The sequence below is a fragment of the Eucalyptus grandis genome, chromosome 9 (genome assembly GCF_016545825.1).
Source record: "Eucalyptus grandis isolate ANBG69807.140 chromosome 9, ASM1654582v1, whole genome shotgun sequence".
Classification (NCBI taxonomy): domain Eukaryota; kingdom Viridiplantae; phylum Streptophyta; class Magnoliopsida; order Myrtales; family Myrtaceae; genus Eucalyptus; species Eucalyptus grandis.
The window spans coordinates 20,059,010-20,126,282 of record NC_052620.1 but is presented as its reverse complement, the minus strand read 5'-3'; the positions used below and the strand labels follow the sequence as shown (position 1 = coordinate 20,126,282).

Genomic DNA, 67,273 nt, shown 5'->3' with positions numbered 1-67,273 from the left:
TAGACGCAGCAGTGTAATTGATTCCTTTATCCACAACATCCCATTGCAAGGGATCTCTAGATCTTAGGAATGCCTTCATTTTGTTTTTCCAAACGTTGTATTCATTTCCATCAAAATATGGTGACCTAGTGTTGCTCTGTCCTTCAATCAGTCCTAGTGCCAAGATACTAGCCATAGAAGATATTTAGCTCAGAAGTAAAAACACTTCAATAAAACGGGCACCCCGCTCTGATACCAATTGAAAGTGCTAGTATGAACACCTAGAGAGGGGTGAATAGGTGTGAAGAAAATTTTTCGTGAACAGCAGTAGGAATATGTTACTTTTGAAATTGAGTCTGAAGAACAACAGACTTTGAACAAGTTCAAACTTTAACAGTTAAATAGAATTACGAACAAAATAAAGGAGTTCAGGGAAGAGAATAAGAACACAAAATTTATAGTAGTTTGACTTAGATCAAGCTTACATCCACTCTCCCACGCTAACAGCCTTCTGGCTAGATTTCACTATGCAATCAACAAGAGATTATAACTTTGAGTGCAAACACTTAGTGGTAAATTACATTATCTCACTAAGTCACTCTTTTAGTATTTCTCTCATGATCACAAACGTTTAAGCTCACCAAAGACAAGTGTATGATTGAAGGTCGCTTAGACTTTGGAATTATAAATTCTACGCTCCGTCTCTTATTTGCTCATCGGTCCTTGATCTCCTTAAATACTCATTCACTTCCAAACTAGTCGTTGGACAGTATCTTAGAGGATCGTTTTCCAATCTACTCATTGGACAGATCTGTATCTGGAAGATTTGGTAGTCATTGAGTAACAAAAGTAGAATCCCAAGTTGGTTCTGATCGCCCATACAAACAGAATCTTGATTTCCATAAGTAAAGCTTCTTCATTTAAAAAGTTCTTGTCTTCAAGATCCAATTGTCAATCAATTAGATTAAGTCAATCAAATTAATATTGATGTAAAATCTAAACCAGTTCATTAGCCATTATATGTTTGGGCTTGTGTTACGTTCTGTCAAGTTGTTTCGTTCTGAATAGCTTCATTCTAAATCTGCTACGTTATTAACTTATGTCTCGTTCTGGACCTTGTCACGTTCTGGACTTGTGTCTCGTTCTGTATGTAAAGTTTGAAAAAGTTCTGTGGAAAGTAAAGTCTGAGTGTCTTCAAACTGAAGTAGAGTTTGAGTGTCTTCAGACTGAAGTAGACTTTACTATATGGACATAAGTCTGAACATATTCTGCTTTTGAATAGATTTAGCCTTAAGGTCTGGACACAGTCTGAATAAGTTCAGCTTTAGCATAGAGTCTATCTTCTGGTTCTTTCAAGTATAGACTTTGACAATATCCTTTATACGTTCTATCATCTGCATAGTCTATTACTCAACCATTAAACACGTTAATAGCATTTGATTTATTTTGTCATCTTCAAAACATTGTAAGGGATTTCCCTAACATTAATGAGTCATCATGAACAACCAACGTCTTCCTCCCATGACACCGAAACATGTCAACGTGGTGCTTAACGGGTGCTGGCCAGCAAGCAATTGAACGACCCCAATCCAAATTTCACCCCTTAAAATAGCACCCGAACATGCCAAAGTGACCCAGGGTTGACCATAACGGAGTCTAGCATCACAAAAACATATTTCATTCGTACAAACATTGAACATTTGATATCCATAAACGTTGACAGCTTCATAGCATGTTAGAAAATGCCCTAAAGCTGCTAAGGATTATGTTATTTTAATTAATCATTTATCTGTTTAATTAATTAATTAACTAATCAAAGTGTACATGTGCACGAAATCGTGCACATGCACGATTTGCACAAAATCGTGTGAGATGGTCAGCAGTTGCTGACCATCATGCACGTAGCATGCACGATCAGCAACTGCGACCATCATGCACGAAATTGTGCACGAACGGTCAGCGGTTGCTGACCGTTTATGCACTGTCGTGCATAATCGTGAGGATCAGCAACGGTTGCTCATCCCACGATCAGCAACCGTTGCTAAACCGTGAAGTGCTCATCTAATAAATGCCTTAAAAGAGTTAAAAATTGGTGCGACGAGTGGTGTGCTTCTTTTTGTTGAAAAAGACAGAGAAAAGGAGGGTGTGCATTTGTGTTTTAGAGAGAAATTGCTTTGCTGAAAACAGAGAGCAAATTGTGTGCGTGTTCTTGTGTTTTTGAGACGCAAGAAAGAAGAACATTATCTCGTTCGGGCCGTGACTATTATACATCAAGGATACGACGGTTTGTTTCCACGTGATTGCTAGCACGATTGAGGTGGTGAATATCCGAAATTCTCTCTTCCGTTCGACGTTCGTTGTTGGTGTGTCTGAACTAGAGGTCCGACACTTGTGGGACTCGAACTGTAGAACATCCGAACCGACTTGTTTAAAGTGCGCTTCGAGAGGTAATTCGTTTAACTCCCTTTTGATATTTAGATTTTTGATTAAAACGCACGAACAACGCCTTAGGAGAATCGTGTATAAAATATATCTTTGTTTCCGCTGCGTTCATTTCATTAATTTATCTTATACATGATTCATGAAACCCCTACAGTGGTATCAGAGCCAACCTAAGACGTTTTCGTGCGTTTAATTGATTTATAGTTCAAATATGTTTTTGCGTTCTAATGGCCAATTTATTTTTATTAAGAGAATTGGTTCTCTTGCTCAAATGTGACCTATAGAAGTTGATTGATTTATGTGATAATTTTAATCAACAAAGCAAAAATTAGAACTAAATCAATTTTGAATCAAAAATCCGTAACTTGTTATACTTGATGTTTATATTTTGCAAATGATATGCAGAATTTTATGCATGCCTTCCAGAGCTTTAAATTTTGAATTTATGGCTCGTAAGGAAGGGTGGTGATCATGGAAAATTCCTAATTGTTGTGATTGTTGTATGGATGAATGTATGATGATTACAGGTATTCTTTTGGGGATGTAATTATTAAATGGAGGCTGCATCCTTCTTTTTATTTTACTTTAATTTTTCTTGATATGTAATTTTTAGTATAGTTTAGTATTTCAATTGTTGATGTAAATACTACAAGAGAGGAGGAGCCATTGGAGGAGCCATTAAACCGGTGAGCTCTTTGGGCCCGGTCTTTGAAGAGTTCAAAGATTGAAGAAAAAGTGAAGAGCAGGTCCATATTATTAAAATATTAAAATGGCTAAATGGGTCTCTTTGGCTCGAGACCCATTGAACCATAATTCCATGATCACCACATAGGATAGATATTATGTGATATCTATTTATTTATTGTGTTTATGGTATCGTGCATGTTAAACCGGTTAATGTGCAAAGTGAGACCGTTAATAACGACCCAAATCTCCTTACAAAGAATATTAAGTCGAAACGGGTTTCAGACTCGTGGCCTTCCATCGTCGTGGTTTGATCCAATATTATAGTGGTTAATTAACCGGTTATGGATACATAGGGGTTAATTACCATTTATAATATTGGACCACTCCATTATGCATATGATGCTGTGGGGTTGGAGCCAAATGATTTCCAATAACTGTTAGGTGAGGGAATCATTTGTGTTTCAATACTTCCATGAGACGATGGGCTAGACTTAACTATGATCATGATGCCAATAACTGTTAGGTGAGGCTTTCATGGTCTAGAGGCCGAAGTTATGATTGGGACTTGCATATGATGCGTTGAACAAGCTAGTTCACTCACTAAGTTCATAGGACACCAATACCTGTTAGGTGAGGTGGACTTTGGGCTAGTGGGACTCCAATCCCCACTAGTAATCTTTACCCAACGAAGATTACTGCTTCCCATCTTAAGGAGTATGGGATTCGAATATAAATTTAGTGGGAGGATCTATTTCATTTAAAGGCCAAAATGAAATAGTTACTTTGAAAGATACAACGGCTAACAATTTATTTTCTGCAATGATATATTATTACTCTGAAAATGGTGACCACAAACCCACTCGCTTCTATACTTGACAAGAATTGTTTGACCGGACCCAATTTCACCGATGGGTGAGGAATTTGAGAATTGTTCTCAATTTAGAAAAATTGGGTATGTGCTTGATGAAAAGATGCCAACCTCTTTTCCCGAGGGTGGGACCCAAAAGGAGCGTGTCACTTATGATAAGTGGCGTGATGATGACTTAAAAGTTAGGTCATATATGCTTGCTTCTATGAATAATGAATTACAGAAGAAGTATGAATCTATGGAAGATGATGGGTCGATCATTTTGCACTTAAAAGAATACTTTGATGAGAATGGTCGAACCTCTAGATATGAGATATCTAAGGCATTGTACCGTATGAGGATGGCTGAAGGATCATCCGTTAATGATCATGCTTTGAAAATGATCGGCACATTGAAGAATTGGCTAGGCTGAATCTCGTTATGGACAATGAGTTAGCTGTGGATTTGATCCTCCAATCTTTACCCGATTCCTTCTCTGGTTTTGTCCAAAACTTCCACATGCATAAGATGGAGAAAACTCTTGCTGAGTTACATAGCATGTTGGTAGTTTATGAGAAGGAAATGCATAATACGAGGCCAAATGTAGTGGCTATGGCTAAGGCTTCTTCTTCAAAGGGTAAGACCATTTTAAAGAAGAATAAATGGAACAGGCGCCAAACCTGTTGTGCAACCAAAACCCATGATTGATAAAGGGAAATGTCATTACTTTGTGGTGTCAAAGGGCACCGGAGGAGGAACTGCAAGAGGTACCTCGCGAGCTTGAAGGTCAAGCCCAAGAACCGACCTTATGAAGGTATGGTGTCTATGCTTATTGAAACCAATCTTATGGTTAGTGTTGAATCTAGCTCATGGGTTCTAGATTCTGCTGCAACTTCACATATTTGTATGTCTTTGCAGAATCTGGAAATAAGCGAGGATGCTAAGGCGAAATGAGATTGTCTCGACGTTTGCCAATGGAGCAAGAGTTGCTGCATTAGCTATAGGGACTTTTCGTTTATCTTTCCCTTCTGGACATGTAATGGTTTTAAAGAACTGTTTGCATTATAAGAATGTTGTTAGGAACATCATCTCTGTACCTCGTTTGGGTAAAGAGAATTATGAATTTTCTTTTGCTGATGATGTATGTTCTATTTATCATAATAGAATATGTGTTGGTTCTAGCTTATTAACCAATAATCTTTACACCATTACAATGTCCGTAATGCGATTACCAATGTCAATAAGCAAAATAGAATTGATATAAATGCCATAACTAATAAACGCCCTAGAGACGGTCCAAATAAAAAGTATGTTTGGCATCTCCGATTAGGTCATATTGGAGAAGACAGAATTAACAAGTTGAGTAATGATGGATACATTGATCCTTCAAATTTTGAGTCATACTCGACTTGTGAGGCATGTCTTCTAGGAAAATGACCAAAGCGCCTTTTGTGGGACAAAGTGCGCGAGCTGCCGACATATTAGAATTAATACATACAGATTTATGTGGACCAATTAATGAAACTACTAGAGGTGGTTATAATTACTTCATTACCTTCACCGATGATCAGTCACGGTATGGTTATTTATACCTCATGAAGTATAAATCTGAATCCTTTGAAAAGTTCAAGGAATTCAAGGCTAAAGTTGAGAAACAAACAGGAAAATGTATTAAGGCTCTTCGATCGATCGAGGAGGTGAATACCTTAGTACCGAATTCTGGACTTTCTTAAAGAGAATGGCATTTTATCACAATGGACACCTCCTGGAACTCCAGAACATAATGGTGTATCCGAACGAAGAAATCGTACTTTATTAGATATGGTACGGTCTATGATGAGTTACACCGATTTGCCAATATCCCTTTGGGGATATGCCCTTGAGACTCGCTGTATATATATTGAATAGAGTGCCGTCCAAATCTGTTCCAACTACGCCCTATGAGATATGGCATAGTAGGAAACCTAGTCTTAATCATATTAAGATTTGGGGTTGTCCAGCTTTCATGAAAAAGCTGAAAATGGAAAAATTGGAGGCAAGATCTGAACAAGGTCGCTTCATTGGATATCCAACGGAAACTCTTGGATATTAATTCTATTTTCATTCAAACCAAAGAATTTTGGTATGCAAGCACGCTTCTTTTTGGAGAATCGGTTCATCCAAGAAAGTGGTGCTGGGCGGAAAATAGTCTTACAAGAAGAAAATAATGAAGTGCCAAACAACCGAGTTCAGATATCAATCTCTGATTCAGTGGGAGCTTCTGATACACAACCTCTTAGGAGAAGTGCGAGAACGTCTCGCCCACCTGCTCGTTATAGACACTCGGTTGATCATATTGAACCATTATTCATTGTGAATGATAGTGATCAACCCGGTGATCCTAAAACCTATGAGGAGGCGATGTTGGACATCGATTCTGGTAAATGGCTAGAGGCCATGAAATCCGAAATGGATTCAATGTATTCCAATGAGGTTTGGACCTTGACCGACCCGCCTAATGGTATTGTACCAATTGGCTGTAAATGGATCTTCAAGAGGAAGATGAATGTTGAAGGTCAAATTGGAATTTACAAAGCACGGCTGGTGGCGAAAGGATACCGTCAAAAGAAGGAATTGATTATGACGAAACTTTCTCACCTGTGGCCATGCTAAAATCCATTCGGATTATGTTGGCTATAGCTACACACCTTGATTATGAGATATTTCAGATGGATGTCAAAACGACTTTTCTAAATGGTTTTCTCGATGAGGATATCTATATGGAACAGCCACAGGGTTTTGAATCCAATAGTGAAAAACAGAATGTGTGTAAGCTTAAGAGATCCATTTATGGACTCAAACAAGCCTCCAGAAGTTGGAACATCCGTTTTGATGAGGTAGTCAAATCGTTTGACTTCATCAAAAATCCGGATGAACCTTGTGTATATAAGAAGATCAGTGGGAGTGCAATTGCATTTCTGGTTTTGTATGTCGATGATATACTTTTGATTGGAAATGATGTACCAATGATATCATCGATAAAACTATTCTTGTCACAGAAATTCTCCATGAAAGATTTAGGAGAGGCAACCTACATTTTAGGTATCAAGATCTATAGAGATAGATCAAGACGATTGATTGGCCTCTCACAATCTACGTACATAGACAAAGTGTTAACACGGTTTAACATGCAATGTTCCAAGAGAGGATTATTGCCTTTTAGGCAAGGGATCCGTCTTTCTAAGGAGATGTGTCCCAACACTCCTGAAGAAAAAGAGCGGATGGCAAAGATACCATATGCATCCGCTATTGGAAGCATAATGTATGCTATGCTATGTACTAGACCGATATTGCGCATGCTGTAAGTATTACCAGCAGATATCGATCGATCCAGAGAAGAGCACTGGATAGCAATCAAGAATATTCTTAAGTACTTGCGAAGGACTAAAGATTTATTCTTGATATATGGAGAAGGAGAATTTAAAGTTGTAGCTTATACTGATTCCGATTTTCAATCGGATCCTAATGATTATAAGTCTACATCTGGGTTTGTCTTTACATTCAATGGTGGTGCAGTTAGTTGGAAAAGTTCCAAACAAATCATAACTGCCGATTCCACCACCGAGGCGAGTATGTAGCTGCTTCGAAGCGCAAAGGAAGCCGCTTGGATGAAGAAGTTTATTTCTGAACTTGGAGTCGTTCCTTCAATTGAGCAACCGATCACATTGTTTTGTGACAACAATGGGGCGATAGCTCAAGCTAAGGAACCAAGGTCTCACCGAAGTCCAAGCATATTGTTGGGAGAGGTGATATCGCCTTGCAGAAAATTGCCTCAGTAGAAAACGTGGCAGATCCCTTCACTAAGGCCTTACCTCAGTCTTCTTTTTAAAGACATATTGACAAAATGGGTTTGAGGTACCAGACAAGTTGGCTTTAGTGTAACTGGGAAATTGTTGGATGTATGCCCTAAAGCTACTATGTAATAGTTACATATTAGGGATTTCAGTTGTACTTTCATTATTATTATTTAATTAATGGCAATGACGTATTCATTCATTTGTCCAATTATTTTATATTGATGAATGATTCCATAAGATCAGTTGCAACTAGACCTATTCTTGAGACGTCAAGAATATATGTGACGGGTTAATAGTTAGACTGAATCTTTAAATTGTTCCGGTCGATGGATTATTAAGTGGATATTAATAATCCTGTTGAGACCGTGTGTGTTCTAACTTCGCCATTAAGTATTGGATACTTAAAGGAATGATGAGTCACATGTCATTGGGTATTATGATGCCTGAGTTAGAACACAGGTGTTTGTATTAGACAAATTCACTGAACGTGACGCATATAGAACGATTAGCAACATGGAAGCTTTTAGCGTGGTCAATGTCTAATTGTTCATGCTTTGGTCTTGTGTAAATAATCCTTAGACCTGAGGTACAGTGTTAACTTGTGTATCGAACAACTATGGTTCACGGGTGCACATAATGCCGGGTCGTCGATCGTCTTTATACTTGATGGTCATAGTTTGTTCATATACGAAGTTACACGTGTGCGCAATATGGAATCTGTCTCCTTGTTATATGCAAGGTATGATAATGATGTCCTATGCTATCTAATTGTGACACTGCATTGAAATCCTCGGCCGGGGTTGTAACCGAGAATAAATTGTTTATGTCTCGAATAAAATGCATGTCAATTAGATTTGTGCATATGATCGAATTAATGACTTGACAAATATTCAATGGTCTTTGTTTGATCGGGACATAGTAAGACAGAGGGATTGAATTACACTGTAGCCAAAGCTGACAGGTTCATTATGTTCTTAAAGCATTCATACTATCTGGGTAGCCATGACATATTGCTAGATGTCAATCGTGGCTTGTAAGACCTAAAAGATTAATCGGGACAATTAATTCTTTTGGAAGTACTAATGTGTTAGTACAAGTCTTACTACCAGCTTAGTGATGAACCTAGGGATGTCACACACCATAAACAACTAGGATGACATGGAACAAGAGAGAAATATTATTGCAAATGTGTTTGCAATTACTACAATCGAATTGAGTCGATTTGAAATTAAATTAAATGAGATTTAATTTAATTTGTATCATAGTCACGAGCCTACTTGCATATGATGCACACGCATGCCCAAAGTAGATATATGTTAACATACCAAACAAGTTGGCTTTAGTGCAAGTGGGAGATTGTTAGAAAATGCCTTAAAGCTGCTAAGGATTATGTTATTTTAATTAATCATTTATCTGTTTAATTAATTAATTAATTAACTAATCAAAGTGTACATGTGCACGAAATCGTGCACATGCACGATTTGCACAAAATCTTGTGAGATGGTCAGCAGTTGCTGACCATCATGCACGTAGCATGCACGATCAGCAACTGCTGACCATCATGCACGAAATTGTGCACGAACGGTCGCGGTTGCTGACCGTTTATGCACATCGTGCATAATCGTGAGGATCAGCAACGGTTGCTCATCCACGATCAGCAACCGTTGCTGAACCGTGAAGTGCTCGTCTAATAAATGCCTTAAAAGAGTTAAAAATTGGTGCGACGAGTGGTGTGCTTCTTTTTGTTGAAAAAGACAAAGAAAATGAGGGTGTGCATTTGTGTTTTAGAGAGAAATTGCTTTGCTGAAAACAGAGAGCAAATTGTATGCGTGTTCTTGTGTTTTTGAGACGCAAGAAAGAAGAACATTATCTCGTTCGGGCCGTGACTATTATACATCAAGGATACGACGGTTTGTTTCCACGTGATTGCTAGCACGATCGAGGTGGTGAATATCCGAAATTCTCTCTTCCGTTCGACGTTCGTTGTTGGTGTGTCTGAACTAGAGGTCCGACACTTGTGGGACTCGAACTGTAGAACATCCGAACCGACTTGTTTAAAGCGCGATTTGAGAGGTAATTCGTTTAACTCCCTTTTGATATTTAGATTTTTGATTAAAACGCACGAACAACGCCTTAGGAGAATCGTGTATAAAATATATCTTTGTTTCCACTGCGTTCATTTCATTAATTTATCTTATACATGATTCATGAAACCCCAACATAGCAATCATTCGGCTTCAATTAATAAGCAAATCAAGTGAACTTTAAGCTGCCGAAATATATACTGTTCGGACAAACCAATGAACATTTCATAAGCATAGTCAATAAGATAGTCTGTCATAGTAGTCAGAGAAAAACATTCAACACACGTACGTAGATGTCAATCATGAAATCAACTGAGAGAGAGAGAGATAGAGAAGCGAAGCTTGTTGGAGGAACCGAGCAGGTGGAAGCTAGTGAGAGAAAAAGTTGTTGGCCGAGGAGGGACATGAGAGAAGAAATCAAAGGAGCACCTCACGAGATAGAACAGCACACAGATTAGACGATTGGAACCACAACTAGACAACACTAGAATCACAATGGAAGTCGGGAACCGAGTCGTTACATTAGAGACAACGATGGACAGAGAAAGGGAAAGAAAAGGAAATAACTATTAGAAATATATATATAAATAAACAGAAAAAAATAAAAGAAGGGTAGTTTGGAAAATACACGTGTCAGGCAATTAAGGCACTGCATGACAAGATTCGTGTTTCTTTGTTCTTTTGTTCTTTTGGTCTCGGAATAAAAAAAAGAACATAAATATGTTTGATAATGCCAGTAAATTTTTCTATTTCCCAGAATAGAAAAGTGGGCAGAGAATAAAATTTAGAATAGAAACAAGAAATACAAAAATTAACTTCTTGTTCCCAAAAATAATTTCTAAAATATTGTTATTTTCTTTCTTCTTCTTTTTCTTTTCTTCTTCTTCTTCACTACCCACCACCGCCGCTCGACGATCGACTAGAGGGGGAGGAAGAAGAAGAGAGAAGAAAAAAAATATCAAAAAAATTATTAACAAATTAAAATAAATTCTACGTCACAAAAAAATTTGTGGTTCGTACCAACAACACATTTTTATTTTTTTCTATTTCGGGATTAGAAATTTTGTACAGTTATCAAAACGCATAAATTGTTCTAGAGAGTAAAAATAAAAAAGAGCTATTTTTGAAAAAAATTATTCTCAAGAACCGAAATATTATCAAACGTGCTCTAAGTCTACTGACCAGTTGGCCAAGATCTTCAGGGCAGTTGCCAACACCGGTTCAACACACGACGAGTCCTTTGCCTTGGTCATTTTGGTCATTTCATATGAGAAATATGAAGGCAATCCTTTGCCTTCCATCATTCCACGGATCTCCCGCCAAAAAAAGAAACCCAAAAAATGACGAAGTTTTGGATTCTTCTGGGCCCCGCGAGCCTCTCACGTCCTCTCTAGCTTCGCCGCTGGCCACCAGCTTCGTCGGTAGCCACCGCCAGTCTTCCGTCTCCAATCACGGAAGACGCAAGGAACTCAAACCTGGATCCTCTGGATTTCCTCTCTCGCCTGAGTTACATTTCCGTGGATTCGAGTGTTCAGATGTCTCCGCCTACTCGCCGTCAGCTTCTCGGGCGGTGTGACCTTACCTTGAGCTGAATCATCTCCGGTTGCTGTGGAAAGCAACATCGAGAGTTGCGCGAGCAGGTCAATGGATTCATCGGTGCAAATGTTTCTTCGAAATCGGAGACAGAAGCTTGAGGCCTTCGACTAAGTGTTCAAAAGTCGTCCGTTTGACGTTGAATTGCGAAGAGGCTCCCATCGCTGAGTTCGACATTCAATTTCGGCTCCATTTCAATCGCTGTGGTATGCACTGCATGTTAAACGGGGGGAGAGAGGAGAATCGAGAAATCTTCGTAGACGGCCATTTCCTTAGGACGTTCCAACGATGATGGAATTTGTCCATCAATTATCACACTCATCAAATCATTTCGTAAAGGTGGTTAGTAAGATAATTCTTCATACGTGGATGTCAATCATGAAATTAATTGAGGGAGAAAAGTGAAGTTTATTGGATAAACTGAGCAGGTGAAAGCTACTAACAAAAAGAAAAGAAAATAACTATAAAGATATATATATATACACGCGAGAAAAAAAATAAAAGTAGAATATAAAAATAGTTTGGAAACTACAGGTGTCGTAGTTAAGGGCTGTTTGGCAACGTGCCAAACAAGACATGATTCCCGATTTTTTGTCTCCAAAATCGCGTTTGGTAAAATTTTTGTTCCTGGGAACAGATTGAGAAGAGAATTGAGAATAAAAGAAAATGTGATTCTCCGTCCGAGAATCAAAAAAAGAATCAAAACAGTGAAAGTCTCATTCTTCCCTTCCGTCATCCCACGATTGCCATCCACCACCGCCCGCCGTCCACCGTCCGGCGAGCTCTCCCGAGCCGAGGGCGAGGTCGGTGAGCTCACCGGAGGCAAGCCCGCCACCGGCGAGGCCGAGCGTTGCCGGTGGCGAGCCGCCTCGCTAGCCAGCGGCGAGGCCGACGGCCATCGGTGGGCCGGGCGAGCCTCCCCGGCAGCCGGGCGAGCCTCCCGGCACTGGGCAAGGCTCGCCCGGCCCGGTGAGGCCGGCCGGCCCCGGCCAAGCCTCGCCCAACCGCCGGCGAGGCTTGGCCTACGAGGGCCGACCTCGCCGAGGACCGGTGACCGGCCGCATGAAGAAGAAGAAGAAGAAGAAGAAGAAGAAGAAGAAGAAGAAGAAGAAGAATAGGAGAAAAGGGGAAAAAAAGAGAAGAAAAAAGAAAAAGAAAAAAAAAAACGAAAAAGTTTTAAAAAATATTTAAAAATTAAAAGAAATTAATTGGAACAGAATCAATTAACGGTATCAAACGCAATTCTATTAGGAATAAAAAATTTGAACGATTCAAATGCGTTTTTTTTACTCATAATCGGTTTAGGAACAAAATAAAAATAATCATTTCTAGTCGAATCGGTTCGGGGAACAGAATCGTTCTAAACGTCTAAGTCTACTAACTAGTTGGCCAAAATCTTCATAGCAGTTTCCAACACCAGTTCAACACACAACGAATCCTTTGCCTTGGTGACTTTGGTTATTCTAACGCAGGGCATTTTGGTCATTTCATAAGACAAATATAAAAGGAATCCTTTTGCCTTCCGTCATTCCACGGATCTCCCACCCAAAAAAGAAACCCGAAAAATTACGAAGTTCTGGATTCTTCTGGGCGCCGCAAGCCTTTCACGTCCTCTCTAGCTTCGCCGCCGGCCGCCAGCTCCGTCGGTGGCCACAGCCGGTCTTCCATCTCCGATCACGGAAGACGCAAGGAGCTCGAACCTAGATCCTCTGGATTTCCTCTCTCGTCTGAGGTACATTTCCGTCGATTCTAAGTACTCATATGTCTCCCCCTACACGCCGTCACATTCTCCGACGGTCAGACCTTGCCTCGAACTGAATCACCTCCGGTTGCTGTGTGGAAAGCAACATCGAGAGTTGCGCGAGCAGGCTGGTGGATTCATCGGTGCAAATACTTCTTCGAGATCGGAGACAGAAGCTCGAGGCCCACGACTGAGTGTTCCGTCGGCCGTTGGCGTCGAATTACGAAGAGGCTCACGTCGCTGAGTTCGGCAATCAACTTCGGCTCCAGTTGAATCGCCGTGGTATGCACTTCGTGTTATACGGGGAGAGAGAGAGAAGAGTCGAGAAATCTTCGTAGACGGCCAGCTCCTTAGGACGTTCCAACGATGATGGAATTTGTCCATCAATTATCACACTCATCAAATCGTTTCTTTACCGATTAAACTCGCGTGTCGAATTTCGAATTCATTTCTCATAGCCGCAAACGAGATTCACTGTTTCTTCGGTCCATAAGGTTGCTGGTGGTAATTGGCTCGAGAGTACTGGTTTGAGTTCAACGCGGTGGTGTCAAGGTATGGGAGGTGCCATGTGTTAGACGACGCACAGAAGGTATTCGGTGAAATTATCCAAGACAAGGATCAGTAATGTTGCCTTGCGAAATTCAATTATGCTTAGCCTGGAACTGTAGGAATGCGCTCATCTCAGTTAGAGCATTCGGATTCCAACAAATAAGCCAAGTCAAACGTCTCCTTTTACGTATGATCATGTGCGATTTTGCTTCATGTTCTGTTTTCGTACTCATATTCCCATCTGTTAATGTTTCCTGTTCAGAGTACCTCGTTGCTCCTGCCTTTTACTTCATTGCCACAGAGACCTTTCTTGTTTCAATCAGTAGCCTGGAGTTGTTTGTCAAGTTGAGTGAAACAGAGTTGCTCTTCTTTGTTATTGAATGCTGTGACTCGTTATCAATTACCTTGAGTTAGATGTGGTCGATTTTCGATAAGATTCAGATCAAATAGTAATGACCACCAAAGCCCCCTCATCTTCCAGGTTCTTGCTTCTCATCTAAATGAAGTTCATAAGTAATTTGTGCATGTTTAAGAAATTGTGACATTCTGGTTGAGTATACGGAAGGGTGTCTTTAAGTCTGTGAACTTGACAAAGTTTATTTTTCAGGAGCAAGGCCCATGTAAGTGGGGCTACATTCTCGATTGGCTTCTTTTTAGTGGGTACCATAGCATTTCACCTAGAGGCCTGGAACAATGGCACATGCTTCCGGTATCATTTCCATTGCCTACTGAACATGCTGGATTAAGGGCTATACCTGCAGTACGTGCTCGCCATATGGTAATTTCTTGGTCATAAGTGTTGTAGATACATGTTCAATGCATGTTGATTTCTTGACTATGAGTACTGCTTCTAGATGTTAAATTGACTGCGTTTGGTTTGTATATGCTGGCTTCAATATGCTGGCTATGCGTGTTGATGCCATGTTTCATGTATGTTGTCTGGGTGGTTTGGTTTGTGAAAGATTAATACTTCCATAATTTATGAGTGTTTTGATAATATATTGCCTGTCCTGGTTGGTGCATTTTTACGGGTCCATTGATGAGTGGATGTATTATTCCAAATGGATTTCTTTCAATAAGCCGGTCCAAAGTTTTGAAATTTGGTTTGTTCAATGTCAATCTTCTTGTTGCGCATATTATTGGTGGGTGTCAATCGAACTAGTGATTGCCTAAAAATACCCTTTTTACCTATTGACTCACTATTTCGTTCAATTAAGGGGCAACTTTATTAAGGTAATATCATCTTTATGACATTGAGTTCTTTACCGTGCACATTTCTTTAGTGATGACATCCACTAACATATGAAAATTAGTTAAAATTTTATAAGGATCTCAATATGGAAAAATGGACACTTTAGTGTCTATATCCATTCCAATGCTCAGTGATTCCATAGCACTATATACACTTCTCATTTGAATGTATAAAATGCCAACTGAAACCAAAAATACAAAAAAAGAAAAACTCGAGAACAACAAAAAACTTCATCAAAAAATCATGGTTGACCATAGCTGATCCATGAGGACTACCCCAGCTCCTATCACTTCTAACTTCATTGAGACGCCAATAGTGGTCCCGAAATAATAGGAAAGAATGAAATTACCTAGACATTGAAATTTTAAAAAAAGTATAAGAAAAGTGAAGCTAACTAGTTATGTACCGGGTGAACGTAGAGAAATATCATGAATTACTTCTTCACGAAATAGGAGGAAGATCACAGCCATCCTTTCCATTGCCTTGATGGTCTTCAACTTTCTTGAGGCAAAACCAAAGGCTGCCATCCTCCCTGAAGGACCAAAGCTGAATGACAACATCCTTCATGAGTTCATTCCGCGCAAAAGGATGCGCGACTCCATTCCACCTCTCCGTCAACACGTAAGAAAAAATTCTGCTCTTGTAATTCCACCTCTTCAGTCACAATCCGTGAGAAACTTCGAGGCACGGCTCAATGAGGGAAACCTTAATGCCCTGCTTCCTATCTAGGATTCGGATCCCGACCTTGCATCTGCTGAATTTTGTCCATGTACTTCGTCGGCAATTTGCTTGGTCCGATTAGAGCCGCGAGACCCGTCTTGGGAGTTTTCTTGGGTTTCTTGGAAACTCTTCCCCATTCTTCTTGGGTTTCGGACGAATCAAATGTACGCGACCTCTTCTTGTGGTTCTCAGCGACAGCTCTCGAAGGCTCCTGCTTCTTGTTTTGGACAACGACAAATGGGTCAGAAGTTGACGTCTGGGCGTGGAATGTCGGCCTTCGCGCTCGCGGGGATCTCTTCTTCCGAACGATCCATCCGACACCGATTGACCCAAAAGTGGTGGTGGTCACGAGGGTGACCTTCTTCTCACCATCGCGATCAAAGATGGAAGGCCCAAGACTTAGCTTTCCCTCAGAGATGAAAGAAGCTACGTCTGCCAAGAGATTGAGAGATGAGAAATCGAGCTTCATCTTTCTCTCCCCCTTTGAAAGACGGTTTGCAGACCGAAAGTAGACCGTCGCTGCCGGAAAACTTTGATACCCCATTATCGCCTAGTGATGAAGAGATGAACAGACGAAGAGACGATGATCGTAAGTTTTCACAGAGAGAGAGAGAGAGAGAGAGAGAGAAAGAGAGAGCGACGAAGAAGGGGTGAGAGGGAGGGGAAGAAGAAAGCTAGTGCGAATCCAAATTAGGAAATATTAAGAAATACTTGAAGAAGATTGAGAATTCTGAGTGGATCATCAGTGAGATGCGGGAGTTTCAAAATAGGAAAGATTAGGGCTTTGTGACCGTTGAGTGCTTAGTCGGACGAGTGATTCTGAAAAATAATGTTGTCAATCTCCGATTAACCACGAATTGTTGTCTGCCCCCCGAATTTTTCACCAAAAAAATTGTACTTCGATTTTAATTGCACGTGTCTTACGATTCTCTGGATTTTAATTACACGTGTACTTCAAAACAGAGCATGATTTTGCGGGGAGCCGAGAGCTGATAAAACATTATTACTGATTTCTCTGTCACAGGTCTTCTCCGTCGTTCTCAATCGCCAGAAATCTGCCGTGGCTGCCGATCTCCACCGCTCCCACCACGGCGCCAAAACTCCTCTTTTCTGCCCTGTTTCTGGCCGGGAAGTTTGAATTAGTTGGAGTACACTTTTCCGATACTTCCTTAGGCGTACCCTTTTTCTTCAAAACACTGGTGTGCGTACTTCTCCAACATTTGAAGGTCCTTTATTTCCATAAGAGTAAATTTTTATCACAGACAAGGAAAACGAGAAGAACTCAATATTGTCACCGCTTGTAGTCTCGAAAATTAAAACAAACATCATAAGAACATGCTAATTCATCAAAATTTCTTTATTCTCGCTTTTTCCTCAATGTCTAGGGGCCAAAATTGGGAAAAGTGCCAAAAGTCATAAACCTTTTATCTTTGTGCAAATTTAGTCCTAAACCTTTTTCGGTGCCAATTCGGTCCTAAACCTTTTTAAGTTGTGCCAATTCAGTCTTTTAGCGGCAATTTTGACCGGATTTTGCTGACCGGACGCCGGCCGGCGCGTGGCTGTCGGCGGCCCGCGTGGACAACTTTTAACAATATTTTTTTATTTTTAAATATTTTTTTTTTTTTATTTTGATTTTTTGATTTTTGTCTTTTTCCTCCAGCCAGTCGGGTAGGGGGCGACCGGCCAGAGGGTGTCGCCGGCGAGGGCGAGGCCGACCTCGCCGGATCTGCAATCGAGGCGAGGGCGAGCCCGCCATGGCCGCCTCGCCGGATCCGACCATGGGCGATGAGCGAGGCTCGCCTCGCCGGATCCGGCGAGGTTGAGCCTCGCCGGCCCTCGCCCGACCTCGCCGAGATCGAGGTCATGGGCGGGGCTTGCCCTCGCCAGCCTCGGCGGATCGGCGAGGCTCGACCTCGCAGATCCGGCGAGGGCGAGCTCGCCCATGGCCGCCTCGCCGGATCGAGGCCATGGGCGGCGAGCCTCGCCCATGGCCGGCGAGGGCCGGTGAGGCTCGACCTCGCCAAATTCCGGTGAGTGGCGAGCCTCGCCCATGGCCGCCCGCCGGATCGAGATCGGGAGGCTCGACCTCGCCCATCCGTGAGGTCGAGCTCGCCCATGGCGATCCGGCGAGGCGGCCATGGGCGAGGCTCGCCTCGCCGGCCCTCGCCCGCCGGCGGTCGCACGGCCGGTCGCGGACCTCGGCGACCGGCTGGAGGAAAAAAAATAAAAAAAATTATTAAAATATTAAAAGTATTTAAAAAATATTTAAAATAAAAAAATATTCAAATATTATTTAAAAGTTGTCCACGTCGCGCCGATCATGCCACGTCGCCGGCGGTGTCCAAATCAGCAAAATCCGGCTAAAATTGACGGGAAATGACTGAATTAGCACAACTTAAAAAGGTTTAGGACTGATCGGCACCAAAAAGGTTTAGGACTAATTAGCACAAAGGCAGGTTGGGGACTTTTTACAGACTTTTCCGCCAAAATGCCACCATAATGCCATGGACAAAATTTCCATTGATTAAGACATCAGAAAAAACACATGATGGAAAAATTTAAGAAACTATAGAAAAGGGTATGCTTATCAAGTGGATTAATAGACATTTGATAATTTTCATGCAAAATTTACGGCTTTGGTCTTCTAGTCTTTTGATCCAACTCCACTCGAAGACCTAGCTCTGCAATCTCCGGTGTATTAACAGTTCCCCAGAGCTCCAATTTAGCAACTGCTTGTTGGTTTCTGGTATTTCCCTCGAACAAGTTTCTGATTGTCCAAATACCCCCTTCTCTCAAGAACGGGTTATCTTCATCTGCAACGCACTGCTGCATAAGCAGAGTAATCCCATTCTTGCATCTGAACTTATCTTACATGCTCCTCCCCCAGTACAAATAGTTGCCGATGACTGCAATAATGTCTCTGCGAAACCCCTCGTAAGGGTACTGTTTCAGTTGTTAAGAATCTGCACTGCCTTGGTGGTGACCCTGATTAAGGGCTTTTCTGATAATTGGGGGAGGCTCAAGTTCAAGGAGCAAATGTAGAAGCGAATTCAAAAGACCCGAGGAGAGAAGTGCGCCTCTTGCATTTCCCATGGGTCCTCATGCCCCATACTGTGCGCAAATTATCTCTCAGCGTGGTGAGTGTGTAACCAAGGACATTGATATGAGAGGACCCTGTAGGAAGACTTAACTTGCCCTCCCCCAGAAAAATCAACAAGCCCGCTAGCTTTTCTGAATACTCCGAGAATGTATAATGTAAACTCATTAGAGATAGTGACGACATTTATTCTCCCACAAGTGCTAATGAGAAACGCTTGATCGGGTGAAAACTCATCACAGCCCAACTGTACATCTTTGCTGTCATCAGTAAGAGCAACAGCTAGTTCAATAAATAAAGTAGGTAAATGTGCTTCTTCTAAGCAGATGACTGAGAGAAGCAAATTAAACCATTCTTCTCGAAATCCAACAGTCAAACAAGAGAATATGACATTATGTGATGAAGACAAGAATGCAATTAGGTTCAATCAAAGTGGGAGGAAAAGAACTTGAGAAAGTGACCTAAAGAGAAGCAAGCGAAAATGGAACGTACCTATTGACGCAGTCCGAGCAATTTCCGACACCAAAGACAAACCAGGATCTTCGCATGGCTCTGCCACACATACAGGATTCCCATCTTGACAAGTATATAGTATCATACACAAAGGATCGACTATGTCTTGGCTCCAAATTCTTGCAGGCATGAGAAATTCATTCGGAAAGAACTGAACCCAAATAGTTTGTTCCAGCCATTGAGACATTTGCTAGAGCGTGCAGGGCTATCCTGACGGCTTTACAATCTAAAGCAGGGCGCGCATCGGAGCCCTCAAGATGGTCAAAGTGATTCCAACTCCATTCTTCTCAATGAAAGTATTCTGATTTACGACTTCTCTAAGCACATAGGTTCCTCAGAAGCTTTAGTGATGGTACCAGAATTTCAGAATTTAAATATTTTAAGTGTCCTTGAATTAGATCAAGTATCAAAGCAAGGACACTCCTTGAAGCAGGATCCGCACGGCCATCTGCATTTCTTTATATTTTCGCCAGAAACTTCTGAGGCATCCGCTAGACTTGTGGTTTTAGAATCAGCAAACAACCGGTCGAGGATATCTTCTGGCAAAGAGGACCCCACGTTCTTGTCCATTGAAGATTAATTGTTCTTTTGGCTGCACCCGCAGAAAGCATTGTTCTTTTGGCTGCACCCGCAGAAAGCACCTAATGAACTATGCGGCGTTTTTTTTACCCCAAAAAAAACAAAAACTACGCTTTTTATCGTACAAGGAACTATCAAAGACTAACTTCCATCGGGAGTCAAGGTCCTCAAGCTGAAAACTTGTCCGCAAAGCATGCCCCAATAAGAAAAAAGGCAACATATCGATTCATCAACAGTAAGGGGTTCCACGTAATAAGCGCAAAATCCACCCTTCAAACACTTGGTGGGCACGAACTACAAAGTGCATAAGAGCAAGCGGGATCCCCGTTTGATGCTAACTCTGCCACAGAACTACCGTTGATATGCTTGCGATCATAACCTTCATCCCTTCCAAATGCTAATTGAGCTCTCCAAGGTGATTCCCGTAAAACCAAATTATGAAGATAGAATTGGGGGGTAAAAATGAAATTAGACGTGGAATTTAATTCGAATTTGCCTTCTCCTTCTCGGATTTTAGGAAAAGAAAGAGAACTTCAAGAGGTTTCTGTGAGATTCTCAAACGAAGAGGCCCAACGCCTTTACAGAAAGTTCGCTGAGAAAGAGTGTTTTGCTTACTTGTGCAAAATTATTTTCTTGATCTGGTCATATGTATTTTTGGCTTCTAAAGAAAAAAAGACTAATAAAACACCAATATATTTTGGTGCAATTTTCATTCCTATTGAAAAATGAGAGCAGCGGAATTTTTTCTTTTGATTTCATTATTGATGAACGTGAAAATTAAAAATGTTTTCGGTCATGCTAACCCGTACATACCAGTCTACGAATACAAGATGTGAATCTTGATATCTATTTACATTTATTTACCTCGCACATTACATTTTTCTTGGTGCACATCAATATTTGAAAGTTCCCATCATTGCTAATTAAGGTCGTCTCTTCCCGGTTTTGCCTCATCATTCCACAATGTCTCTTGAAGTATGGGATATGAGGGTCTGCCTATAGCTTCTCTTGTGTTGCGCTGTTCTTATCGCAATACCGGGGCGCGTTGTTCTCTGGCGTAGTTCAGGTATGGTCTATTGATTAAGGGGTAGAACCTGCGTCGATGAAGTTCCACGTGTGATTGACCAGCGAGTGCTGAATGATGAGAAATAGAAGAAATCTAACGGAAAGCAGAAAGAGAGTTGAGAGGCTGTTGCATAAGAGAAATTGGACTGAGAAAGGGAAAGAAAAAGAAATAACTATTAAAAAATAAATAAAATAAACGGAAAAAAATAAAAGATGAAAGATAAAAATATTTGGAAAATACAGTTGTCGGATAGGTTGTTAAGTCTCAAGAATAATTTTATTTGAATTTCATTTAGTCTGCGATGTTATACTTTAGGAAGTTACATTCATGATTTTCGGGATAAAATGAATTTTCATTCGTTTTACACAAGAAAAGCTATAAGCAAAAGTTACATTCATGATTTTTGGGATAAAATGAATTTTCATTCATTTTACACAAGAAAAGCTATAAGTAGATAGTCAAACACAACCAGGTGCAATTTAAATGTTATTCCTTTTTGACTTAAATCGAGTTGTAATAAAGAAAGCTGTATACATGATGCTAAAATCATCACAAGAAAATGAACCATGATGATATTACATGTACAAAGTTATTGCAATAGAACCCCTTCTCTTTAGGAGAGATCACGGAAGTCCTCCTAAATTAAGCATCTCATGACTAGACCAGACACGGAGATCTGTACAAGTCAGTTCCCCATTTCGTTTTCAGTAACTGTTGCTGTAAATCTTCTCAAGCTCTATTGTTCTTTCCGGGATGGAACAATCCTTTTTCAGAATGGACGATCGAACCATCTTTATTGGAATCCTAACTGCACAAGCAGATATATGATGTGATAATATGTTGACCGCTAATTAGTGAGACAAATGTAGGATGCCAAGACACCAAGTCTGACAAAATACTCAACATGAGGACATGGACGAGGAACTCCTTATTTCGTTGTAGTCCATGTCTGTCGAGTTGCTTGAAGGCAACCACCTAACGAAAAAGGAAAGCGTGATTTCATAGGCCTCACATCTTTCCAAGATAAAGAAGAGGGAGCGAGTAGAAGCCCCTCTATCACCTGCCCAGTCCCCTAGAGAGTTCCTTTGTATGCTCGACGAAATCCACCTTCACCACAACAAGCACTCCCATCACATATTCTTCATGGCCTTGGCTACCTCGTGGAAAGTGAAATTCTGGCCATGACATTTCCACTCTCGACTTCCTCTCCCTTTTTTTCGCCTCCGGGCTTAGGCTTCTTGATTCCAAAGAAGCGATATGACAAGTGAAAGGAGGAAAGATGAATTTTCAACCGAGCACAGAAAGACACAACAAATGACCAACTACTACTAATATCAGATGTTACATATCTTAATCATGAAAGTTCAGGTACTATTTAATGCACTAGTTAGATCTTCCGCACCACAGACTTAGGACCTATAAAGCTCATGATTGCCCCATGCAACATCTCCCAACGAAGCAATTTCCAAAAGACTGATATTTGAAGAACAAATTGCATGAATCACGCTTGGAGATACAAAAGGGGTCTTTTAGAATCTTCATGTGGATACTTTGTTTCTCATCATGCATCAAATGTTGATTCATATCTGTTTGTGAGACCAAACCTGATGAATACTATCATTACCATTCAGTATGGGCAAACCTGATGAGTATTCTAGGTTCCCAATTCAGGTCTTTAGCCATTACATTGGCGCTTCTAATGAAATTGAAAATCCTGAGGTTACTGTAAATGGGTATCATTGACCCCACTTATCTCTCAGCCAAAGAGAAAAGTAAACATCAATAAAGGGACACAGAAGAGAAATCAAAAACTCGATTTTCGAGGCATTCATAAATTAGTCTGTGGAAGATCGTTACTCGTCAAAATTTAAATGGGTTTTCAATTAGGACTAAGCTTCCAGAGAGCATCAACAGAAGGAAAAAAGACGTGGAAAGCAAAACTGGCAGTGGGCAATAGATACCATCGAGAGCAAACGAATGATCAAACAATACCTGTTTCAGTTTCTGTAACAAAATTATCAAGACAATAACATTCATGCGGCAGTTCTGTGAAGTAAAGTGAATTACTAGACTTGCACTATCCATGACGTGTTCCCTCGAACATGTATACCCTTAGACTCCACGAGAACCCAAAAAAAAAAACGAGAAATTATAAATACAGAAGTTCATTGTACAGAAGACCCCCAACTGATTGGTCTGCTGAAAAAGAGTAGGTCTGAAAGTGTTTGGCCAATGACAAGAATTGTGCTTGTATGCTTTAAATTAATCTCTTCCGTTGAGCATACGCGCTTTGCGCCAATAACATATATCTTGGAATTTAAATTAATTTTTTCTTAAAATTACATATATCAAACTTTTAATTTCTCTTATGGAATTTGACTTATTCTGAATTTTAGCTTAAATCTTAGCATTTTGTATTTCCATTATAGAACTATTTTGGAGTTGTTGGTTAATTTAATTTCAATTTCATCTCTATTCACCTATCTATATTGATTCTCATTCAAAAAGTTACTTGAGTTTTGACTTCAACTTAGCCGCTGAAGTTTGATTCATCCGATATAATCGCATTTATTTAAGAAGTTAATATACATATTAAATTTATTCCATGTAAATAGTTCATACATCTGCAATCAATTAAAGGGTCAAAATTCAACCACTCACCCCTTTTTAATCTGACTGTAATTTCCTTAAATGCCACCATACTTTATAAAAATCACCTACACTGCCAAACTTGATCCCCAAATATGTTCCCCTCTTCCCCCAGAACAATGGAGAGAGAAAAAGGGCAACATCAAATGTGGACAAAACTACGATGCTATTGACAATAATTTGAGAAAGACATTCAACACGCATACACACACATATATGCAAAGAAAGGGAGTGTCCCTTTGTTGATATGTTAGAGGGCATAAAAAAAATTACTTATGGTTAAAATGTATGAGAAAAGCCAATTAGTGGTCAGTTCAAGAGATGAGATTTGTCCAAAAATCAAATTGAAGATTGAGGAGGAAGAAATGAAGTCTAGGTTTTGCATTCCAAAGCTTCCATATTCGAAGTAGAAGTAAATGATGACATGTTTTATGGTTGATCCGAATAAGAAAGAAAAAAGAAGAAAAAAGAAGAAAAAAAGTAAAGAATGAAAAAGACAAGAAAGAAAAATTATTAAAATTTTGAAAAAAATTTAAAATATTATTAAAAATTATCAATGTTAGTATCATTCATATCACATAGGACAATCGGCGTTTGCATTAGCGATTTTATGCCAAAATGACATAATAGACTAAATTAGCAAAACGTGAAAAAGTTTAGAACTCAATTTGCACAATTATAAGGCTTATAATTGAATTGATAATAGTGCAATTAAGTTTGTGACGTTTAGGACTCAATTCTCTCATGACCTTCGAACCTAATATCTCATATTATTTTATCGTTTTAATTTACATAGTCGAACGGGTGAGGGTTTATCAGAAGAACGATTAGTGAAGTTGTGAAGATGATGAGTAAGGTATGATGAGAGGGAGCTAATAGTGGTGCTTGGAGCTGCTTATATGTAGAGGCATTTAAGAGTGTGCTCGTTTCGTAAAAAATGAGTTGAAAAAAATAATCATTTATATCGCTTACAAAAATAATTAAATTTAATATTTTCCGTTTCCTACAAAATAATTAGATATAGATTGTTATCGATAATGAAAATATTTTCTGTTCACTAGTTTTTCTAAATAATATAAGAAATCAATTTTTGGAAAATATTTTCAAATATTTCATTTAGCACAAACAAATGTACCCCAAATCATTCGTAAAAAAAAAAAAAGTATTAATTAACAAGTTTTTTTTTTCCCGTGGATTGAAAACATCTTGCGTGAGCACTTCAAAAAGAGTGGTTGTATCAAAATTTGATTAAGGAGGAGGAGGTAAGAGATTATGTGGTGGCAAATGCGCAATAAGTTGGCCCGTGGAACCGTGGATCTACTCCATGACTCGAGAGAAAGAAAGTCAATGCGTCATGATTCAAAATCAAGGGCCCCACCTACGACGACTCAAGCGATCCTACCTAGGAAATTTGAGCCAAAAGATGTAGGCCCCAACTCCAGGAAAAAGGTGCTCACAAAAGGACGTAAGCTCCCCACCGTCCTTCAATCATTACTTCCAGAAAAGGACCATAGTGTCCTTCGTCATTGCCATGTCTTATTAGACTGCAAATTATAATCATTATCAACACATAAACTAATCAATTATAAATATGGATAATATCCATATTTGTCACCCACCTATAGAGAGAAGGGATGGAGCAAAACCACCATTATTTAAAGAAGAAAATAATTACATAAATTGATACACATTCCAAATGACATATTTCAATTGTTATTCATCCCACATGATATTATCTCATCCGAGCAATGCTGACTATATGAGAATTAGTCCACTAAATTTATGGCAAACTCAATTAATAGTGGATTTCCCCATTAATTATGATCGCCCTGATATATTAATTAAGAAATTTTCTTTATTTATTGACCAACTGTTTTATGTGTTATGGTCATAGGATATAAATACTATGTAAAATAACTTCTCGACAAGGTAAGGAAAAAAGTATTTTATGTATGAATTATATGAAAATGTAAAGAAAAACCTTTCAAATTTAATTCTTGATTTGTGCTATGATAAAGCGGTTAATAAAGGTTCAATCCCCCAGTATAAAGTACAAACAAATTTTAAAAAAAACACAGGTCCAAATCATTTGGTAGTTGGGTCGTCTCAATCGATTTTACGCTCGCATCTTATCAATTGAACTGGCATCCTCTTTACTTGCCTCACATGCGCATTCTCGGCATAGAGAGAAGGAAATTCAAAAACCTAAAAAGCGCGATTGACGAATGGGTGGACACGTGCGCGAAAACATCATCCAGAAGTGGGACCCAATTCCTCTTGTCTTTGCTTTGGCTGGGCCGATAACGTTGACAAGGGAGGCTTCGTACTGCGTTCCTTCACCATGTCCGTGTCCGAATAGTTTGTGCTTGCTGTGCTAATTGCAACCCCACAGGACCCACTTTCTCTCTATCGCTCCTTAGTCCAAAGTCCAACGCACCCATTTTCTCTTCATTCTTGGCAGCGAACTCGGATCGATTTAGTGCAGGGTTATGCATCCAAAGATAAAATAACGGGAATTATCTAGTGTAGCTCCAATTGTTAAAGAGAAGGCTTTCATGCACAAGACAAAACCATAGAAGGCGAAGCGATTAATTAATTAGTTGAGCAAAAGCTACTTCGAGAAGGAAAGAAGTTAATATTCTTTCTCATTTTGGAGCAAAGAAAAATATGCAAGTATTGGAGGGGAAATATTGCATCCGTGCGATCAAATATCTTATTTGTTGGTGTTTAATTTGGTCCTGGAACGGTAGTGGTGGGCACTTACTTCGTTCGTAATGTAATTAGTCAATTGAGGAGGAACATCTGGAACTAGCGTGCCAAGAAGGTCAGGTATTTTTTTCAACCCCATCTTCAAGTCTCACCCACGTGAGGCCTGCCATTCAAAGTCTACGAAGGACCACACGTCTTTCCGGTTCATAGCATATTAGTTGCATTATGCACCTTTATCTTCTATTCAGTTCAACCGGTTCTCTATATACTTGAAAGGCACCGCATTGAGTACATACAACAGTTCAGTGAATGAGAAAGAATCTAAAGAAATTGAAACTCACTCGATAGCTTGTAAGAGAGAGGATAGATGGGCATAGTAATATCTAACACCGTGCTATCCTTTTAACGCTATTTTTAATGGGAGTGAGGCATTATCACCGATTCCTACGTGCAAAATGATACTATATTTGACTATCTATTTTTCACATTAGTAAGTTATTAAAGTATTATGATTTATGAAAATCTAATTAAAAGGAAAAGCGGGGCAAAATACAAGCCCAACCATTCCGTGTGACGTAAACGGGGGGGATGCTGTTTATCACGCTTTTCACATTAGTAAGTTATTAAAGTATTATGATTTATGAAAATCTAATTAAAAGGAAAAGCGGGGCAAAATACAAGCCCAACCATTCCGTGTGACGTAAACCGGGGGGATGCTGTTTATCACGCTTTTACATCATCAATATGATAACGTGACGTCATAAGGGCTAGAATATTATAAGCTCATTTTGAATCTGCAATTTTGGAAAGATCCTTTGTTCCAATATCGCTAGATATTAAGAGCACGTTTAGTAACGTTTATATTTCGGGAAACAATTTTTGAATAGAAATATGTTTTTTGTTTTTATTCTCATGAACAATTTCTGAGTATAAGAACGCGTTTGTTAACTGTAAAAAATTTCTATCTCAGGAATAGAAATTCGTTTGGTAAACTTATCTTTTAATTTTTCAATTTTTCATTATATATTTCATTTTTTTTCTTCTTTCTTTTTTTTTTTTTTCCTTCTTTCTCTTTGTGGCTGGTCGCCGACCACGGCGGCGGCCAGCGATCGACTGGGCGAGCTCCGGCGAGCTCGCCGGAGCCTCACCAGTGGCCTTGATGACCAGGCGAGGCTCTATTTTGTAACTTACCTTAAAAAAAGTGATTAAAGGGAAGGGGTGGATAAAAACATGATTCTTTAAAACAATCTCGTATCCATGGATACACAATCAAGATATTCATCTTGCATGATGTCGTCACATTCAAGTAATTCTAGATATGTCAAAATCGGCCAACAAATTTTTTGGCAAACTCAGTAAACAGAGCATTTCTCCATTAATTACAATCAACATGTTTACCGTTCTTTATTGACCATCTTTTTTATGTGCTATTGTCATATGATATAAGTACTATGTGAAAAAAACTTCTCAACACAGCAAGGAAGAAAGTATTTCATGCATGAGTCATATGAACACCTAAAGAAAATCTTTGCGAATTTAATTCTTGATTTGTGCTTCGATTAAGCTGTTAATAAAGGTGCAATCCCCCACACAGATCAAGTACAAACGATTTTTGGAACCAAAAAAAAAAAAAAAACCAAGAACAAATCATTTGGGTATTTGGACCGTCTCAATCGATTTTAAGCTAGCAACTTGTTAATGGAACGGGCATCATCTATACTCGCCTCGCATGCGCATTCCCGGCGTAGATAGAAGGAAATTTATTAACGTAGAAAGCGTGATTGACGAATGGGTGGACACGTGTGCATAAGTGGGACCCATTTCCTCTTGTCTTTGCTTTGGCTGGGCCTATAACATCGACAGAGGAGATTTCGGACTCTCTTTTATCTAAGTGGGCCCCGCATGCTCATAATTTACTTTACTTTTTACCCCGAAGTCCAAAACGGCCGTCTTATCTTCTCTTCGTTCTTGGCTGCGAAATCGAATTGATCTAGTGCAAGCTTGTACGTCCAAGGGGAATATAATGGGAATTAGCTGGTGGAGCTTAACACTCTTTATTTCTTAGTCACTTTTAACTAATGTTCGCACTCCAATTTTATGTTGAATCTGGGCTGCTATTACGCCTGAGGGACTGCTTGCATTCTAAACATATCTAAAGTTGCTAGTTTGATTAGTATGATGGATGAACAATTAACAAGGGACAGCAAAGCAATTTGACTTTAAGCATCAAGAAAAAAGAAAAAAAATGGCAAATGAGATTGATTAATTTGTTATTATTTATGAATAGAGTGTGAATTGATCTGAAAGAAGACTTTCTAGTCTTTGTTTATTCCAAGATTCCTAAGATTGACTAATTGGTTATCCTTTATAAAAGAATATGAATTGAATTAGGAAAATGACAAAGACTTTATTGTCTTCATTTATTCCAAGATTCCAAGTTCTAATCGTTGTCATGTTATTAAGCTTTCGGGAAGCACCATGATGAGGACAAATTGTATATTGACCCAGTTAGGTACATATTGTTGACAAATTTGTGTAAAATCACCAGGGGAATTAGTAAAATGTCAAGAGAAATCGAGGATAATTAAGAGACGAATATCTTTTGTTAGTATTATTGCTAACAAAAGCATACACCCACAAGTTGTGTGCACGAAAAGTTGATATTTAAAAGATTTTATAAAAACGTATTTGCATGAAATATTATTTTTATTATTTAAATAAACGATTTTTTTTTTAAATAATCGAAGCAATTGCGCGCGCGCGCATATATAGAAAGAGAAAAATATCGTAATAATTTTTTAGGTTGTTTATTACTCTAAAAAGATTCAAACTTTAAAATCAGCATATGTTAGAGATGCGATAAATTTATTAATCTACAGATTTATCCATTAATAGAATATCTCCAAAATAACTCATGAAGTATATATTTCGAAGAAAAAAATTATGGTTCAGAAAAATAAGAGGTCTTTTTTACTTTATATAAATGATTTCTTTTTTCGTTTGCTTCCAAAGACATAATTGACTTGCCCACAGTGTAAACAATACCCCCGTGATTGCAGCAAATTCTCCATTCACTTAATTGAGCCGCAGCCTCCATTTTTGACGAAATTCAAACAACTGGCAAAATGGGGATGTGATATGGGAATTTGCTGGTCTCCCTCCTCTCCTTCACCAATTTCTCCTCTAGACTTGAATTCATTGGATAGGATACATCGCAATTTGATTGAGACTCCATGTGGATGTCACGTGTGGACCCACAAGTTCAACAGTTGTAATTCATTTGATCAGTTTGACCTGAACATATAAGTAATTCTCTTTCTTTATCAAAAGAAGCATTTTTTCCGTTGTTGCGTATAATTAATTTTGGCATGTCTGGGACCTCTAAATCTGCTTCACCTCTGTGTCTCAAGCTTTTGAGTTACTCTCATCACTTATGAGAAAAAGTACAATTAATTTGAGCTCAAAGCTTACCTAACCTAAAATGGATTTGAAGGGGCATCTCCTAGTAAGGTGAGGGCAGTTTGTCGCTCTGGCCTAAAATGACTCCTCCTAGTTCTTTTCCCACCAAATCAAGCTGAAAAAACTTCAATCCATCTCCTTATTCACACCACATCCATGATATGAGATTGATGTTAGAATAATCGTGGGTAGACGAGTCATCACTACTAGATAAATAATCTTTCGAAGCACTATAATAGTTTTTTTTTTTTATGTAAAATTAATTCTACGTGAACACGGATAATCTAGACACATGATTGGATATGTATGTTGAATCCGAGTAGTTAAATTATGTGAGGTAATTTCTTTCGTTCTTTTTTGATTGGCTAATCCCAATCCCAATCCCCGAGTCATCCTCGAATTAATAAAACACATTACCAATGAAGTGTGATTAGTTAGTGGAATTGGGATTAGACACCACCATGCCCATCTAATGACACGCTCAGTAGAGATATCTTTTCAACCCCCTTATTCAAGTCCAAACACGTGAGGCCAAACATTCAAAGTCATCGTAGAATGACCCCACGCCTTTACTGTATATAGAGATGGCAAAATGGGTTTTAGACCCGTATATGACCCATTTAAATCATAAATGAGTCATGTATGGATCACTTATTTTTAAAGAAACTAGTTGAATAGGTTTAAAAATTGAAGGTTTAAGATAAATGAGTTTTAAATGGGTTGGACTTAGAATCCATTTTCAAGTAAAGTCTCACAATCTCTCTCTTTCCTCTTTAACTTTATAAAAATATATTTTTAAAGAAATCAAAATTATAATTATTTTTTTATATTTCAATTTTCTTTTCTTTTTCTTTCTTCTTCCTCCTTCCTTAGCCGGTGGCCAACAAGGCAATGGTCGGCGATCAGCCAAGTAAGGCTTGAGTTCGCTGGATTCGACAACGCGGCGGCCTCGCCGATGTTTGGTGAGGCTCGAGCTCGCTCAATGCCAATGAGGTGGAGACCTCACTGATGTCTAGCAAGGCTTGAGCCTTGCCAATCTCGCAAGCCTTGAGCTTGCCAGTGTCGGTTGAGCCCAGCTAGTTGGAGGCTCGCTTGTGGCCTGTCGCTGGTTGTTGTAGTGACCGGTAGTTGACTCGAAGAAGAAGAAAAAAAGAAAAAGAAAAATTATATTCTTTACAAAAAATAAAAATAATTAAAAATTCAATTTTTAGAAAGTTATAAAATTTGAAAAGTATTTTAGCAATACCGTTTTAAAAAAAATTATAAGAAATAAGTTTTCTCAAATTTAGTTAAATGAGTTGGGTATGAGTCAAATATGGGTCGGGTCGGGTATTGATAACAAATTTTACACTACGATAAATTGGTCATAAACGAATTAAATTGGTTGATTTGGATTGGACTATTTATGACATGACCTAAACCCAACCCAACCCACTCGTTTAATAGGTCTAACTATATAGTATCTGTCGTATCATATTGTTTGTATCACACGCTCATCTTCTATCCAGTTCAGCTCATTCTCTATACTGAGAAGACGCATCTCTCTCGGAAGCTGTCAAACGAGTTCTTATTTCAGATTTTAGTCATGTGGTTGGGTCTTTATCTTGCCCCGCTCAGCCTGTGAAATTAAACTTTCCTAGGCCAGAATAATTTAATTGTTAACGGTAGATAGTAAAATATAAGAGCATTTTGCATGCAGGAATGGGCGATAATGCCTCGCTCCCTATACATGTACGTGTGTTTCACGTTGATCGTCAGGCGGCCGATTCCCTAAAAAGTCAGTCCAATAATTACACCTGGCATGGTTAAGGTGGGACATGTTGTCTATCATCTCGCCCTCGGTGACGGTGACAGCTTATGAATAGGATGACGAAATCCACGTGACGTCGCAGAGGCTTAGACCACCATGGGTACAAACTATTTATTGAACCACTTCATGCATCTGTTGAAATTTCTATGTGAGATCCGAAGACAATTAATTTCAACTAACTCTTTGGGAAAATTAAGCTAAATGCTCTAATTGAATTTTCGGACTAGTAATAATAGAGTTGAAGTATAAAAAGATAAAGACTTCTTGCATTTTTAACTAATTTCTTTTGCCAAACATGTTTATCTTATGAGAGATAATATCGGAGATAAAAAATTAAAGATTTTAAACTGTTAGATTTGGTAATGTTTAAATTTTTATGAACTCTTCATTTTTTTTTTGTTTGTGACTAATTTCCATGCTCGACCGCTATTATGCCTTAGAGAGTGCTCACATATTAAATAAATCTATGGTTGCTAGTTTGTACGATGGGTGAACAATTATTAACGAACAGCAAAGCGATTGTGTTTTAGCATCAGGAAAAAAAGGAAAAAAATATAAATGAGACTAATTAATTGGTTATACTCTATGGACATAGTATGAATTGATCTAAAAAAGAAAAACTCTTTTGTTGTTTGTTTATTCCAATATTCCTAGGACTGATTAATTGGAATTCTTTACAAAAAGAATACGTATTGATCTACACAAAGGATTTTTATTTTTTATTTTTTGATACCCAGGAACCTTGAAAGAAACCAACACCCAACCACTACACCGCCATCACGGGTGGTGATCTACACAAGGGATTTCTGGTCTTTGTTTATTTCAAGATTTCAATTCTGACAGTGGTCCCGTTATTAGGCTTTTGTGAACTACCATATGAATTAATTTAGAAAAAGACTTCCTAGTCTTTGTTTAAGGCTTTCGTGAACAATCATATGAATTAATCTAGAAAAAGACTTCCTATTCTTTGTTTACTCCAAAATTTCAAGTTCGGATAGTTGCTCCGTTGATTTAGGAAAAAACTTTGTGGTCTTTGTTTATTCTAAGATTTCAAGTTCATACAATTGTCCTGTTGATCTAGAAAAAAACATTATGGTCTTTATTTATTACAAGTTTTGACTGTTGATCCAGAAAATTGACTAATTTTTAAAAAATATAAATAATTGTTTTTCCTGAAAGTATTTTTGAAATCTCTCATTTTCCCCTAAACGCCTTAATCATTTGTAAAAAAGTCTTATCTAACAAGTTCTTTCCAATGGATTGAAAACATCTTTGCATTAGCACTTCAAAAGAGGGTGGTTACGTCAGAATTTGATTAGGGAGGAGTAAGAAATTATGTAGTGGCAAATTCGCAATAAGTTGGCTGATAGAAGTGCGAATTTACTCTATAAAGAGAGAAAAGACGGCCGATGGGTCAAAGAATCTACATCAGGGCTCCTCGTAGGACAACTCAAGCGACCTTTTTTTTAAAAAGATAAATTAAGATTTGATACAAATAATTGAATATAGTGAGTAAAAGTACAATAATTAAAAAAGGAGCACAAAAAAGTAAAAAGATAGATCAACCTTGGAGCCTTGAGCCTGATGAGTGAGTGCACGGTAGATCAACCTTGGATCCTTTGTGGATCCTTGAGCCTGATGAGTGCACAGTGCACGGTTGATCAACCTAGCATTCTTGAGCCGAATGAGTGCACCTTGGGAAAAGGGGCTCACAAAACGATAAGCGCCGGTCCCCCTCCCCCACCCACCATCCCTCTCCAAAAAAATAAAATAAAATACTATCCTTGAATTATTAATTTGCAGAAAAGGACTATATTGTCCTTCCTCGTTGCCATGATTTGCTAGATTACCAATTATAATCATAATCTACACCAAGACTAATTAATTATAAATACAGATAATGTCTATTTTGTAACACACCTTAAAAAAGTGATTAAAGGAAAGGGGTGGATAAAAACACGATTCTTTAAAACAATAACATATGCATTGATACATAATCGAGATATTCATCTTATATGATGTCATTGCATTCAAGTAACGTTAAATATGTCAAAATTGGCTGACAAAATTTATGGCAAACTCAGTAAATAGAGCATTTATTTATTAATTACAATCAACATGTTTCCCGTTCTTTATTGACCATATTTTTTTACGTGTTATTGTCATATGATATTAGTACTATGTGGAATAACTTCTCAACGAAAGAACGAATAAAGTATTTCATGCATGAGTAACATGAACACCTAAAGGAAATCTTTGCAAATTTAATTATTGATTTTTGCTTCTATTAAGCAGTTAATAAAGGTGCAATCCCTCACACATATCAAGTAGAAGCAATTTTAGGAAGAAAAAAAAAACAAAAGAACAAATCATTCGGTATGTGGGCTCTCTTAATTGATTTTATGCTCGCATCTCGTCAACGGAACGGGCATTATCTGTACTGTGCCAAGAAGTTCAGGTATTTTTTTTTTTACCACATCTTCAAGTGTCACCTACTCGAGGCCTGCCATTCAAAGTCTCCGAAGAAGGACAACACGTCTTTCCGGTTCCGAAGAAGGACCACACATCTTCGAGTGTCACATACGCCAGGACGACGGGGAGGCCTCATGGGCAAAGCTCTCTATTTACCGGATCCCATACTATCTCAAAACAAGAAGGCCTATGTCCCCCGTATCGTCTCCCTGGGACCGTACCACCACGGCAAGGACCACCTCCCCAATATGAACCAGCACAAGTGGCGTGATTGGACATATGAAAAGCCAGTCGAATAATTGTACCTTGTATGCGTAAGGTGGGGCAATGTTCTTTATCACGCTTTTACATCATCAAAATGATGACGTGACGTCATAAGGGCTAGAATATTATAAGCTCGTTTTGAATCGGTCATTTTGGAAAGATACTCCCCTTTGTTCCAATATCTTTTTTTTTTTTGAATAAGCTCCTTTGTTCCAATATCCTAGACATTAAAGTACCAATTCTACTTCTTCTTCTTTTTTTATTTTTTATGTTTAATTGGGGGGCTTGGAAAGCATCAATTCAAAGATCAAAACCCAAGGACGGCAGAGGCCAAGAAACATAGACCCAATTCTTCACAAGAAATGGCTGCTGTGGCATCTGGACTCCCGAAGGTACAGCAAGAACCGTCCGAGGCTCTCCGGATCGTGGTTGACAACAACGGGGCCGTTAACGTACCCAAAGATGAGCCGAGAGTGTCCTCGTCCGAGTGTGTAGTCTCTATGGAAAAGCAGCTCGAGCAACATCGCCAAGACGACAGGGAGGCCTCATGGGCAAAGCTCTCCATTTACCGGATCCCAGACTATCTCAAGGACGGCAACAAGAAGGCCTATGTCCCCCATATCGTCTCCCTGGGGCCGTACCACCACGGCAAGGACCACCTCCCCAATATGGACCAGCACAAGTGGCGTTGCCTCCGCCGCATCCTCGAGCGCTCCCATCACAAGATAGGCCTCTATATAGACTCCGTGAAGAAGGTTGAGCAGAGAGCTCGCTCCTGCTACGATGGAAAGATATCCATGAGCAGCGGTAGCTTCGTGCAAATGATGGTTTTGGATGGGTGCTTTGTGATCGAGCTATTACAGGGAGTCGCCGAGGGGTTCGAGAAACTAGGCTACCCAAGCAATGACCCCGTCTTCTCAAAGTGGGGATCAATGCTCAAGATCCAGATCCAGCGCGACATGATTTTGCTCGAGAATCAGATCCCGCTCTTCATACTCGCCCGGCTACTCGGTCTCCAGCTGGGCAACCCCGATCAGGAGGGGCGCGTGGGTAGGCTGGTGCTCAAGTTCTTCAACCCTATTGGCAGCGAACGGGTGGAGTTTGATGCATCACCCGGCCAGTGCGGGCTCCATTGCCTCGAAGTGCTCTGGCAGAGCTTCCTGCCCTCGGGCCTGACTCGAGCAAGGACCACGGAGTGGCAGCTATACCAGCACGAGCTCATTCCGTGTCTGACCGAGCTCATGGAAGCCGGGATCAAGTTCAGGTGCGTATTTACGAAAAAATTGGGGGACATCCGGTTCAATATCAAGTACGGGACTCTCGAGATCCCCTACATTAATATCCACCAAGGGACGAGGTCGGTCTTTCTCAACTTGATAGCCTTCGAGCAGTCTCACTTTGATTGCAGGGAGTACATCACCTCGTACGTAATGTTTATGCACAACTTGATCAACTCCTCTGAGGACGTTCGGTACCTTTGCAAGCACGGGATCATCGAACACTGCCTTGGGAGCGATGCCGAGGTCGCTGACCTCTTCAACCTGCTTTGCCAGGAGATGGCCCTCGACAGCAAAGACAGTAATCTCCATAATGTGTCTATCATGGTGAACGATTACCGCAAATGGAAACACTTTTCTTTACGTACATCCTGGAGAGCCAGTATGGCGCAAAAATGGAATGCCTGGAGAGCCATTCTCGAGAACAAGTACTTCGACAATCCCTGGTCAATCATTTCCTTCATGGCTGCTGTCATTTTGCTTATGCTTACTTTCCTACAGGCCCTCTATGCAGTCTATGGCTACTACAAGCCGCGTTCTTGATTTCTTATATGGTGAAAATATTTGATGAGCGCTTTAGGAGTGATAAAATTTCGGTGGAAAGAATATGTGATGGTGGTCAAACTCAGACCGCATGAACTACGACTTCCAAGTTCAATATGGCAATACTCATGAATCTTTTAGGCTTTTTTTAACTTCTATTAATTATTTATGCTAGGTAGCAAATCTAAATTTTCCCGATGATATTGAGAGAGATTTTAAGCGTTCTTTTTTATGTGAAAATAAGGCTATGAAAAAAAAAAGACGACTTATCAAAAAAGAAAAAGAAATGTTTGCCTATATACTAGGCCAAAAAGGACCTCTAAACCTCGCCTTTTTTTTGGCTAAAAAAAAAAGAAAAAACCTTCCCTTTTTTGGTGGTCACCTATGCGAATTATGAGAAGGTTCCATTTGGAGACGAAGTTCAAACAATTGGGAAAAGGTAATGGGCTTAGGATTTTGGAGGACTTCCTCCTCTCCCTCACCAATTACTTCCTCGATCTGATTCCTTGGATAGGTTGAATCATGATTATTAATTTTATGAATTCCATGTGGGTTCCACATGTGAATCTCACAAGATTAACGATAGTGATTTAAAAGAAACATATTTCTATATAGTCAAGTAAAATTAATTATAACGTGCCTTGGATTCTACATGCGCTTCACCACTATACCTTAAACCCGTTAGCTACTCTTATTGATTCTCCAAGACTTGTTTCTAATTTGGCCTTTATAAAAGTATTATAATTAATGAGAGTTCGAATCTTACCTACCTAATATGGATTTAGCTCACATTAGTGCAATAATGGTGGAATTGGGTTTATCCGAGAATAAAATGTATCGCCTTAACTAATAATTTCCCTCAAAGATGAGATTGATGATCAACTAGTGTGCCTCAGGAGATTCAAACCTTTGACCCAAAATTAAGAAAGAAAAACAATAATTACACCAATCTCAACATTTCTTTTCTTTTCTTTTTTTCCTTTTTATAAAGAGTCTCAACCTTCCCTTTTTGTGGTAAATAATAATTTAATAGATCAAAGATGTTGCGAAAATAGCAAGTTTTGCATTTGAAAATCAAAATTGAGTCCTCTCATGACCCTATGCTCAACTAATATTTTATAAACCCATCATTTTTATTTACATAATTGAACGTATGACAGCCAATACTTATAGCTTGTATGGGTAAGGCGGGGCATGTTAATCGTTACACTTTTAGCTTTCTTTCTTGGCTTGCTCTGGTTTGTTTCGTTCAATTTTTTATTCGTCTCTATATTGTTTGGCGTTGCTCATCATCATATCTGCTACTGCTGTGATTTTGCAAGCTTTCCAATTCCAAAGAACATTAGATTTGGTTCATTTGAGTTAGTTTGTGTCTAGCAGAGTAGCATGCTGATTTGTTGGCGTTTTGCAGACAACAAGGTGATATTCTCATGTCAAGTAGAGGTAGTGATGGAGTAAATGGTAATTAATCTTCTCTAACTTTCTTGACATAGTGAAATATTAGTATCTTCATCGACTGATATCCAACTATAGTCATCTGCTGTTGGATTCCCAACACATGCGAATTGGTAAAGAAACAATCACAATCAGCAAGATTTCAGATCATGTTCCACATATTAAAGCCGTGAAAATGCAATCATCCAATGATAAATTGATATGAATTCCAAGCTATTCAGCATAGACATGAAACTGAAACAAGCTAGAAATGCGAGCAAAGAGCAATAAATTAATGTGTTATCATGGATAAACCAACGTCTTCCTCCCATGACACCGAAACACATCGACGTTGTGCTTAGTAGTGAGATAGCTAGTATAAACACCTAGAGGGGGGGTGAATAGGTGCACACACAATTTATCAAGATACGGAAGTTATTCTTCGCAAATGATAGATAGGAAATTCTCTCTTGATTAATAAAATGAAATACGATCGAGGTAGAGAGAGTGAGGAAGAGAAAATTGAACACAGGATTTATAGTGGTTCGGCTTATTCCAAGTCTACGTCCACTCTTCCGCCGATTGACAGCCCACCGCTGGATTTCACTATGATCAAGAGAAGTTACGGACAGCTTTGCCTTGATTCCACGGTGTAGATGTTCTACCACACCTCCTCAAGGTTTCTCACAAATATAGACTCTCTTTTGTATACAAGTATTCGCTCAAAGGAATTGTCTAAACAAAAAGGAGCTTCAGACTTTGGAATTCTTCTATCGCGCACTCCTCGAACAACTAAGAACGACTTCCTTATATACTCCTTTATGCCATCATACCCGTTGGCACTTACCAAAGGAATTCCTCCAATCTACCCGTTGGACGGAATCAATTAGGAAGATTGTTCGAGCTATTAAAGGAACGTGTTGATAGCCAATCAATCGTTCGCCCATACAATCGGGATCTCGGTTTCCATTACGTCTTTTACAGCCACGAGATCTTCTCTAGATGATAAGGTTAAATCCTTAACGAAACATCCAGGTTACGGATAACCTTTCTTCAACGGATTAGAGGTTGTCAATGAGGATGGACTTTGAGTCTTGAGTCACGGCTGTCCAGGAAGTCTTTAGACTTTAAATAAATGCACCGAGTCCGCAAACCTTCGAGGGCGATAGAAACGTTTTGTCAACTTCAAAACTCTTCAAGAAGATTTCTCCAACAAGTAGATGACAGCCACCAAGCATTCCAATGACCACGATCCAAATTTCACTCTTTAAAATGGCGTTTGAACAAGCCATAGTGACCAAGGATTGAGCATAAGTGAATCTAAGATCACTAATGTGACATCCCGATTTTCCAATTCCATTTTCAATAAATTGAGACGGGCATTTCGTTGGCACGTATATAGTTCTTTTCCTTGAGTCGGCCACTCATGTGAAAACTAGTTTATCGGGTGAAGCTGTTAAGAGTTTCTAATGCATCAGACTCGAGAATTTGACTAGGAAGCGATCTTTCGACCGAGCTAATTTGCAAGGGTCATTACGGCACAATTAAAAATCGATTAGGGATCGGAGATAGGTCGACTCGACAGAGGCGTGTGATCGAGCGTGGGTGATTCCATCAGATCGCATAATTCTTACCGATCGACACTGGACCGACTCTTCTATCGATTGGGTACCCTGTGTTCGTATTTGAAACCTTGAGATTACCCCGACAACCGAAAGTCGCCAATGTTTCAAAGATGTACATTGTGGCTTGAGATGATCAACCACAGGTCAAATGCGTGAAAATTTCTAAAAGCTACCCGTAGGTAGGTTGGGCCACGCTAGTATCGTGCCAAAGTGAAATTAACCGCGGAATTGAGATCAATTCGAAATTGGAAGTCTGGGTGTGTTACAAATCATTTTAGGATTATTGACTTATCTTTGGAAGATTTTTCATGCAATCAGAGTTCTTTGGCAAATTAAATCCGAAAATGGCTATTTTGGCTCGAGAAATTAGTGGGCCCGCATTTGGTCTTGCTTTTAGGACTTAAGTTGGTTTTATGGACAAGTGAAGATGTGAATTGAAGGGTGGTGACATTGGATTAATTTTATGGACTTCAATTGGACTCAATTGGGAGATGATTGAATGGAATTAAAGAAATTGATGTACAAAGTTTCATGCCTCGGCGGAAAAATAAAATGCACCCGTTGAAGATTGTTGTGGGGAGAGATTTGAAGTTAGTGGAACATGACATCACTTGATGATGTCATGGTGGGCCAATTTGTTAGATTAAAGAAAGGCAAAAAGAAAAGAAAAAGGCCCCCTTCTTCTCTCTCCTCCCTCTCTTCTTCCTCTCTCCCGTGCGATTCCTCCATGGGCATTTTCTTCTTCTTCTTCTTCGGACATCACCAGAGCAGCAGCAACCATCGCAGCCACAGCCGGAGCGAGATCCGTCGCCGCTCGTCGCTGTCGTCGGAGTTGTCGCCATCCACGCCCACTCGCCCGCGCAACCGGCCAGCTCGCCGCTCCTCCCCAGCAGATCTGAGATCTCGTGCAGCAGTTGACCAGGACCAGCCGAGCTCGACGCCGCACGCCAGTCGCCGGAGCTCGCCGCCGCCCGTGTCGTCCCGCACCCGCGCGCCCGTGCGTCGCCCCGCACGCGCCTCGCCTGGACCGCCGCCTCCGTCTGCCCCTGCTCGCGCGTTCTAGGAGCTGCCGGAGCTCCCTCTGCCACCGTACACCCCCGCCTCAGCCCGCCGGAGCCCGCACGAGTTGCCGCCCCTCTCCTCCGCCGTTCCTCCGCCCGAACCGGCGCCGGATTTGCTCCTTCTCCGCCCCGATCAGCAACCCAGAAAATGGGTATGGCAGCCCATGTTTGGCCCGTTTTGACCGCCTTCCCGAGCCCGGATGCTCGGCCCGCTTTGAGGAAAGTTGTTCTCCTCGGCGTCCCCGTCGATTTGGTCCGCTCGGCTCGCTAATCCGGTGAGTTTAACTCACTAAACCTCGCTTAGAGGGTTAATGATGCTTTAGGTGTGCTTAGTTTATGTTAAGTGTTATTAGGTAGTTAGTTTAATTTATTTAAGTGTAGATTATATTAAGGTGTTTGATTAACTTAAATTGTGTTTAATTTAAGGTTAAGTGAGTGTTTATATTAGTATAAATCTTGAAGTGACATAAAGGAATTTACTGTTGATTTATTTAAATATCTCGAAATTATTGAATAATTAAATAATATTTTAATATTCGAAATTATTAAAATATTATTATTTAATTATTTTCGGAATAAATTTAATTATTTATTAAATTCCGAAAATTTTGTCGGGACCCTAAATTCTCAGAATTTCGTCGTCGCTTTGTGTAGTCAGATTTTGAAATTGATGATTGGATATTATAAATTGAATGTGGATTGTGAAAAATATGAATATTATCATTTAATTAATTTTCGGAATAAATTTAATTATTTAATAAATTCTGAAAATTATTTGGGAACCTTATTTCCTTAGAATTTCGTGTTGATCGCTCTTTGTGTATTCGGATTATGAATTTGATGATTAGATATTTCAAATTGAGTGATGATTTGTGCAATTAATTATCGAATTGTTTGTCTTGGTTGAAAGACTCGGGTCGAGTAGTGGCTAGGCCGATTTGGATCCTTATTCTACTAGAAATGCTTTGTTAGGAGAGTGACGTGGCTCGGGTCGCGGTAGTGGCTAGGCCGATTGGATCCTTATTCTACTAGAAATGCGTCGGGAGAGTGACGTGGCTCGGGTCGCGGATAGTGGCTAGGCCGATTTGGACCTTTGCTCTTATAGAAATGCCGTCGGGAGAGTGACGTGGCTCGGGTCGCGGTAGTGGCTAGGCCGATTTGGACCTTTGTTCTTATAGAAATGCCGTCGGGAGAGTGACGTGGCTCGGGTGATAGTGGCTAGGCCGATTGGACCCATACTCCTTCGGGAATGCCGTCGACGTAATGACGAAGCCGCGCTCCATGGGGGGGAGGCGATGCCTGGCATTAGTGTCAGTAGGTAGCCGAACTGCGAGTAGGCTATGCCCTTGTGTGGCAGTGAATAATAATTGAAATGTGTGCTGAGTGCGACTGTGATTTATATGAAAGTGATGACGTTCCAATTGTTTGAATTATTATTACTACCTAAGATTGTGTAATACGAATTGTGCTAAACTACAGGAAGGAATTGAAGCGAGGTAAGTTCTCTGTGTGACGTGGCTAGGCCACCCTTGGGCGTATTTTCTTTCTAATAGGGGTTTAGGGGGTTGAACTTGCTGAGACATCGTCTCATCCCGGTTGTGGGATTAAAATTTTAGGTCCCCGGTGGACGGAGTGGCCAGATAGCTCTAGTTGGCCTTGAGGAGTTGCAGAGGTGAAGTCATAAGATTGGAGAACGTGTCCGACTTGTAGGTCGTAGGACAATTCATTTTTTAAGAGCCGGTCTTTTGTAGACTTTTGGCCGTAGACCTCTGTTTGTAATTCTGTTGAATTAAGGAAGGGTTATGTTGTGGTTTTGCTTTCTGCTTTTCTATCCCGTATTTTATTGTTAGGGGATTTGTTTCGCTTCCGCATGCGTAATAAAATGAATGGGTCGGCGACGTATCCTGGGATGTCGCATATTTGATCGACCGTAGTGGGATGTGCGCACGCTCGGGATTCGGGGCGTGACAACTAAAGCATATTTCATTCATACAAAACATCAAACATTTAGTGCGCGCAGACATCAGCAACTTCATAATGAACATTCGGCTTCAATTAATACAACAAATCAAGTGAATTTTATCCGCCGAAATATATGCTAGTTGGACAAACCAATAAACATTTCGTAAGCATAGTCAATAAGATAGTCGCAGTATGTAGAGGAAACATTCAACACACATACGCATATGTCAATCATGAATTCAACTTAGAGAAAGTGACAAGCGGAGCTTGTCGGAGGAACTAAGCAGGTAGAAGCTACCGAGAGAAAGAAGTTGCTAGACGAGGAGGGACGCGAGAGGAGAAATCAAAGGAGCGCCTCGGGAGATAGAACAACACACAATTAGACGATTGGAACCATAGCCAGACAACATAGAATCACAATGGAAGTCGGAAACCGAACCGTTGCATTAGAGACGATAATGGACTGAGAAAGGGAAAGAATAGGAAATAACTATTAAAAATATATATAAAAATAAACGGGAAAAAGAAGAAGAAGAAGACAAAAATAGTTTGGAAAATACAGGTGTTGGCTCGTAAAGTCTAATAACTAGTTGGCCAAGATCTCCAGAGCCAGTTGCTAACGCAGGTTCAACACACGACGAATCGTTTGCCTTGGTCATTTTGGCCATTTCAAGGCAGGGCGTTTTGGTCATTTCACGAGAGAAATATAAAAGCCACCCTTTGCCAGTCTTCCATTTCCGATCACGGAAGACGCACGAAGCTCCAACTTGGATCCCCTGGATTTCCACTCCCGCCTGACGTACATTTCCCGTCGATTCGAGTGTTCAGATGTCTCCGCCTACTCGCCGTCATTTGCTCCGCGGACGACCTTACCTCGAACTGAATCACCTCCGGTTCTCGTGGGGAGAGCAACATCGAGAGTTGCGCGAGCAGGCCGGTGGATTCATTTGGTGCGAATGCTTCTTCGACATCGGAGACAGAAGCTCGAGGCCTATGACTAAGCGTTCCGTCGTCCGTTGGCGTCGAATTGCGAAGAGGCTTACGTCGCTGAGTTCAACAATCAACTTCGGCTCCATTTCAATCGCTGTGGTATACACTGCATGATAAACGGGGAGAGAGAAGGATAGAGAAATCTTCATCGACGGCCAGTCCCTTGGGACGTTCCAGCGATGATGGAATTCGTCAATCGAGTCGTTCCTTTCCCGATTAAACTCATGTATCAAATTTCGAATTGATTATTAATAGCCGCAAACGAGGTTCACTATTTCTTCGGTCCACAAGGTTATCGGTGCTAATTGGTTCGAGAGTAGAGGTTTGGGTTCAATCATCAATGTGGTGGTGTCAGAGAATGGGAGGTGCCATGTGTTAGACGATGCGCATAAGTTGTTCGGTAAAATTATCCAAGATAAGGATCAGTAATGTTGCCTTGCAAAATTCAATTATGGTCAGCCAGGAACTGCAGGAATCCGCTTATCTCGGTTGGCGGATTCGGATTCCAACAAATAAGCTAAGTCAAACATCTCCTTTTACATATGATCATGTGCGACTTCGCTTCACGTTCAATTTTCGTACGCATATTCTCATCTGTTAATGTTTATTGTTCAGAGTACCTCGTTGCTCCCACCATTTACTTCACTGCCACAGAGACCATTCTTGTTTCAATCAGTGGCCTGGGGTTATTTGTTAAGTTGAGTGAGATAGAGTTGCTCTTCTTCGTTATTGAATGCTGCGACCTGTTATCAATTACCTCGAGTTAGATGTGATCGATTTTCAATAAGATTAAGATCACATACTAATGACCACCAAAGCTCCCTCATATTCTAGGTTCTTGCTTCTCATCTAAACGAAGTTTATAAGTAGTCCACGTATGTCTAAAAGACCGTGACATTCTGGTTGAGTATCCTCAAGCGTGCCTTTAAGTCTGTGTAAGATATCTTGACAAAGTTTATTTTTGAGGAGCAAGGCCCATGTAAGTGGGGCTCAATTCTTGATTGACTTCTTTTTAGTGGGTATCATAGGATTTCACCTAGAGGCCTGGAACAATGGTACATGCCTATGTTATCATTTCCATTGCCGACTGAGCATGCTAAATTAAGGGCTATACCTGCAGCGTGTGTTCACCATATGTTGATTTCTTAGTTATAAGTGCTGTAGATATGTGTTCAGTATATGTTGATTTCTTGGCTATGAGTGCTGCTTCTAGATGTTAAATCGACTGCACTTGGTTTGAATATGCTGGCTTCAAGGCTAGACATGCTATTATATGTTCCAAAATATGCCGAATTCAAAGCAATAGATGCCGTATTTACTTAGAATTTGCGGATTACATGATTAGAGATATGCTGTCCATGCTTAAAACTTGCTGAATTCTCAATCATAAGTGTTGGTCATGCCTTGAATGGGCTGTAGTCATGATTATATGAGCTGTCCATGATTTGAATTTGTTTGATATATTTTCATGTCGGTGGTTCGCAACCATTTCTATACAAAAAATGAAGGTTTGGTTTCATTTAGATATTATCTTGGCTACACAAATAAATGTGTGATTGTTGGAAAGGTTTATGTGGGATTTGTGATGAAATTTTTGTTGAACCATTGCACCTTGATGTCTTGAATACTCTGAATATCTCCTGAATGCTGGATGTTCTTTATTGCATGTGAGATGGAAGTAATTTGGTTTCATTCAATATTATTTCATTTGCCTATGATGTTACATCAACAAACCATTGATCTCTCACCTTTTTGACATGTTTAGGCATAATGCTCACAGGTAAAATGTATGCATTTGCATTGGGTAGTTTGCTGAATATTCTGAATTAGATGCCATTTAGTTGGGTCTTGAGATTGTTTGAGGGCTTATTTGGTTTTAAAGATAGCATATAAATGTGCTATTCATTTCTCATCATTTCCAGCAATTCCGCTGTTAATTTTTCACAGAGAAATGTCAATGTGGCCTGTGAATGTTGGTTGTTTCCTCAAAGTATAAATTTGGCTTAGTTTGAAGGTTGCTTTGCTCATTCATGATTATGGGGCTAATGTGTCATTGATTTCTTAGTCATTGCATGAATGTTTTGATGTCATTTTCTTTATCTAATTCGCAGACTGAACTTGTAAAATGTTGCTGAACACTCCTTAGAGGCTTTGGGTTGACTCAGGGGTGGTTGAGTAATCCTTAGGCTTGCTGAACTTGTTTAAAGTAGTACTCATTTCGTCGCATTTTGGTATGATATAGTTTAACATGGTTTTCTCTGAATAGAGATTCCTTTGGATAGGATTGCGTGCGGTAGATAGGTCTCACTATCAAACTAGACTTAGACTTTGATTTTAGCTCATGAGAGTTCTAAGCTACTTTCGCTTTTGGGAAGGAAGTTGACTGCATACATTCAAAGTACATTTATGAACTCATCTAATCACTAACTTCATTTTAATATTGAAAAATTGGCACATTACTATCTATGGCCATTATAACGAATCAATTCTACAACACTATATACACTCGCCATTTGAACATATCAAATGCCAAATTCAACCCAAAGAAAAAAAAAAACTCAAAAACAATGGAGTCCTCCATCAAAAAATCACAGACAACCGTGGTTGATCCATGAAACTAGACTACTTCAAATCCATTTACTTCCTAATTTCATTGAAACTCTAACAGGTCAATTTTAGAAAATATGAAATTGCCTATACCAAAATTTTAAGGAATGTACAACGAATGTGAATTTAATTAGATATGTTCAGCAAAATTACTTAAGAGGTATTTCTTGAACTTCTTCACAACAATCATTCATGTGGAGGCGGACTTTTATTGCCTTAAACCATCGTAAGGCAAAAGCAAAGGTTCCATCAACTCCAAAGGGCTAAAGCTGGATGGTAGCATCTTTTTGAGTCCATTCGGCTTGTGAGGATGTGTGACTGCATTCGACTGCTCGGTTAACGCATAAGAAAAAGTTTTGCTTCTGTAGCTCAACTCGTTAAGTTGAGAAAAAGTTTTGCTACTGTAGCTCAACTCCTTGAGTTGCAACCCGTGATGTATTTTGCGACATGGGTCGATGAGAGAAATATTAATGCCTTCCTTGCTATCTAGAATTCCGATCTCTTGGTTCCTCAAAAAAATTTGGAGTGCCTACTTGGATATGGAGAGCTTACTTTGGCAGGGGCTTATGTCCGTGGCAATAAATGTCTTCTCGATCACGAGCGTCAATGAGACGGGAGGAAAAATAGACCGTCGCCGCTGGAATACTTTGATTCCCCATTATCGCCAAGAGATGGAGGGATGAAAAAGACGAAGAGCTGACGATCGTGGGTTTTCACAGAGAGAGAGAGAGAGAGAGAGAGAGAGAGAGAGAGCGCGACAGAGAGGGGGGGCGAGACAAAGGGGGAAGAGCAAAGACGTGTGGGGATTTCAACGGACAATAGGCAGTACTTGAAGAATATGAGAATTTCTGAGCGGAGGAGTCTTCGGATCATCTGTGAGATACGAGAGTTCCAAATTAGGAAATGTTAGGGCAAGTAGCGCTGCTGTTGTATTGTGATGTCTAAGTTCAAGGAGGTTACGAGCAATTATGCTATGAATACAATTTAGTTTATCAATCACTTTATAACTTAACAGTTTACTTTGCAATTTAGCTAGAAAATCATTTTTCTTTAATTCTCTTACAAGACGAATTTCATTAGTAGATATGTACTTAACAAATTCAATATATCCACGATTACCTTGGGTGTGTACTGGGATGTTAACAAAACTCTATAGTCTTGAAAGAAAAATGGTATAAGAGGTTCTGAGCTTTATAAAAGAAAAGCATTTAAAGACATTCTGAATGTCTATAGTTTGGTGCATATGGAAAGCAAGGGATGTGTGTTTACCTAGAAGAATAATCGTGAAATAGAGGAGTTTATGAAAAAAGGGACTAGATAGAGCTGTGTGTGACATTGGATAGAGAATATAGTCTGCTGAAGCTTAAGCGATTACTTAACGGGCGCGATGGGCTCGGAACATAGCCCAATTAGTTGGCATATGGAACCGTGAATCTTCTGCATGACTAAAATGAGAAGGAAAGTCAGTGGGTGAATATTCAACATCAAAGGCCCCACCTAGGACGACTCAAGGGACAGGGTGCTCCGTGGGACATGGCTCACTCCAATATTAATTTAAAGAAAAGGACTATATTGTCGTTCGCTACTCGTAAACTAATTTATTATAAAAGTAAATCATGTCCATATTTATAACCAACTGTCATCCGATATTATTTTCAAGAAAAGGACTGTATCGTCGTCCGCCAGTGCCATGTCTCCTTCAAGATTAATTTCAAGGAAAGGACTATATCGCTCTTGAAATTAATATTGAAGGACAGTTGGGGGCTCCCATCTTTTGGGGAGCGAGCTGTATCCCCCAGGGCACCTAGTCCCTCGAGTCGTCCTTGGTGGGGCCTTCGACGTTGAATTTACAAACATTGACTTTCCTTCTCCTTTTAGTCATGCAGAAGATTTGCGGTTCCATCTGCCAACTAATACAAATTAGCCAAATTTGCCACTACACAATCTGAAATTTTCGTTTCTGTTGAACAGCTTTTTTACGTGTTATTGTCCAGTGATATGGATACTATGTAATATACCTCTCAGCAAAGCAAGGAAGAAAGTATTTCAAGCATGAATCATAAGAGCATCTTAAAAAAAACCTTTTATAATTAAATCCTTATTTGTGTTTCGATTAAGCATTCAATAAAGACGTAATTCCCCATAGATCAAGTACAAACAATCTGATATTTGAGCCATCTCAATCGACTTTAGGCTGGCATCTTATGTGATGGATAAATTAATTAATGTTATTTCATGGAATCATCTTTCCTTGCCCGAAATGCACATTCTCGGCGTAAAGAGAAGGAAATTTAGAAACATAGAAAGTTCAATTGATGAATGGATGGACGCGTGTGGGCAAACATCGTCCAAAAGGGAGGAAAAGTATCAGAAAAATCATAAGCCTATTACATTAGTGTCACTTTGATCAAAAACCTTTTATTTGTGTTAATTTAGTCATAAACATTTTGATTTAGTGCTAATTCAGTCATTTTGACTAATTTAGGCCATTTGTTTTTAATGCAGATCTTAGGCCAGCCTACGTGGCATAGCTAGTGCTGACGTAGATAATTTTAATAATATTTTTTAATTTTTTATTTCTTTATTTCTTTCTTTTTCCTTTCCTCTTCCTCTAGACTATCGTTGAGGTCTGACAACTGGCTTGGTGAGGTCCCTTACCAGCCCTCACCTCTGGCTAGTCTTAGACCTCAGCAATTAGTTGGAGGAAGAGGAAGGGGGAAAAAAGAAAGAAATAATAAAAAAAAAACAAAAGAAAAGAATAAAAAATTATTCGAATAATTATTAAAATTTGTCCTCGTTAGCATTAGCCATGCCACGTAAACCGGTCAACACCCACATCAGCAATATTCGGCCAAAATTGTCAAAAAGGATTTAATTGACATTAAGTTAAAAGGTTTATGACTATATTGACGCTAATAAAAAGTTTATAACTAAATTGACATCAACACAACATGTTTAAGACTTTTCTGACATTTTTTTCCTCCAAAAGTGTGTTTGCGATAACTTTATATAAAGTGGCCACACACGCTTGTACATTACATTACAATTTAAAGCAAAGTCCAACTCATTCGTCTTCTCTTCATTCTTTGTTGCGAACTCGAATTGGTTCAAACCATCGAAGGTGAAGCAATTAATAAATTGGTTAAGCAAAAGCTCCTCCAAGAAGTATAGTCGTTAATATTCTCTCTATTCTGGAGCAAAGAGAGATATACAAGTACAGGAGGGCAAATATTGCATGCATGCAATCACATATATCTTTTGTGCAATTGCACTCGTTCTGTATATTTACAAGATACCCCATACCCCACTGCGATGTGTACAAACAACATATTTGGTGAAAGAGAGAATTTGAAGAAAATAAAATAACTCGATAGCTTCTGCGAGAGAGGTTAGATGGGCATAGGGGAATGTAATTCTTGTGCTATCCTCTAATGCTGTTCTTAAGGGGAGTGAGGCATTATCACCAATTCTTGCATGCATAAATTCTACTATTTTTCACTATCTATTTCTCCCATTTATAATCGAACTATTTTGGCCAATGAAAATTTAATTAAATGGCTAAGCGGGGCAAAATAATAACCCGACCGTTCTCTGTGATGTAAACAGGCAGACCATATTTCGTCCAATAAAGAAAAGTGAAAAAAAGAAAAGAAAAAAGAACAGGTGGACTATATGTACATGTGTTTCACGTTGAGTAAGAGCTGTCCGATTTCTTTTGGGCAGATGAAAAGCCAGGTCAATAATTGTACCTTGTATCCGTAAGGTGGGGGCATGTAGTTATAACTGTTATTATTACCAACTTTTATCATCAATTTGATGATGAAATCGACGTTACATCATACGGCCTAGAACATTATAAAGCACGTTTTGCCTGTGGGTCTTTATGAAGTTTTGATTCTCCATTTTTTTTTTTTTTTAATGTGGGTTTTGGCTTAAGGAGAATCGTGTACTCTCACATTAACGAAGGGAAGTAACTCTAGGCAGGGTCGAAGGCAAGTATAAATTTTCCTTCCAGGTTTGCAACCTTTCGTCCTCTCCACTGTCCGTTTCTTTTTCTTTTTCTTTTGATTTATCATTTTAAGAATTCTTTATAAAAGAATCCAAAGCAAATAGTATATACCATGCACATATTTGCATTTTAACAAATAAAGATCTATTAAACAATATTTGCATTCCATGAAAACCTTAAACCTAAGGTCCTTTTAATTTGGAGAAAATAAGCAAAAGATTCATGAATTTTGATCCAATATGCAATGTAGTTTCTAAACTTTTAATTTGTTCAATATAATCCCTAAACTTTAGCCCATTATGCAATGTGATTCCTAGAATTTTAGTTTGTTCAATGTGATTCTTAAACTTTTAGTACATTGTCAATTTAGTCTCTAAATTATATGAAATGTTCAATATTGTCCCTAAACTTAAATTAATGGAATGATGATATTGAACATTTTTATATAGTTCAAGGATTAAATCGAACAAGTATCAAAAGTTCAAGGATCTTAAGCAAATTGAAAGTTAATGGACAACATTGTACATGGGAGTAAAGATTAGGAATCATATTGTACATTGAATCAAAATTCAAATATCATTTATGTCATTACCCCTTTAATTTACATAGGCTCTCCCAAACACACCCTGCTTGGGACTGGGCTCACTCACTTGATAGCTTCTCGTGCTCTCCTTTAACACTGTTCTTAAGGGAGTCGCATGCAAAATGCTGCTATATTTGAATAATTAAATTATTCCGGCCTCTGAAAATCTAATTAAAAGCCTAAGTGGGGCAAAATAAAAACCCATTCATTTTCTGTGATGGAAACGGAGGAATTATATGTACATGCATTTAGCGTGGAGAATGAGGTGTCCGATTAAAAGCCAGTCCAACAATTGTATCTTGTAGTATGGTATGGTGAGCCGCGTTGTTTATCGCCCTCTTACATGAGTAAATTTACGAAATTGGCCTGACATCATAGAGGCTAGGATATTATAAAACGTTTTGAATCTCGATGGTGGAATAATCTCTCCTTTGTTCTAATAACACTCGATATTAGAGTACCAATTCTGCTTTGTAAAACCCAAGAAAGGCAAAGGCAGTGAAACATAGACCAATTCTACCTGGGAAATGGTTTCAATTTTCGATGAAGGCTGCAAATGGCTCTCCCGGTTGAGGAAGCGTGTTTTTATTGCCATGCTCAGCGGACAAACTGGAGAATCAAGATGAAACCTTGAGGAGTGGATCTTCAAAAGTCGTGGTTCACAGTGATTTTCTCGATTAGTGATAATTACAAATTTAATTGTGAAAATCTATCTTATTTGGAGGATACGCTCCTAAAATACACTGACAAAAGTGTGTACTTTAATATTTTCTGTATGGAAATAGAGCCACCAAAAAGGAAAAAAATAAAAATAAAAATAAAAAGAGGAGAGACAAGAAAAGCCGGAGGGGCTCACTTTTCCTCCAGCAGTGGCATATAGAAAATGGTTGTGTCAAGGGTGAGTAGTTTCATATTATGGACAGGTTCCACGTAGAATCTAAAATCTACTCGTTAGAATATGTTTCTCTCTCTTTTTTTGCTTTTTTTTTTTTTTATATATATATTTTAAACTTACCCCACATACTTTAAAATCGGAGAACTGGATTGGTTTCAAGCTTCTTCAGCTTTTTCCCTAACTACCCACTCGCCACCTCCGAAGCTTGTCAATTGACCATTTCTTTAACTCCGTCGGGCATTGTCGTCGTCTTTTCCATGGCGTCTATCGCCAAACAGAAACGTGGGACCACCTCCTGCCGCCATCGTTGATTGCACCGCCGAGTTCGATAACTGTGAGACGTGGTTTATTGTTGCAGGCTGTGTGATGTATACTATGTAGCTGATTGGGCTCGCCTGGGGTATAATTGGGAAATCCCTTCAAAGGTGCTTCCTACCTTAATCGATCCTGGAACTGAAAAATCAAAGTCTTTAAATGCAACTCGCCCATTATTAAGGAACCTTTAGCATGATTTACCTACTGATAAGTTTGCATCCCTCTAATAAAAGAAAATAACTGATGAATTCCATATTAGAAAGCCTCAGCTGATTCGGTGGAGGACATCGGAGTTTAGCAAAGCTACGTGATACTCGCGCGGCCTCAATTGTATAATTAAATACGGGTAGATAACCATCTTAGGAGAGTGATTAGAGGGAAGGGACAGAGCAAAACACGTGTCCTAGAAAAGACATTGAATATAATCAAAATGACATGTCTACTATTATGTCTCTCTTGTGATATTGTCACATCCAATCAATACCGGATATGTTACAATCAATCTACAAAATCTATGTCAAATTGAAAGTGAGCAGTAAAGTAATTATCCAATAACTTTTAGACACATATAATTTAGTATGCCAATTTAGTAACCTAGATTTAGGAAATATAACATTTCTTTGTTAATTACAATCAACCTCATCCATGAATTTTAAAATTCTCTTTCTTTATTGACCAGCTTTTTTATGTGTTATCTTCACATGATGTAAATCCTACGTAAAGTACCTTGGCAAAGCAAGGAAGAACTTCATGCATGAGTTATACGAACACATAAAGAGAACCATTATTGAATTTGATCCTTAATTAGTGTTTGATTAAGCATTCAATAAACGTTTGATTCCTCATAGATCAAGTACAAACAATTTGATATTTTGATCATCTCAATCAATGTTAGGTTCGTATCTTATTAAAATCCATAAATTAGATAATGATAATTTCATGGGGGCATCCCCTTTACTAGCCTAACACGCGCAATCTCGGCGGAGGGAGAAGGAAAATTCAGAGACATAGAAAACGCCATTGACGATAGGATATGGACATGTATGGGCCAAACATCGTGCAAAAGTGGGACCCAATGGTTTAATGTTTGCGATGGAAAAATGTTGGATGCACGCGCGATCAAATATCTCATTTGTTTGGCTTTACCAACAAAAAAAAAAAAAAAAAAATCTCATTTGTTTGGTGTGGTTTGATTTGGTCTCAAACGTGGCGGTGGTTGGGATTTCATTAGTAGCATGATTATTTAGTTGAGGAGAATCATTGTCAATCAGCACCCGGAGTATACGGAGATATTTATTTTAAACCCTCCTTCAAATCCACATATGCGAGGCCCAACATTTAAAGCCGTCGAAGGATGACCACACGTATCATATTAATAGTATCACATGGAGCATGAGGTGGTGCACCTTCGGCTTAATAATACGATGACGAAATCGATGTGACCTCATAAAAGCTAGAGTACTAAAAAAGCTCGTTTTGAATCTCGATTTTCGAAAAACATCCCTTTATTCCAATATCGCTAGACATTAAAGTACCCATTCCGCTTCTTCTTTTTTTCTTGTTTTATTTTTTCTTTAAAAAGCCTCAATTCAAAGCTTAGATATTGAGGAGTATAAAAGGAGGTTATGATGCCGAAGGAAATATGAGATTCTAAGTCTAAAAATTTTAAAGTTCAAAGAGAGCTTCGTCGTGATAATTCATCTTTGTGAGCTCAACTTGTAATCTCTCGGAGGTTGTTGAGAGTGTGAGATCAAAATATTCGATCACACGTGCTTAAGTAGCAAATACTCAGTTGTTGTAACCTCTAATTGATTTTTTAGTGAAATTCAGTTGATAAACTATTAGCGCTGAAAAGTGAATGTAAGCTTATTATAAGCCAAACTACTATAATTGTTGTGTGTATTTTTCTATCCTTAAAATCTCATTTATTTCTCGTGATAGATTATTACACACTTGTAAGATTTGACCACTGCACATGTTTGTCATCATACGCTGTCCTATTGCAATGTTAGAATTGCTTACTCTTATATTCGCTTATTCACTCCCTCTAGGTGATAATTCTAGTCCTAACAATATGATAAGCTATGAATTGATAGAGATATTGAAAATTCAGATTTTATTTAGCTCAAAACAAGAACAGATCTATAACACGCTGGTCCAACAGTATGTGATATAGATAACAGTATAACATTAATAGACATTTTTACACGTATCGTTCTATGATACTATATGAGCATATGAAATTATAGGTCTTGACAGTACATAATAGAGGGCACAAATAAGAAAAAAAAAAAACAATGAATAGTATGTTTCTAGTGCTTCCATTTGCAAATAGAAAGAATTAGATTAAAACGCATATCTAATTAAACAAAGTAAGACGATGTTATAACATGGACCCATGAGAAAAAATAATAAAGATCATGTTACTATTCATGGTGAACATACCACATGTACATAAATTTAAGTAATTAGTCAAAATTCTCCCGAACTTTGAGAAGCGAACTTTGAGAAGTCACCAAGTGCAGTACCTCCTAAACATTTTTAAAGGGGTAATCTATGACATTTCAAAGATTGAGAGATATTGTGTAATGGTGCCAAAGCTCTAGAAGGTTATGACCAATTATCTTATGAACATATATAGTTTATTAATCACTTTTTTACCTTAAAAGCTTACCTTAAAAAGCTTCCTTTGTTATGTCCGCTACAAAGACATTTACTTTAGTTCTCTTATTAGATTGATTCATTTTGTAGGGATGTACTTAACAATTTTAATATATGTGTGATTAAGCACATCTCCCTTAGATGTTAATTTTATTTACTATCGTGGCGTTTAATGTAATTTTTCTTGTAATTATGTATATAAACTTTTATGAGAGTAAGTTTTGGTGTTGGACTGTGTTGCATAGCGTTGGCTTAAGCTCAATATATTGATTATTTACCAAAAAAAATTAATTTCCCTTATTTAATTCAATTTAGTGTGAATTTTAGCTTAAATTTGTCAATTTTTAGTTCCATTATAGAACTTTTTTGGAGCTTTTGGTTGATTTAATTTCAATCTCATCTCTAATCACAGATTTATATTGATTCTCATTTGAAAATTTAATTTGAGCTTTGACTTCAACTTAGCCGCTCAAGTTTAATTCATCAAATATAATCGTATTAATTTACGGCATATTCCATGTAAAATGTTCATCCATCTACAATCGATTAAAGGGTCCAAATTCAATCGTTCACCCTATTGATCCAACTTTAAGGACCTTTATTGCCACCACACTTCATAAGATTAACCAAACCTGCCAAACTTAATCCTCAAGTCTCTCTCTACCTCCTCACTCCCAAAGGGAGAAAAAGGGAAAATTGTCCAAAAAGCCCTCAACATATTACATTTTTATCAATTCAATCATAAATATTTCAATTTTACCAATTTAGTCATAAACATTTTCATTTTTTACCATTTGAGTCAATCCGACCAATTTTAGCTGAAATTACTGATGTTGATGTTGGCGATGCCACATAAGATTGTCGGCACTAACGTGAATAATTTTTAATAATATTTTATTTTTTCAATTATTATTATTATTTTTCCTTCTTTTCTTCCTTTTCCTTTTTGCTTCATCTCCATTTGGTCGGTGGCCGGAGGCTAGGCACCGACCATGTCAAGCCAGCTAAGCGGGTAGCAAATTGGGCAAGGGCAAGCGGGGCAAGGGGAGCCCTTGCCCTGTCGAGGCCTCGGCAAGGGTCGGCCTCACCTCACCCGAGACCACATGATGCCGACCGTAACCTAGGCGGGGGCCTCGAGTGGGTGCCAAATTTGGTGAGGTCAACTATTGCCCAAGCCGGGGTAGCCTTACTCCCGGCATCACCTTCGCTCGCGACACCGAGCGAAACTGCTCTAGCCTAGGCGACGACCAGCGTTGCTTGGTTCGGGCGAAGGTTGACTTGGCTTGGCCTGGGCAAGGCCTTCGAGCCTTGATGTGGTGAGGGCTCCCCTTGCCGGGTTTCCCCTTGTCAAGGCTCGCCCTCGCCGGGGTAGCCGCGGCTAGTTAGCCGGCCCGATTAGAGATGAAGCGAAAAGAAAAGGAAAAAAAAAAGACAAAAGAGAAATAATAATAATAATAATAATGAACTCATAAAAATATTATTACAAATTGTCCACATTAGCGTTGGCAATCCTACTTGACACTGCCGGCACCCATGTTAGTAGTTTCCCATTAAAATTGGTCAGATGGACTCAATTGACAAGAGATGAAAATGTTTAGGATTGAATTCACAAAATTTAAAGGTTTAGAATTGAATTGATAAAAATATAATAAGTTTAAGACTTTTTGGACAATTTTTGTAATGACCCCAACTCCATCTCTAGGATCTTCAGTAGTGTGGGTTATTTTCGTGACGTCCCAAACACGTTGCCATCCTATTTCCTTTATCTTTTCATTAAAAATATGCAGGAGTGTACATATAACACCCACATAATAACAAACAACCAGGAAAACACCCACTCACAAACACACAATTATATCAGTTATATTTACAAACCTTTTTGTCATGGACCGTTATATATACAACCACTATATATTCTATGCATAAAAAGGCCGGGGTAAACCTTAGCTCCTTTAGCAAGACTACAACCTCTCCATACCTACAATTCTGAAAAACAATGGGGTGAGTCATGAACTTAGTAAGTACAATGCCTAATTCTCTACTAGGAGGACATCTCATCACCAAAATCTAGTAGGTACAACACTTGTAATACAATGTTTATGGTAGATCAATGGCAAACTTATTGCTACACCTCGACTACTTGCAAATGTCCATTACTGCATACTTCGATGCTTGCTTACCTTCAACATATTAATGAACACATCAACATATTATGCTTATGCATATACTAGCACTCATAACATGATTTTTTTTACTGTCGTCCTAGCTCGATCAGGCCCTCTCGGCTTGATTGAGACTTCCAACTTCATGTTGGGCATCCTGGCTTAACTAGGGCATCTTGTTCCAAGAACGAGATATCACCACCAATGCTATGTGGCAACGGATGTTTTTTCCTCTTTAAATGATCACACAAGTGCATCACACAAGTCGGTCTTTCATTTTTTATATTAGCAAAAGTATGCAAGGCCCAAGGACGTACTCATTCAAGTGAGTGTGCCTTGACTCTTATTATCATACTATATAATATACCGAGCATGATTCGTGGTTCGTGGCTTGGACTGTATGCCTATACCAATCACTACACCACGCAAGACTTGGAATCAATATGCTTCAATGTCATACCCAAACCTCGTGGGCTTGTGCGATCCTTGTACTAAACAAGACTTGTAGCCAACACGCCTCAATCTTTGTTCCAAAACCTCGCGGCATTGGGTGATCCCTGCACCAAAAGAGACTAAGGACTAGCAAACCTCAATAAGGCCTTGCGGTTTAAACTGTTGTGACTTGACGTCGATTCTAAGCCAGGCGAACCTTGACATAGTCTCGAGGCGTGAACGCATTCAAGCATGCAAAAGAACAGTACAACATACATATGGCTTACACAAGTGAGTACACCACTAAACTTGACAACATAGACCATCATCCTAGCCAAGAGTTAGAGATTCTACTTACAACACTTTAAGAGGAGACTTGAGTGACTGAGCTATATGCACATGAACAAACAAACGAGCAAGAGGGGTGTAGCCATGAGAAAGAGAGAGAGGATGATAGTGAAGGTGAGGTCAAGAGAGTGAGGGAGGGAGAGGAGGTGGTGTGGAAATGAGGGGGAAATGCCTCTATTTATAGGCAAACCTCTCATGATGATCTTTCCAAGTGGACCAATCATCTTCATTTAGATGGAAAACCTAGAATGAGGAGGTAGCAAACTAAAGAGATTTGTGACAAGTCTAGTTCCTAGGAGAGACACTTGCTCATCTTTCCATTGGTCCATTCAGGGGATTGAGTCATCTGGAATAATTACATGTAATTATTGTGGGGATACCTACGCTAATGACTAAGCCTCTCTCATTTAATGTTTGGATTTTGAGTGATTATTAGGCTAGATATGTTTATACTATAAACTTGATCTCCAAGTTTTAGGTTATGAGTCATTATGGCCTATTCTTTTAGGGACACATAAACTTGGTATTAAAAAATTAGAGTCCAAAGGTATTTAATGCATAATTATTCTAATCCAAGAAGACTCTAGATTGGCTTGCTCCTCAAGTCGGGCGTGTGGCCCCTTCCCCTCCAAGTTTGGGTGTGTGGCTCTCCATTCCAAGGTGAAAACAGTTTCGAGTAACTTTCGAAATAAATGTCATTACCCTATCAAATGGGATCAAAAAATTATAAAATTTTAATATGTTATATAGAAGACTTTTCATGATGAAGCTGAGTCTAATTCGTGCTATGGAAAGATCAACAATTTACTAAACACGACCCAACAATCTGCCTATAGAGCAAATCTAATGATTACAAAGAGAGACCCATTTTGAAATCCAAATCTTCAAAAAACTCTTTGAAATTTTTGTATGTTGTAAATATGGATGTCCTTTAAAATTTAGTGAATAAAGTATGTTCAAATACAAAAGGGAAAATTTTATAAAAATTTGATAAGGCAATATGGCCACCATTTTACTACACTGAGCAAGTTCCAGACAATAAATGATTAGGCCTTCGTCCTAAGCATTTCACCTTAGAAAAATCTGAAATTTAAGTATGTTGTTGTTGGAACAACTTTTATGAAAAATGTTTCTCCAAATTCGAACCACAAAGAACTCGATAAAATTGGGAAGCAGGAAAGGTCTAATAGTTTTGAAAAACTAGGAAGTGAAAACCTAAGATAGCAAAAGTGGCAAGTATATGGAGGAGAGGTGGCACACTACTTTGGCTTGCCATATCACTTGCCCTTATTCTTTTAGGTCATAAGTCACCCCCTTCATTAATTACTTTAAACACATAAGCCTTCACACTTATTACCCTCATTTAATCCTTTAGCTCTTGTTATTCAAGAAGATTAGCCTATCTAGCTTGGTCTCTAAATCTTCTTAATAAGCTTATGACTCATCCTCTCTTAATGTGCAAGAATCCAAAGTTCATGATTACCTTCAAAGGACAAGACCATTTGGCGCCAAGTGTTTTCCCTTAGTCAATATGCATTAAATGACTACATGTCAAATGCATTAAATCACCAAGGGAAAATATCTAAGTTTGAGGCCATCTCATTAGGTGGGAGTTAATCAAGTCTAACCACAATTGACTACCTTATTTGGCCCAAGGTTTGTGCCTAAGTCATGATCGGACAAAGCTGGCTACAACCGGGCTTAACCGGCAAAACAGAGCTTGGACTTCCCCTTTTATTGTGTAGAGGGGGCTCTCAAATGGGTCCCAAGGCTAGGCCTTGGGCCAATCAACTGGTCTTTTAGTTTGTTTGAGGGCCAGTCTAGGATCTTATGCCACAACTTATGATCAGTCTGAAACTAAATCGCATTGAGTTTATCAGATCCATAGTCGGTTTTTTCAATTGTCATGCGATCATGTGGGATCAATCTATTCCCCCCAACTCATGGTCGAATTGGGTTGATCCATAGTTGTCCAAGATCGGTATAACGACTAGGCGGAATCGCCTATAATTGGTATAATGACCGGGCGAAATTGAGCCATGACCGATGCTGATCCGTGATGGTACGTGATCATCCCACGATCAGTCCTTATGGTTGAATAACCTTTCCATGGTCAAACATTCTATCTGAGTACAACCGATCCTTTAAGTCACCTATCTCGAATGGGTTAATCGGCTCATGATCGTCCCTCGGGTCGGCTCGTGGCCTAGTCTTGCCATTGGCATACCAATCTTAGCCTAGTAGTCGGGGCCAAAGTAAAGATCAAAATCGAGGATGTTACAATTTTCCTAAGAGGACAATGCTAACCTTTGATGAAATAGGTTTACCTCTAAGTTGACCTAGTGGCAAGGGTATGGCTATGCTCTCGCCTAGAAAAACTACTAATGGAGCGATAGAGTCATGGTGGTGGGTTGGTGGTGGGTTGGCAGTGGGTTGTGTGCTAGTTCTTTTCTAGATAGTCGGTTGATTAGAGTTGTGCCCCTAGGTTATCAAAAGAAAGGAGTTGAGATTGATGGGGAGACTGGATAATAAAGTGGAAAAGAGAGAAAATTAAAGAAGAAGAAGAGCCCATTTGAAATTCATACATGCCAAAATGTTTTCTCATAGCAAAAAATGTAAAATTCAAATTTGTTATTCAAATTTAGAGGATTCCACTATTATCTAAATGAAGTATTATTCATCCTAGAGTGACTTTCATTATCTCCTCATCTCCGACACTCTGGCTAATGAATTTCAAAAGTGTCATTGCGATTACGTGCATGTAGGACTAATTTATATATAGGTTAATTTCTAAACACGTTTGCATGTCTTGCTTGTAACAATCCACAGTGATATCTTGTCACTACCACCCTTTAAAATTGGTGGTAAGTCAATGTTGAGTATGAGTCTCCTTAGTAAATCAAAATGTCATGGTGTGGTTTTTCCCATTTTTGTTGCATGGTGTAGCAGCTCAACAAAAGGCATCCTAACGGGGACAAATTCACCTAGACGATTTCCATGATGCTAAAAAAAATTGGGATTCCAGAAATAAAATTTCATCCATATAGGTTTAGTCAAAGTAGAGTAAACCTCTTACAAAAGAATGCCTTAACACCTCAATTCTCTTAGTTTTACGAGACTCACGTCTCTTAAACTGTGATGAATCTATACTTTGTACAGTAGAAACAAGTCTCTGCAAAGGCCTAATACATTTTGATTGTTATCCTAATTTTTTAGTATCTCCTAAAGATAAGAATATGTTTAAAGCACTCACACTGCAAATAAAAACACATAATTACAAGGTAGCCAAAGGATTTATCCCATTAGCTCTCGTCTATAGGATCCACTAAAAAGCAATGACATTTGCCTTTGGAGAAAATGCTTTCAAACAGAGTCCATGAGGTGAGACACTTCTCATCCAAGCTGACATTCCTAGAGCAAATACAACAATCCCTAAATCTATTAGTTGGAATCAAGTAGCCTTTTTAGAAAAATGGAAATTAGAAAACCAAGTTTCTCAACAAGTTGTTCAAAATACAAATTCGATCAATGTTATATACAACATCCAGAGGGAAGGGTAACTATTCGGTTCCCCAAAAGATCATTTGACCTAAGATCAGACCGCTCATTTCATTCATCTTCGACAAGAAGGTTAGTGGATCTTCATCCAAATCTTCCACCTATAATCACCATTCCACCTAGTACTCATAGGAATACTTCCATTCCAAAAACCACTAATCCAGCCCAATACATACTATAATCCTCCTAACATTCCTCCTACACCAATGGCACCACTAGAACCAGAATTAGCGATATAGATAATAGGTCAAGAATCTCCAGGCCAATTTATCAATAGAACCAGTGTGAACCGACCTTAGAAAATATTGATTCACCTCATCATTCTCCAACATACTCACAAATGATAGATGCAGAACTAAATGTTTTAGAAAAACAATTTGAACCAAATAGAGCATTCCTTAATAGATAATTTAATTCAGAAAACAACAAATAAATTAAAGAATGGTTTTTCAAAACCTTTGTTGATAAAGAAAAAAACATCAAGCAAAAATATTATGACTACATGTACAAGCAGGAAGTCCATATATATATATATAGGTAAAATGTAATAAATATAATGAGAAAAGGCCAAATGTACAAAAGATCACGGCACCAAAAACTTGCACTCAAGATGAACAGTCATAATGAGTGGAAGGATGCCATGATGTAAAACACAAGGCAGCACCCAAAAGAAGGCAAACAACAACTAGAAAGGCATGGCATGAGTAATCGGCAAAGATACAAACACCTCAGCGGAGGAGGAGAAAGACATCGGCTCCAGAGCACCAGCAATTCCTTGAAGCGTTGGCCGAAACTAAGGTCAATTATGGGTCCCCCAAAAAGATAATGGGATCGATGCCCCAACTCCTTTGCAACCTTCTGTTTCTGAAGCTATCATCAACGTTTCTTAAGGTGCTAGCCCTATCCCTAACCACCTTAAAAAGATGGTTCTTCAAAGCCGGGACAGTAAGGGGTTGTTCTCTGAATAGGATGATATTCCTATTTTTCCAAATAACGTGACAAAGAGCCCCAAAGGAAAAGCGAGCAATGCATTTAAAGAATTCCTTACCCTTCAAGAAAGACGTGGCCCAATGGAGATGCTCTCCCCAAGACCTGTTCCGCCAAAGCAAATTGCATCTCGCCGCCTAAAAGAAAACAACTCCGGCCGTGACAGAGTAATCAAAAAAATAAATGATCTATGGAATTAGGCAACCCATTGCAAAACATGCAGGATCCCCTCTCTATTCTACCATGAGACAATAATAGAGATTGAGTGAGCAATCTATGCTTGGCCATAAGCCAAAGGTTAAGCTGATATCTTGGCGTGATTGCATTATCCCAGATGAAATCATGCCAAAAGATGATGTTCTGCTTGCGCTTGATGGTTTCCCAAGTAGTCGCAACCATGAACTGGCCCGACGGGCTTTCCCTCTAGCAATAGCAATCCACTACTTGAGAAAGGGTCGGAAGAGGATAATCCCATGACTCAATGACTGTTTTGAGAGCCTGGCCAGCATTAGAGAAAAGATCTACAACTGAGGCCTGTCTAGATAACCTAGAGCTGTAGATAAGTGAGTCTGAGAAGATTAAATTCGGCGGTCCCTTAGGGTGCCAGTTGTTGAACCAAAGAGAGACCGAGTGGCCATCCTCAATCCTTTAAAAGAAGGCATTTTGAAATTCGCTCCCGAGACTTAGAAGCTTATTTTAGGTCTAAGAACAAAAAGTTGGCTTCCTAGCGACCCAAAAGTTCCTGTCCTTTAAAAACGTGGAATGAACCCACTTGCATCACAAAGCCTCTTTATCTGAGAACAAGAGCCATATATGTTTCAACACGGCAACCTTTTTGCAATCTTTAAACCTCCTGATACCAAGCCCTCCTTCCTTCTTTGGAAGGTACACATCCTCCTAGGCAACCTTGACACCTCCTCTACCTAGCTCAGAGCCTTTCCAAATGAATTGTCTGAGAATTTTCTCAATCTGATCCAAAACAGCTGCAGGTAAAACAAAAACACATGCCTAATAGGCTTGGATAGCATGAAGAACTGACCTGATGAGCTGCAGACGGCCAACCAGAGAAAGGAAGCGATGAGTCCAAGATTGAACCCTCGCCGTGATGTGGTTGACAAGAGTGCAACAGTCAGCCTTAGTGAGCCTTGAGGTAATGATAGGAACCCTCAGATAGCAAACCGGCAAGTTACCTTCATGAAAACCCAACTCAGAGATAATCTGGTTCCTTAAGGACGGTGTGCCTCCAACAAGGATGATTTCACTCTTATTTGGATTTGGAAACAAGCCACTCCAAGAAGAGAAGGTTTGGAGGCCTTCTTTAAGGAGAGCTATAGTGGGCGAATCCGCCTCCGAAAACAAGAAAGCGTCATCCGCAAAGAAAAGATGTGAAAGGCTTGTGGGCTTGCATCTCCAGAAGAACTTAAACTCTGGCTTCAAAGAGCATTTGAATAAGATCCCGAAAGAACTTCCATCACTAAAGTAAATAAATAGGGAGAGATAGGATAACCTTGACGAAGGCCATGACCACTCGTAAAGAATCCATGAAGCTCCCCATTCAATGCAATCAAAAACTTAGGAGTGCGAGCACACATCATAACCAGCCGAGTTATAAATTCGGGGAAACCAAAAGCCAGGAGGACTCCCTTAAGGAAACCCTAATTCACCGTGTCATAAGCTTTTCTAAAGTCCACCTTGATCGCACACTTAAGCAAGTATGGTTGAAGATGGAAGACGGAAAAGAGCTCATAGGCTAGCAAAATATTATCTCTGATCCTCCTGCCCTTCACAAACACGCTCTAAGAAGGGCTAATCACGTCCTTCAAGACTGCTACTACCTAGTTGGCCAACACCTTGGTAATACACTTGTAAATAGTGTTACAACAGGCAATGGACTTATAATCCTCAACAGAAGACGCATTCAGCACTTTGGACACCAACACCAAATTAGTGTTATTGGTCACCCTCAGGAGCCTCCCGGTGGAGAAGAAGTCCAACACTACTGCAGTAACTAGGTGCCCAACCATTTCTCAGTTTTCTTTAAAGAATTCGACCATGAAGCCATCTGGTCCTGGTGCCTTACCCCTACCTAAAGAGAATAAAGTATCTTGGATCTCCAACTCCATAACCGGACGAGCTAGAAAACTAGCCTAATCAATCGAGAGAGGATGATGGATGACTTCGCGGATCTCCTCAACCGAAGGCCTACTCAGATCAACTTGCGGCGCCAGGAGGTCTTGGAAATACTGAAGAAAGTGTTGCTGGACCAGCTACGAATCAGAGACAAGGTTCCCCTATGAATCCTGGATAGAAAAGACTCTATTCCTCAATTCTCTTTTTGACATATTGATGGAAGAACTTAATGTTGCGGTTTGAGCCACCTGACTCTCAACTTCTATCTGAAGAAAGACTCCTCCATGGATCACAACCTAGCAAAGACACGCCTCTGCTCCTTTTCCAGCTCGGCCAGATGAGCAGAAGCAGGCTCCTACTGCAACTCCCCCTGCGTGGTCTCTAAGGCCACTCTCTCTTCTGACGTCTTGACTAAGATGTTAGAGAAAGAATCTCTATTCAGTCTTAAGCCGGTGTTTGAGAGCTTTTAGCTTGTAGATAAATCTAAACATAGGTACTCCTTCCACAGGAGCCTCCCAAACTTAAGAAACAATAGCATTGAACTCTGCATGCTTCATCCAGAAGTCATAAAACTTGAATGGCTTCCTCTAAGGAATCGGGTTAAGCACCTTGACCACCGTAGGAGTGTGATCGGAGATACCTGACGCCAGGAAGGAAGATTCGAAGTACGAGAAATCAAGACTCCATTTACAATTCACTAGAACTCTATCAATCTTCCTTACCTTCCTGGTAGAGCCCACTGAAGTTGTCCAAGTGTATCTAAAGCCTACATACCTTAGGTCTTTGAGTTCCGCTTGTGCCAAGCACTACCCAAACTCGTCAAAACACGGTATCCAAGCATCAGAACCGCCAACCTGGTCAGATGGGCCTTTAATAGCATTGAAGTCCCCTATCACAAGCCAAGTTGAGTTTTGCAAAACAATGCTTCTAAGAACAAGATCCTCCCACAGAGATCTCTTGAGCGTGAAAGTGTGCTCACCATAAACAACTGACACGCAGCAAACCACTCCAGAGTCCAACCATTTGAGGTTCTCATGAATCGCTTGAGCTGTAATAGAGAGAACTTCAAATCTAGGTTCTCAGAGGCAGAATAATCACAATGCGGATCTTCCAAATCACAAGATAGTCAAGAAGGATCTTCACAGTTACATCACAGTGGAAACTCTAATGAATATGACTATTACGGGATCAATCTAGCCCAAAGCTAGGATATGATATCCTATCTAGCCCAAAAATAGGACATCACAAGCCAACAGTTACAGCGGCGGAAAAGCAATACATTGTAGCACTTTTTACAGTAGCTCTTTCGCTATAGACATATGCTATAGTACCTTCTATAAATACATGGACCCGGCAAAACAATAGAGAACTCGATCCAGACTTCAAATTTCTCTTCCTCCCCTTCTACTCTCTCTTGTAATTTCTCATCTCCTTCAAACTTTATTACCTTGTACCCCTAGTTACAAAGTAAGTTTGTTTTATTTTCAAATTCATTTAGTTTAGTCGGGGTTACCAACTTACATGATAGTTGGTTAACCTCTTCTTGTAATACAATATCAATATTCCCTGGATCACGGATTACCACCCTAGTAGATGACTTGATATTTTAGTTTTCTGGATTTTACTTTGTGCAATTAACAAAACATGTAATTTATTTCATAAAGTAGCATGGATAAGCGACATGGACACGCGACACGACACGACACGTCGACACGTCATTTCTTAAAAATAGATAATCTCAACGCGTTGGGACACATTATTTATTAAATGAATATTTTTATTTTTAATTAATTTGATTCAAATTCATAAATAAATAAATAATAAAAAAGAGCTTATAATGAATTTGCACTAAATAAATAAATAAATAATCTATTCATAGGAAATTTGAAAGACTTATTAATAGTTAACGAGTACCCATATTTGAGAACATATTTCTAACTTTAACAAAAATTATAGATGAAACTAATGATTAACAAAAAATTATAATCAACTTATTTAAAAAATCTTTGATATTTATAATAATTAAAATTTATCATTATTTAACTTTTAGTATTTTTATTTTTGAAAACTATTTTTAACTTATTTATTTATTTTTTTTAACAAATGTAACATTCCTCCCTCTTTTTCCCAAACCCTCATTTCCCAAAATTTATTTCCCTCCCTCATTTCTCTCTCCCCATGCCACCTCAAACCCACCCCCGCCCCCTCTCAGTTTCTTTTCCTGCTTTCTCCCCCAATGACCTCTCATTTCCTTGGATTTTCTCTCCTAACTCACGCCACACCTTTGATTTCTTTCCCTCGTTTGTCCCCCCCCAACCTGTCATTTCCCTCATTTCTCTCTACCCCCTCCCTTTCATGCCACCCCACGCCACGCCAACCCCCAAGCCCCCTCCTTGTTTCTTCCCCTTTCTTCCACCCCTCCCATCAGTATCACCCATTGTTTCTCCTCTCCACCCCCTCCCACCTCTCCACCTCCGGTTCTTTCCCTTTCTTCCCCTCCCCCCATCACCTACTAACCGTGACCTCCTCCTCCTCCTTCTCACACTATCCTCTCTACTCTCTTTTAGTCGCCACATTGCCTCACCTCCAGCCCTTCCTCCTTTGCAGCCATAGCCTTAGTCTTGCCACCGGCCCTCTATCGCAGCAGGCCCTCCCTCACCGTCACGGCGTCACCTCCACTCCCTCGCCCTCGTCTCCACCCTCCATCATCTTCTTCAACGATCCTCTCTCGGACACGTGTAGGAACGTGTTGAAAAAAGTTGACCACGTGTCGAAAAATCTGACACGCGTTGATCACGTGTTCGAACGTGTCGGACACATTGACACGTGTTGGACACGACACGAAAGCTTTGACAGTGTGTACGTGCTTCATAGTTACTTCATATGTAATTTACAGTTTATGTAAATACAAGTCCATACCACCTACATGGTTGATTTTTGTTTCCTTATACTTACTTTTCACGTTATACATTTCTTTTGTTTTACATATTACTTTTAATGCTCAATAATATATTTAGTTTCTCTCAATCTTTCTATCACACACACACACACACACACACACACACACACACACACACACACACACACACACACACACACACACACACACACACACACACACACACACACACACACACACACACAGCGCGCGCGCATACACACACGCACACACGCACAGGCGCGCGCACGCGCACACACACACCCACGCACGCACGCACGCACGCACGGGCGCGCACGCACACACATTTATGATTTTTGAGGAAAAAAAATCAGATTATGTTACCAGAATAGAAGAAAGAGATATGCCTCTTTCAAGATCTTTCAAAACAATTACACTCTTAAATCA

The 67,273-nt window shown here is 39.4% G+C and overlaps 1 protein-coding gene and 1 long non-coding RNA gene across 3 annotated transcripts; both read left to right on the top strand.

Annotated features, from left to right (window-relative positions):
• The first annotated feature begins 13,020 nt into the window (after window positions 1–13,020).
• Window positions 13,021–14,549, top strand: LOC108955103. Its single transcript, XR_005546516.1, has 3 exons — window positions 13,021–13,200; window positions 13,313–13,491; window positions 14,366–14,549. It is a non-coding gene; the product is annotated as an uncharacterized LOC108955103 (long non-coding RNA).
• Window positions 14,550–34,546: 19,997 nt separating this feature from the next.
• Window positions 34,547–36,887, top strand: LOC104420414 (UPF0481 protein At3g47200). 2 transcript variants are annotated; one of them, XM_039301662.1, is made up of 2 exons: window positions 34,547–36,053; window positions 36,127–36,887. In XM_039301662.1, the coding sequence occupies exons 1-2, from the start codon at window positions 34,711–34,713 to the stop codon at window positions 36,191–36,193; spliced, it is 1,410 nt and encodes a 469-aa protein (XP_039157596.1). In that variant the 5' UTR covers window positions 34,547–34,710; the 3' UTR covers window positions 36,194–36,887. The 2 variants fall into 2 exon arrangements, with proteins under 2 accessions (XP_039157596.1, XP_039157597.1); XM_039301663.1 differs by having other exon boundaries at window positions 34,547–35,612; window positions 35,757–36,196.
• Window positions 36,888–67,273: the final 30,386 nt, after the last annotated feature.

What these genes read in the sequence shown, in the direction of transcription:
- LOC104420414 (XM_039301662.1), top strand. Translation starts at nt 34,711, where the DNA reads ATGGCTGCTGTGGCATCTGGACTCCCGAAGGTACAGCAAGAACCGTCC. An exon ending in AGAGCCATTCTCGAGAACAA is followed by an intron (nt 36,054 to 36,126) that starts GTACTTCGACAA and finishes ACTTTCCTACAG; the next exon opens with GCCCTCTATGCAGTCTATGG.